Source organism: Microcaecilia unicolor, chromosome 1 (genome assembly GCF_901765095.1).
Source record: "Microcaecilia unicolor chromosome 1, aMicUni1.1, whole genome shotgun sequence".
NCBI classification, from domain to species: domain Eukaryota; kingdom Metazoa; phylum Chordata; class Amphibia; order Gymnophiona; family Siphonopidae; genus Microcaecilia; species Microcaecilia unicolor.
The window spans coordinates 40,525,958-40,589,536 of record NC_044031.1 but is presented as its reverse complement, the minus strand read 5'-3'; the positions used below and the strand labels follow the sequence as shown (position 1 = coordinate 40,589,536).

Here is a 63,579-nt window from a genome sequence, read left to right as displayed (position 1 = left end):
CTTTGTGTGTGATGAAGTCTCCAGGCATAAAATGCATCTTGAAAGCCCTCCTCTCATCTGCATGAATAGATACATGTACAATATTGCCCAAAGAAATATTAGTTGGTGTGATAAGCAGTGTATCTGGTGTTCAGTCTTTGGTGATATGAATGGCAGTCTTGGTAGGATACTGGATTGGTTTGTTCTTACTTTCTGCAGTCCACAGTAACCAGTCTTCCCAGTTAGTACCTCATCCAGGTCTAATCCTGCTTAGCTTCTGAAATCCGACAAGTTCAGGCCCCCTCAGAGTAGGATTGGTAGGGAGAAACATCAGCACCAAGGACTATTCTATGCTACGGCGAGAGAGACAGAAGCTTACTAAGTACTGAGAGATGCAATCTGCGACCAATAAAATGTGGCATAAAGGCACAGAAATTGCCTTGGTTGTCTGGGGGGCACTGGCCTCCACGTACACCTTGATTCTGTTGCCTGTACATGTATTATACTTTATGATTTCCTGGGGGCTCTCTTTGGCATGTTGCAAGCTCTAAGAGGAGTGGCAGTACATTTTGAGAGCTAAAAATGATATCCAACTTGATATCATTCTTGTCACATTATGTGCAGCTCTAACCCATTTGGATATTCTGCCTCTTGAGAGAACCTATTGAATATGTATTGAGTGTGATAGGAATTTTTGTGGCCAAAATGCAACCAGGTGCATGGATGAATTGTCATTTTCATGTTATAAAAGCATCAAATAGGAATATAGCAGAAGATACTTCTAAGGACGAAAGGTTGATAATACCAGCACAAGACAGGCTATGCACAAGTAGACACGTGGACTTTGCAAAATTTCAATTTCCATTAGTAAACTTTTGGACGAAGGTCCATATAAGTGTGTCATTAATAGAACTGCTGTGATGCAGATTCAAACAAACTAGCAAATTACTACCAAAAACTGGGGGAAAAAAAAAAGGCTTTTGGGGCTTGTTTTTGCAAGAAAAATAACTACACCGAGCTGGCAAGCCACCGGGGCAGTGATGCTGAATATTGGCTCTTACCGCCCAAGCACAGTCTGGGGGGTGGAATCAAGGCAGAGCTGGGAATTATGCAGGCTTTGGTGATTTTCGGTGCTGGTGCTCGCATACCTAACTAGGCTAGTTGGACCGCAGAAGAGATGACCCTAATTTCCCAGTTCTGTATGTGGGTATGGCACTGAACATTGGCTGTACCCACATAGCTTCTGGGTGCTTTTGCCTATTCAGTGTTGGCGCCTGGATTGTTCTAAATTCTGATGAGCCAGAAGACTTCTTGGAAGAGAAGTCCACATCTCTCCCTTCAGCTCCCTCCCTCCCCACCACGAGAGATGCAAATTCCTACCAGAAGAGCTCTCTTTCATTGGTTTGTATGGGAGATGGCTCAGGACAGAAGCATTGGATGTCTTCCAATTCCTAGCGCGCCCACCCCCCCCCCCCTTCTCCCAAGGAGCTGTGACAGTACCTGTTAACAAAATAATTAAATAACCCTACCATGCATCTCACTATGGTACACATAGTAAAATAATCGAGGCCTGGTATTTTTTCTCCTGGCAACTTCTTAATAACCATTTGAACCTCTAGGGCCATAATTGGTTCATTCAGTAACTTGTCGTCGTATCAGTTCCCAAATAATTATTCACCCACATCTTCAAATCACTCCTCCCTCATGTATGGAGCTTAGAGTGTTAATATATCAAGGTACCTTCCTCTCCTCGAAGTTTGTGGATTCTAGATTATTAGCATACTCATAATGCTTCATTCTGATCATTTTACAATTAATATCGTCAATCAGCAACTTACTGTATTTGGCCTTCTTTCTTTCCAGTGCCTGCTTAAGGTTTCCTTGGCCCTTCCCCATTTGTTCCCACTCCCAATTTACTAATCCTATCTCAACTGTCCTGATTCCCGACTTCCTTTTACACTGTTAACGTGCCCTGTATTACCTTATTCAGTGCATCCCATAAAATCAGGTTTCAGGTTTATTAAAACTTGATACACCGGCCTAGAAAGAAATAGATGTTTTCATCAGGAAAAACAGACCTTTATCTGTCCTGTGTTTTCCACTTTTCCTTGGGCTATGTTCTTGAAGGAGTGAAAGGTGGTGGTTCATAAAACCTAAGCTCCTAATCTTGTTTCTAGCACTTTCTGTATCTGTTCAGAGCATGTTTGAATTCTGTCACAGTACTGGTTTCCACCATATCTGCTGATTGTTCCAGGCCTCTACTGGCTTCTCACCAAAGTAGTGTTTTCCCATGTTTCTTTTCAACCTTCCTCCCCCCATGTTCATGGGATGACCTGATTTGCCATTGAAATTCCTTTTCTATAGAAATTTAGCCTGCCTGTAATTTACAGTTTTGAAGCATAGTAACATAGTAGATGATGGCAGAAAAAGACCTGCATGGTCCATCCAGTCTGCCCAACAAGATAAACTCATATGTGTATACCTTACCTTGATTTGTACCTGCCTTTTTTAGGGCACAGACCGTACAAGTCTGCCCAGCAGTATTTCCCGCCTCCCAACCACCAGTCCCGCCTCCCATCACCAGCTGTGGCACGGACCGTATAAGTCTGCCCTCCACTATCCTCGCCTCCCAACCACCAAACCTCTCTTCCCCCACCTGCTCCGCCACCCAATTTTGGCTAAACTTCTGAGGATCCATTCCTACTGCACAGGATTCCTTTATGCATATCCCACGTATGTTTGAATTCCGTTACCGTTAAATAGTTCACTGCTTCAATCATATCTTCCTTTCATCCGGTGGGTACATTGTGAGTGTGTTGATCCTCTCTGAGTTTGTGTTGCAGGCCCTTTAACCTTTTCGTAGCCCTTTTCTGAACTACTTCCATCGTGTTTCAAAGGCCTCGTCCCCAAGATTGACCACAGTGCAACTCTTAAAGCTCCTTTTAGGTCTTCTGAGAAAATTAGGCTTAGATTTTTCTCTTTTTTTAACATAGATAGTGGAATTTTGTGCCCCAAGAATGCATGATGGTTATACCCTTTATTACTGAAACTCCTGCAAACTTTTGATCATGCTTCCAGTAGGTGTACTTTCATAGAATTTTACATGTTGAATGTATTCTATCTCATATATATTAAACTCAATATATATTGAGTATATTGTATATACTAGTTGTATTTGTATATAACTATTCTGTGCTTATCAGGAGAAGGGACATCCAGAATAAATAAACATAGGACGTGATGGCAGAGGGACTGGAGGACCCATCTGAATCTGATCTACCTGAATCTTTTTTTTTTTTTTTTTTTTCAAGGCTGTAGATTCCAGTTGATTTCACTTTTTTTTTTTTTTATTAAACTTTGTTTTGATACTAATGGTTTTCTGTATTTTCTTAAACTCCACTGTTGTTTTTACTTCCCCTGAAAGGCTGTTGTGGGGTTTTACCGCCCTTTCAGATTAGACATTTTCTGTGGTGTTACTCCTGAATTGACACTCTTGAAGCCACCCTATCAAGGGTTTTCATTCTAGAAGTTCCTTTGCGGAGAAAAGGGTTTATTACTTCTACAATGTTCATTCTGTTGACATGGTCTTCTTTCTCCTCCCCCTCCTCCCCTGTCCTAGGATATATGTTTCATCTTCACGGTGTCGTGAGGATTTTTTACCTCCTTTTTTGCCTTCGCTAGGATATATGTGACCATCTCTGGGCAAAGGTGACTAGTCACCAGAAACACAAAATTAGGTTTTAATGAATTCTGTTAGAGCAAATAATTTGTAATACAACAGTCCAAACTACATCCTATCATGTGGGGGAAAAAAATTAAAAAAAAAAGTTAGAGAAGTTCAAACATGTAACTTTTTCAGACTGCTTATGGACCCATGACATAAAAAAATCAGCCATTCCATCTCCAAAGGATCAGGCCAAACAAATGGGTTATGCCCTCTACCAGCAGGTGGAGATAGAGAGCACCACTGATTTGTGCTATATCTGGTTCTGTGCAGTCAACTTTAGCCAATGTTTTCTATCTCCAGCAGGCAGATAGCAGTTCTTGTGCACTCTGTGACTGATTCGGTAGTGAGCTGTTATCCTTCCAGCAAGGTTTCAGGAGTTTTGGCATTGGGTGGCTTCTCTAGCCAGAGTGCAAACTTGGTGGTCCAGGTCTCTCCCTGTTCACCCTTCTGCTGCCTTCCTCTTCCTGTTTTCTCCTGCCTTAGTTATCTTTTCATATTGCTACTCTGAGCTTGCAGGCAACTATTTGTGTCTCCTATGCTGATAGGGCCTCCTTATCCTGGGCACAGCAGCTTGATACACCTCCCAAATGTATGCCCTCTCTGGAGGTGGGCTTGTTGTATGTGGCGGATACCCTCTATGACTTGTTGCGTGCCTCAGCTATGCAGAAGGCGGTCACAGTTTCTGCTAGGAGGTGGCTCTGGTTGTGTCATTGGTCTACAGATGTATCCTCTAAATCTCGCTTGGCTAAGCTTCCATTTAGAGGGAAGCCACTTTTTGGGGAGGATCTGGAGAAGCTAGTTAAAGATCTTGGGGATTCTAAATCCCAACGTTTACCCGAAGATAGGTCTAGTTGATCTTTAGGTCTTCCAAGGCCCAAGTTCAGGAGGCAAATTGCTATAGGGCCCAGTAGGTTTGCCCTGAAGCCTTGTTTTTCTCCAAGTCAGACTTCCTTTTGGGGGCCTAAGAAAGCTGCCTCCTCCTGTGGTTCTCGCTCCTCTCCTTCCTCGGCACCTTCCCGGTGAAGGGGTGTGGGTTCACTCTTTGCCCGTCAATGTGGCTGGGCGTCTTTTCCCTCTGAGGAGTGGACCAAGATTACCACAGATAAGTGGGTTCTGGATATAATAATACATAATTACAGGCTAGAATTATACTGCCCTTTCACATATCTCTTCTTAGAATCCCCATGCAGCACTACGTTCAAGCGACAGGCGGTTCTGTCCACTCTGCAGTCACTCTTGGTGCTCGGGGCAGTGCAATCTGTCCCCCCCCCCCCCCTTAGGGGAGCCAGAACGTAGTCCATCTACTTTCCATTTACATTTTGGATCAGGTACTTTAGTCAACTTTTCCCAGCGATGGTCACATATATATTTGGGTAATTGCCATATTTGCTATTGTAAGCTTGCTGTACAAAAAAACATGTTCCTGCATGTCCTGAGTAGAGTGTAAGCTCCACGGAGCAGGGACTATCTGTATAAAAATAGTAGAAGAAGTTCTGAAGTCTAGTTTCATGGAGTTTTTGCTGCAGACCCTTCACTGTTTTGCTAGCCCTTCTCTGGGCTGTCTCCACTGTGACTTATAGAAGGTACCGCCTCACTCTGTTCAGGTCAACATACTAGTGGCTTTGGCCACTGCCTCGTTATCTTGAGATGATCAGATATGATCACCCGGAGGAGGTTTCTTGCCTGATTGGTTGAAAAGCCTAATTTGCTAAGGCATTTGGTGATGCTCGGACCCCAGTGGGTTGATGGTTCATTTCCCCCCCTCTCCTTCTAATTTTATGGTAAAGGTAAGGGTAATGCATTTAATATACTGCCTTTCTGTGGCACAACCAAAGGGTTTACATGTTGCCTACGTGTATCTTCTCTGTCCCTAGTGGGTTCACAATGTAAGTTTTTGTACCCGGGACAATGGAGGGTTAAGTGACTTGCCCAGGGTTCCCTGGAGCTGCAGTGGAAATCAAACCCAGTTCCCCAGGTTTCTAAATGTAATGAAGGTTCTGAATGTGTTTCTGCCTTACCCTTGTTGTGATTGTTCTGTCTGTGATTCTTTGTAGTAATATAAAATGTGTATTTAGATATTGCCAAATGTAGAAAATGTTCCCACTATCAAACTCGAGTGAGATGAGAACCATCCAAGAATCTAAAGAATAAATTTGTATACATAAACTAGAGCTTTCAGTACTTGCCATTCGCCCACATCCAATCATCACACAGTCTCCACAATTTATATTAAAATGCCTCAGAATCAAACTACCAGCACTCTGGGTAAGTAGGACTACATTCATATCAATGCATGCAAATTTATCTCATGCATATTCATTGTGGGTATCTTGAAAACCTGTCTGGCTGGGTGTGAGAACTCCTGATCAAAGCTGAGGGGGATCCTTCAACAGCACTGCTGCTAGTGGGTCGGGCTTCAGTATTGTGTTTTTTAGTCTTTAGGGACAGGCAAGTTCTCTGGAGTCCTTCAGAACTTGCCTGTCCCTCACGACTGAAAATATGATTGTGAAACATCACCACACACGGGCAGCAATGCTTTTGGAAAATACAGATGGCTCCTCAAGCCAGGGGTAGGGTTTTATTTTAGTTTGTGGTTATGTGAACCATGTGCTGTGGTTAAGCCAGCTGAAGATGAGAACATGTTCAAGATTTTAAGCTACTCATTAGCATAAGCCAATCAGTGACAACCATGACATAAGTTAGATCCAATCAGATGGCTTACTGTCATATTACTGATATCCTGTATGAACATATAAAAGCGTGTTCCCTACTTCAGGAGAGAGAGGCTCAATCTTTCTCCAGGGAAAACCAATACATTCCAATAGAATTGGCAAATTACCCAATTGCTTTTCCCTGAATAACTTTGAGTGATAAAATATATCACATGACAAAAACCCAGAAAGTACCTGCTTACAACTGGGATATTAAAGTCCTACAACCAATAAATTGTACATGACACTTGTATATTCTTTGGTGTTTTTATTAAGTAAATAAATTTATAAACTTTAGAACTATATTATATCTCCTTCTCTTTATTAATATCTGTTAATAATATCTTGGTTTACTTAAAAAGTAAATTATTTTATACAGAGATGGAGCCAGATTTGAGGTCTATCCAGCCTTCTTGGGTTTTTTTTTGGTAGTAGACAGTTAAACTGCGGTACCGGACAGAACCAAGGCGATAATTAACCCCTAATTTATTTCATAGGCTGGCAGTAGTGCTGGATTGGCATGTGCCAACGTAGCTGTGGTGTTGTAAAAAGGCCCCTTAGATTGTAAACCCTTCAGGGACAGGAAAATACCTAGCATACCTGAACTTGAGCTACTCATGAGAAAGCAGGAGCTAAGTTCAAATATATATATATTTTATTTCCATTTTGCTCACACCTTTTTAAGTAGTAGCTCAAGGTGAGTTACATTTAGGTACTCTGGATATTTCTCTGTCCCAGGAGGGCTCACAATCTAAGTTTGTACCTGAGGTAATGGAGGGTTAAGTGACTTGCCCAAGATCACAAGGAGCAGCAGTGGGATTTGAACTGGCCACCTCAGGATTGCAAGACCAGTGCTCTAACCACTAGGCCACTCTTCCACAAGTACCAAACCTGTGATTAATTCTCTTGTCATCCAAAGATATCGATCAGATTTGTTTGATAAGCTTTCCCTCTGGTAACAGCGTTCTGCCACAGAGCATGCTGCAACCTGCTGGATTCAAGATACTGTACAATCATTTCCTCTGGTATATTCTACCAAAAAAAAAATGAAAAGGTTTCACTACTGTTTCTTCCAAATGGACTTGACAAATATCTTGGCATGCCAGAGAGATGGTATGTGTGCACGAGCCATAGAGTACTTTCCTCAAACTTGTCTTTATAAGCTGAAAGCTTGGATGTATGTTCATAGTGAGATTGTCCTGCCTGTTAAGAACCAGTAGTGAGTTAGCGGACCTTTTCGGAGACACCTGCTGTCTGCTGGGTGTTATTGAGCACATGAAAGAGACATTTTCCAGCCACACAGACTTACCAGGCCTGACAAGGAAATGCATGCTTGCTTGCTACATTTATTAATTACACGTTTGACAGGGAAGGCTGTCAAAATGTGGTACAGCATACAAATATGTACAAATATATCACTAGCATGAATAACTTTGGAATGCAGAACATGTGGCCAAACTGAAAGTCTGAAAGTGATATTCACATTGTGTGATATGCGTTAAATCCTCTGTCTTTTTGGCATGGCTTTGTGACCTGATACAGTCCATATGGTTTCACATTACGTGCTTCACACGTAGGATTGTGTGGATTTTGAGATACAGCTCCTCCAATTAAATATTTCATCCTTTAAATAATAATAACAAATTCCTACCTACATTCAGTTTTTCTTCCTTTATCTATTTACAATTCTCATTTCTTTCTTTTCAACATTTCTTATGGTTAGTGATCTTCATCATAAAGCATATAGGGGTCCTTTTACCAAGATGTGCTAGCGACGGGGACTGTTTTTCCCCATGCGTCAGGGCCCTTTTTATTGCAGCAGGTAAAAAGCCCCCAGACAAATATGGCCACCCGATAAGAGAACTCATCACATGGCCATGTGGCGTGGAGTCCCTACCGCCACCCACTGAGGTAGCAATAAGGGCTCCTGTAATAAATGGGCAGCGAGCGGCAATGCCCAGTTACCACCGGGTTACCGCAGTGCAAGCTTCCGTGCATATACACTTTGTAAAAGACCCCCATAGAGATAGACTCATAGACCTCAAAAAATTAAGTTTGGAAGAAAGACGAGACTCAGAGACCTCAATAAATGTAGTTTGGAAGAAAGATGAGAGAGAAGAGATATGATTGAGACATAAATATCTTTGTAGTATAAATCCACAAAAAGAAGGTCCCTTTAAACTGAAAGGAAGCTCTGGAATGAGAGGGCATAATATGAAGTTAAAAGGGGAATTAGAAAAGGTTCAAAGAAGAGCAACCAAAATGATCAAGAGGATGGAACCTCTCGTATGAGGAAAGGCTAAAGAGGTTACAGCTCTTCAGTTTGGAAAACAGACGGCTGAGGGGATATGATTGAGGTCTACAAAATCCTGAGTGGTGTAGAACACGTAGACATTAATTGATTTTTTACTCTTTTCAAAAAGTACAAAGACTAGGGGACACTCAAGGAAGTTACATGGAAATACTTGTAAAACAAATAGGAAATATTTTTTCACTCACTCAATGACTAGTTAAGCTCTGGAACACTTTGCTGGAGGATGTAGTAACAGCATTTAGCATATCTGGGTTTAAAAGAGGTTTGGATAAGTTCCTGGAGGAAAAATCCATAATCTGCTGTTTGACATGGGGGAAACCACTGTGTCCCTGGGATTGGTAGAATGGAATGTTACTACTATTTGGGTTTCTGCCAGGTAATTGTGACCTTGATTGGCCACTGGTGGAAACAGGATACTGGACTAGATGGACCATTGGTCTGACCCAGTATTTCTATTCTTAAGTCCTTAAATACTTCTTTATGGAAAGGGTATTGGATGTGTGGAATGACCTGCCAGTGGAGACAAGGACTGAATCTGAATTCAAGAAAGCGTGGGACAGGCATGTGGGATCTCTTAGGTGGAGGAAGAGATAGTGGATGATATGGACTGGATGGTCCATGTGGCTTTTTATCTGCCATCATTTCTCTGTCTATTTTCTGGATCTTTTTTTGTCACTTCATTGTGTGCTCCACCACCATCAATTTTGCTTTCTTTCATTTCCCTTATGCCTCTTCTATTCATCACTGCTGCTTTCCTTCCTCTTTGTTTGTGCCCATGTCTTTTTCTTAGCGATTCTCCAGTTTTTTTTCTCTCCTTACTCTTTCATCGCTTCATTTCTCCTGTACCCCCATTGCCTTTTCCTACCTGGGTCTAATAGGGCCCATTGTTTCATGCTCTGATGCACAAAACCGGTGCTGGATCCCTTCGGTTTGAAAAGTTTGCACTAGACTAGACTCAAACCCATGATGCTACTACTACTACTACTATTTAGCATTTCTATAGCGCTACAAAGCGTACGCAGCGCTGCACAAACATAGAAGAAAGACAATCCCTGCTCATGATGCTGTAGCAGGTCCTCCTGGGGGGGGGGGGGTGGGGACTGTTAAAAGTGGACACTTCTCCTTACCTTTTAGTGGGTCTCAAGATGCAGAGGAGGAAGATTTCCCTTCAAGGCCCTATTTTGATGCGTATTCTTCAGCACAAATCTTACTCTATTATGGTTTATATAGGTTGCTCAATCGCCTTAAGATTTTATCATTTTCAGGACTCGGGATATGTCAACTAAGGTCCTCTTCACCAGTCAATAGAATCACACCCTTTCCCTTCAAAACTGAGGAGTGTGGTAGCCGTGTTAGTCCACTCTTAAGGTTGACACACCCATCCTGTTAGAATATCAATGATATGCTTTGATGTCCCCATGCATACCTCCTACCCACCCCCATCCTCCCACCCTGTCAGACTGTCATAGTAATGCTTGAATGTTTTCACTTATATACACTGTCAGCTAGCACATTTGCTTATTTCCGATCTGAGGAAGAAGGGCGACCTTCGAAAGCTAATCAAGAAATGTATTAAGTTGTGTCCAATAAAAAAGGTATCATCTTATTTTCTTTTCCATGTTTTATTTTGTTTGATTTCTATTGATAACCTTCAAAACTGGAAATTGTGTGAAAAATGCCTTCTCCATTGTCTTTATAATCTGTGGCAGCCCGCTGTTCTTCTGTAAAACTTCCAACAGTGCTGTGTTTTGCCTGCTGGCGTCTTCAGGAGCTAAGACTAAAATAAAATAAATTTAAAATTTTCTTTACATTGTGTCATAGTCATACTACACCTCCCCCCGCCATGGGGGCTTCTGTACCTCTCTCAATCCCTGGGGGTATAGTCGTCGGAAAAAAAAGCAGTTGTAGATTGGACATCATTGGGTTGTGGGTGATACATAAATAGGGTGTAATTTCTGGGGCAATCCAGATGCCCCACGAGGATTATAAGTACATAAGTATTGCCACACTGGGAAAGACCAAAGGTCCATCAAGCCCAGCGTCCTGTTTCCAATAGTGGCCAATCCAGGTCAGAAATACCTGGCAAGATCCCCAAAAAAGTTCAATACATTTAATGCTGCTTATCCCAGAAAGAAGTAGTGGATTTTCCCCATGTCATTTTAATAATGGTCTATGGACTTTTGCTTTAGGAAGCCGTCCAAAACATTTTTTTTTAAACCAGAGGGGCATTTTCAAAATAACATCCAAGTTGGAATCGGGATGTCCTGCTCATAACATTAAAAAAACACAAAACAACCAAAAAAAAACAAAACAAAATACAAAAAAAACCCCCAGTCTGTCACAGCAATATTTGAACTGGAAAGATGTCCAGATTTCCATTTTGGAAATAAATGAGAAGAAAACCCTTATGCTGGAGACATCCGTCCTGAACAACCATTTTACAAACTGAAAAGTTTAAATTATAAATGAGGGAAGACAAGGCACAGGGATGGCTGTCTGGCACCATTCTTATTAAAATTGACACCCACATATGTATTTGGAGAACAGTGGACTAGCCTAATGGTTAGGCCAGTGGGCTGTTAACCAAGAGAGACAGGTTTAAATCCCACTGTAACTGTTTTTTTTTTTTTTTTTTTTTAATTGTGATCCCTCCAGGAACAGAAAAATGCCTGCTCTGCCTGAATGTAGGGAAAGTGACTCGATATACTGCCTTTGAGGCAATGGAGGATTAACTGACACCCAAGATCACAAGGAGGAGCAGCCAGATTTGAACCAGCCACCTCTGAATTACAAGACCAGGAGCTCTAACCACTTGGCCCCTCCTAGTTAATAGTTAATGCTTTTCTATGAAGAGACCTAAGATGGGCATTTTTTTTTTCTTTTTGGACCTCTATTTTAATTCTTTCGAAAAGGCGGTAAATAAATCCTAATAAATACTTTAATATTAGACTTGCACTATTCAGGTTCTGCAACCCTCCCATAGGTTTTGTTTTGGGATTACAAAGGCTTTAAGAAAGCAGCTGCAATCACTCAGGCTAATCAGCCCCGGATAGGTGGAGCCACGAGCTTTAAAAACAAAACGGCTGTCTGAGAAACCACCTAAATTACAGGTGGTTGGGAGGGGGTGGGGTGGAGTGGAGTCCGGGTAAAACGGCCGGCCCCCGAGGGGCGCGAGACACAGGTGCAAGTGGTTCCTTCCCAGACACAGCTAAGGAACTTTTGCATCGGCGCCCCCAGACTTCTCTGTTAGAAGACGCCTTTAAAAAACAAAAACGTAAGTGTGTGAACTTGTTTTACGCCTATCTGTAGCCTGTGCTGTCTCTCAGGTTTTCTGTTGATTGGGTTATGTATTTTTCGGGGCTTTATTTCTCTAGTGCTGTCCACCTTGTTCCTATCGACCCACAGCCTTGGTAAGCTGTTCTTTGGGGCCGTCTCATAGAGCTACCGTAAAATAAAAACAAAAGCAACCTGGCACAGGTGGAAGCAGAAGGTAACTGGGACAGTTTTCTCCTGGCCATTTCTAGTTCTCTGTTGTTGTTACATTACTAGAATACCGTAAAGGCGTTCGCCAGTCGGTAGATTAAATACAGGTTGCATAGTATGTTATAAGATCAGCACTCTAGTTTTAAAAAATTCTGGGTTTTGTAAGATTTTATTTTGTTGTTTCTTCAGTGACTTGAACTTTCTGAAGGGGCAGGTAAGGAGTCCCTTTACTAGAGACATGGGTATTCGCTTACACTTGTTTTCTTGTGAAAGAATAGAAAGGAAGCTGGGCAGTCTTGGGTTTAGAAATATTTTTGCCTGAATTTTCTGTGCTTAAAAACCTATTTTTTAAATCTGTGGCTAAAATGGCTTAAAACTATAGTAACTCCCAGGTGAAAAGCCTTAAATGAGTGATGTGCTATCGCTAAATAGAAAGAGGAAGGCGTTTAAGTTCCGTCTCTCCTCTTTCTTACCTACCTTTAAATATTTTATTTTACCTCTAGTCGTGTGGCAGCACTGAAAGCAACAATCTCGCCTCCAGCCTTCCCTTTCAGTGTCCTTGCGGAAATCGGAAGAAGGTGGGACACTGAGGGAAAGCTGGAGCCGAGCCTGTTGCTTTGTGCTATCGGGGAGCTGAGGGTGGGCAGGTGAGCCGGTGCTGGGAGTCTGACCCTGCAGCTTGTGGGCTGGGGGAGGAGAGGCAAGCCAGCTGTCATTCCCAGAACAACCGGCTCGCAAGATACCAAAAAAATTAACCGGCTTTTGCGAGTCAGCCATTGGTATTGGGGGGGGGGGGCTACAGAAGTTCAAACATGTAACTTAAATTGTGTATTAACCTATGACACAAAAAATGGCCATTACCAATATTTTCCCTGTTTCCCAGAGATGCACACAGGTTCTAACCAAACGATATCTGCTTAGATATAATTCTCGTGTTGGCCCCTGTTAACATGGGAACTGTATCTGAGTTTCCTTCCAAAGTCATCCACAAAGGAAAGATATTCAACATAAAGGGATCTTTCACTTGCTCATCTTCCAATGTGGTATATATCATTCAGTGTAAAAAATGTAACGAAGGATGCTATATTGGAGAAACAGGCCAGATGCTTAAGACAAGATTCAATTTACATAGACATCATATGAACAATACTGGTGCCAGCAGGGTTCCCACGCCTGTTGGTCAACATTTTACAGGACTAGGACACTGTACCAGTGATTTCACAGTGAGAATCCTCAAAGGTAACTTTAAAACCATACAAGAACGTAAGACCTTTGAAGTCAGAATGATTGAATATTTTAACACCCAACAGAAAGGACTTAACAAGGATCTGGGGTTCCTAGCCCATTATAAACCATAAAGCTGTATGTCTCTGTTGATCACCCTCCCCTCACCTATCCACACCCACCCTGTTAGAATATCAATGATATGCTTTGATGTCCCCATGCATACTTCCTACCCACCCTGTCAGACTGTCATAGTAATGCTTGAATGTTTTCACTTATATACACTGTCAGCACATTTGCTTATTTCCGATCTGAGGAAGAAGGGCAACCTTCGAAAGCTAATCAAGAAATGTATTAAGTTATGTCCAATAAAAAGGTATCTTATTTTCTTTTCCATGTTTTATTTTGTTTGATTTCTATTGATAACCTTCTAACAACAAATGTCCATTCCCAGCACAACTTGGTTGGTTTGACATGGTGCTAATGCTAAAACTGGATGGTAACGTGTATGAGATTTCATTAGACTTAATAGGTCATGCATCAGGCTTGTAACCTCTATTATGAAACTAATGTAAGTTGAATAGAACCGTTTTGAAATGTAGTTTTCTCTTGTTTTCTGGTATGTGATTGTGCTCCAAGTGGTATTCACATGGCTCCAATGAGTGCCGCTATACCATTTATACTGCATTTTAAATGTTATATTCGTGTGTTTTCAGCAGTCAGCAGTGTACATATCTTCCAATCTTTTTATAGCCAATCCAAATTCCAATGTGTTAACTGCATTTGGGTAATCTCATGGCACTTGTTTTGGGAATACTTTTGTACTGATCAGTGTTTCTGTGCAGTGGTTTTTAATGCACCAGTGTGGATCCCCTGTACCTTTCTGTGAATGTTAGAAATGATACCTGACACGACAGCATGCATTCCATATTTGTACATGTCAGAATTTTAAGCATTACTTTACCACGCTTGTGGTAAGTGCTTCAGCTCCTAAATATTAGGGTTAATCCTTTATGCCTGGAGACTGTAAAGGGATACACTGCATTAAGTTGGACGACTCCCAGAACTGGTGATTTGAACTTTTAAGGCAAGTAACTAGTTCAATATTAAAGGCAATGAGATGGTATTAAAGGTCTCTATCTTCAAACCTTTTTCCTGTTTGAGAATGTGAATATCCTTTGTCCCTCAACAGTGTCAAACTGTCACTTAGATGCTAAAGCTATTAAATAGCCTGGTCCCAGTTGAATAATGGTCCCCACATTACTTGGTGTGGTAAAGTGGTTTGTAGTTTAGCCTCTGAAGTTCCAGGCATTGGTGTAGATACTCCTGGTTATTCTACTGCAAATATACAACACCCAACTTCTCTACTTTAACAGTAGATAAGGTAGATTCCCCTGTTCCTACTGGCTCATGACAGTTAAGTGGTTGCTGTCACTGTAAATGCGCCTAAGACTCCTTTTCATAATTGTTCCAACTAGGGTAGCCAAGTATCTCTTCTATACTTGTATTGGCTGGATTGTGCTCTCGTCACATGCAGATCATTCAGCCAAGGAGGCAAGGAGCCAAAGGCTTGAGCTAAGCACAGTGTAAGGTCACCACTTGAAGTGGTAGTGGGCAGGGAAGAGTGGGGATCTTTCCTGCCCTGAAGAGGCCACTAGACCACCAGGATGTATTGAGCCTCATTCAGGGAGGGCACCCAGAAGTGGATGGATGAACTCATGGGAGGAAGCGGGTGCAGAGGAGGAAAAGCACATGCTCATGGATGTTTGTAAATGTGTATCTTAATTTCATATGTAGAGTATGGAAGAAACTATTTACTTTTACTAGTATTTTTACTGCTTAGTCTGGCTCTCTTTGGAGGGGGCAGGGTGATTTTGGTCACCATGCAATTCTCTAGTTTGCAGGGTACCCTTAAAGTAGGAACCAATGGTATGTAAAAGCTGAATAAATAGGTTATTTGCATGTTAATCCTAATGTTCTTTAGTACTCAAGCACCATATATATCTATAGACCTATTTTACATGCATACATAGGCTTGACTACTGCTGAGGATTAAAGGTACTACAGTGATGTCCTTAAGGGAAGCATTTCTACACATCTGTCGTATCTTCACTCAACCTTAAGAGGAGCAGTTGCATCATGTTGCACCTTTAGCCTGAATGGTTATCTTTTCCAAACCCCAGGTAAGTCACTTCATCTGCCAACATGTTTTGAACCAATGGTGAATACTGGTTGTAAGTTGACATTTGGTATGTTATGTTTAAATCTTTTTTATTAGTAAACAACACATGGAGAATATACATTGTATAATTTCTGCCAGTTCTACTATTGTTCATATTAAACCATACTTGGTAAACAATGTTTTTAATTTTTGCCCCCCCCCTTCCCTTAACTTCCTCCCCCCCACCCATCCCTATCCTCCTTCTCCCTTCCCTACTCCTTCATCCTCTTGTTTTCAAAACCTTATCAGGGATTTAATATATGACTTCTCGCTGCTGCTGTCATGGTAGTCCAAAACGGGTTCCAACGTTGCTGAAATTGTGTTCCTTCTGTAGAGTCAAGGTCCCTTATAGCCATACGTTCCATGCGCATTATATGTATCATATGTGTCCTCCACTGCTGCACCTTGGGAGGTTGATGGGATATCCATTCTGACAGTATGGTCTGTTTACCTGCAAGTGTGGCTCGCATCACAAATGCTGTGTATCCTCGTTTAGGTCTTTTCCCCAGTTTTGGTTGTCCAAATAATAATTGGGCATCATAATGCCACATTTGTCCCCACATAGTGGTTACCTGGGTCACAATCTGCCGCCAAAAACTTTGCGTATGTTTACAATGCCAGAGCATGTGTCCCGTTGTAGCTCCTGGTGCTCTACATTTTGGGCACTCGCCCCAGGGGGATAGTCCCATGTGGAATGCCCTTCTCGGTGGAACGTGCAGTCTCGGAGCCACCTTATATTGTAATTCCCAGTGTGCAGCTGCATTTGTAGTCTTCCGAATCTGCAATATATGAGTTTGTAACACCTGTGCAGTTATTGTAATTTGTAAATCCAGGGTCCAGATGTGTGCTAGTTTGGTATAGTCCAGTTCCAAAGCCGTATCTCGTATATGTCTATGATGATATGCCATGGGTACTTTTTGTTGAGAGTCCAAAGAATAAGCTGAGGAAATTTCTTCCTGTACATCTTCTGTTAATGATGTCCATGGTAAAGATGACACATAGTGTCGTAGCTGTCTATAGTAAAATTCATCACTGGCAGGCAAGCCATATTTGTTTTGCAGCTCATTAAATGATTTGAGTCTGCCCTCGGTAGTCACCACCTGGAGAAGATATACCATGCCTTTCTTTTCCCACCTCTTGAATACAGTGTACATTTGTCCAGGTATAAAGGCATAGTTGTTACAGATAGGCAAATATGGTGTCACTCTGGGTGAAAAATGGTGAAGGCGACACACCCATTCCCAGACAGCCCTGGCAGCTGTCATTATCCCAGAATGCTTCAGGGGATATGGAACCTCCACTCCAGTGCCATGCAGATAGTTACCAAAATGCATCCCCGGGGACACACCTAGTTCCAGGGCTGTATTAGTGTAATCACTGGTTTGCCTGAACCAGTCATTTATGTGTCTCATGCCATTAGCTATACTCAAAAAGCGAATGTTCAGTAGTCCCAGCCCCCCATATTCCACCGGGATAGTCAATATAGAGATCGACAGTCTTGCTTTCTTTCCCCGCCAGAGAAATCGTTGTGTGTGGCGGTGTAATGTGCGCTCATCTTTTTTTTTTTTCAGGTACAAAGGTAAAGTTTGAAATATATATGTCCATCTTGGGGCAATGACCATGTTAAAGAGTGCAATCCTACCCAATAGGGACACTGGAAGGGCGCCCCAGGCCCGCAGTGTCTGTATAGTCTCTGTGAGTAAGTTATTTACATTAAGATCGTATAACTGAGAGAGATCTGCCGGTACATGCACTCCCAAATATTTAATAGAATTTAGTTCCCAGGTAAGGGGAAATTCAGCAGTCCATCCCTTGGGTGGATATTTTACTATTTCAAGGGCTACTGTCTTGGTCAAGTTTAATTTGAATCCTGAGATTTGTCCAAAACGTTCTATCTCCTGTATCAACAGGGCCATGGATCTAGGAGGGTCTGTTATGGTCATCATTAGATCGTCTGCAAAAGCTAGTACCTTTATATTTTGGCCTGCTATTTGCACTCCCGTGATAGTTGCCTGGTTTCTCAATATATGTAACAGTGGTTCCAATGATATCACAAAAAGGGCAGGGGATAATGGGCACCCCTGTCTAGTTCCCCTCATTATTTTGAATTCAGTCTCTTTTATACCATTGACAATAATGCTCGCCCCCGGTTTACAATATAGTGTTTCGATTGCTTGCATGAACCAGCCCTCAATCCCCATCGTCCTCATGGTCTGGAAGAGATACTCCCATCCCACCCTATCGAACGCCTTTTCTGCGTCTGCACTCATTATTACCGACGGTGTTTCCTGCCCCTGACATGACGCTATAGCTAATAGTAACCGGCGGACATTGTGTGTGGCTTGTCTATTTCTAACAAACCCAACTTGCTCTGGGCTTATTAAGTTAGGGAGGCATTTTGCCATGCGTTCTGCCAACATTCCTGCCAATAATTTGGTATCAACGTTTATTAGGGATATAGGGCGGTAATCTTCTGCTTTAGTCAGCGACTTCCTCGGTTTAGGAATTAAGGTAATTAAGGCTGTATTAGCATATTTGGGAAATGTTCCTGCGGTAATCACCTCTTCATAATACTCCAGCAGTGTCTTTTGGCCTTCTAGGGGTAGGATCTTATAAAATTCCCCAGTGTATCCGTCTGGCCCTGGCGCCGTTCGGTTCTTTAATTTTTTTATAGCCTGTTGGAGTTCCATTAGTGTTAATGGAGCATTGAGTATAGCTAGGTCTTCAGGTGTTATTGTTGGCAGACCCGCCTGTATTAAGTAGTCTTGTATCAACTGCTTATTTACTTGGCTCTCTGTTGAGTACAGTTGTGTAAAATGTTTAGTAAAGATTCTCCCAATTTCATTTTGTGTTACTCTGAGTCTGCCATGCTCATCCTTCAGGGCCGCCACCGTCCGGGATCCCCCCCAGTGTTTTATTACTTTACTTAGTAAACGTCCCGTTTTGTTCCCAAATCGGTGTAATTTATATTTATAATACACTGCTGACCTTTGTTCTTTTTCATGGAGCAGAGTATTGAGTGTGACCTGTATGGTCTTTAAATGTTCCAATGTGACCTGGGAGGGTCTTGAAATGTGTATACGTTTAGCTTTAGAAAGTTGTTTTTCCAATTGTAGTATTGTCGCCGCTCGGCGTTTCTTTTGGGCACTACAATAGGCAATAATATTCCCTCTAAGAACCGCCTTTAGTGCGGACCAAAATAAGATTGGGTCTGTCTCTGCATGTTCTTTATTGTGAAATGTGTAGTCTTCCCATTTGTCCAGTAGATATTTTTGGAATTGAGGGTCCCCGTCCAGATATGCCGGGTATCTCCACCCTATTCCTCTTACCCTGTCGCCTGGTAACTCTAAGTCCATCCATACCGGAGTATGGTCAGAGATCTCCTCCGGTCCTATGGTTGCCCCCCTCACCTGGTGGAACATAGTACGGCCTAGGAGAATATAGTCCAATCTCGATTGTGTTCCATGAGCCCTTGATCTATGTGTATAGTCATGTTCCCCAGGATGTAGTGTTCTCCACACATCCACCAGGTCTAATGTCTTCAGAAGCATTTGTAGTTCTCCTGCTCGCTGTCCTGAGTAGTGTGCTGACTGCGGATTAGTGGTGTCCTCTCTGGGGTTTAGAATTAAGTTAAGGTCCCCGAGTATTAAAATCTTACCCTGTTGGTATTGGAGACATTTACTTCCCAACGTCCGGTAGAATTCTTTGTCATATTCGTTAGGCCCATATACCCCGATCAGGTAGAATTCAAACCCTTGTAGCCATATTCGCAGTATTATGTATCGACCTTGTTTCCCTTTTTCTACCACTGTTACTTTACAGGCCAACCCTTTACGAATTAGGACCGCAATTCCTCCCCTCCGCCCCTGGGCATTTACCGCATAGCATTCACCAACCCACAATCTTTGCAATTTAGAATGTTCTATATCATTTAATCGTGTTTCCTGTATGCAGGCTATATCTGCCCGGTGTCGCCTGAGGGCTGTAAGTATTTTGTTCCGTTTTATAGGGGATGTTATGCCCCCTACATTCCATGTTATAACTCTAAGTGGCATAGTTGCATAGGTATACATATATCCTTACGCTTATAACCCATAAAATTTGTGCCCGCAGGGGACCTTGCATATATCTTGGTCAACAAATTTCCATTTTTTACCATTACATCAATGTCTCTGAGAGGATCTATCTTTTGTCCCTTATTTACCATATTTAGAGTAGGTTCTTTTTCCCTTATCCCCCCCTTCCCCCTATCTTACCAACCACACATGTAACCTTTGTACAGCCACCTGGATATTCCAGGTGGATGTCCTGTGACCTCGGTGATCACCTGAAGCTCCCAATTCCCCAAAATTTAAAACAGTAAACAATAATCTTGCTATCCACATATTCAGTAATACTTGCTGTGGTTTGCATATTATCTCTATTATGCAAGAAGGCTAATTCAAGCTGCTTCCAAGATTTTATTGTCCGTTAGATGTTTTCTGGCTTCAGTTGCCGTGGGAAATGACTGCCATTTCTCCTGTATATATATTTTTAGTTGAGCTGGGTATTGTAGGCGAAATCGGATTTTTTTTCTGTGCCAGCTCTGAGCAGAGCGGATGGTATTGTTTTCTTTTTTCTTGGACGGCAGTAGAGTAATCTTGGAATATCAAAATGTTCCTCTTATTATATTGTAGCGAATCCCGTTTAATTTTGAAGCCTTGCATTATCTTTCTTTTATGGCGGTAGTTCATTAGCTTCACTATGACTGCACGTGGTCTATTTCTATCCTCCATTTTTCTGCCCATGCGGTGTGCTCTTTCTATAACCATTGGGCCCATCGTGTCCGTGAGCGCCAGCTCTTTAGATAGCCAAGTTTCCAACCATGTTTCAAGGTTGCACTCCGGGACAGATTCATCCAGTCCAATAATACGTATGTTGTTCCTTCTTGCTCTATTTTCATATTCATCTAGGAGGTTGCGCTGCTCCACCACTTGTTGCCTTAATTCTGCAATATCGGGGCCATATCCTCGCGAGTCATCTTCCGTTGCCGAGACCCTCGTCTCTAGATCTCCAAGCCGGATACTAAACCCGTCCAGAGTCGTCTGATATGCCTCTAGTTTGCTATTCAGACTTATCCATTTGGGTTCCCAGGCCCTCTCGGTCGCTTGTGTCAGTTGGTGGAGTTGAGCCTCCGTAAATATAGGCCCTGTTGGCGCGGTTTCCTCCAGCGTCTTAGTGTCGCCGCTACTCGCTTTACTTCTATCTTTTTTTAATGTTTTTTGTGCCATATTTGTGGGCGAACTTGTTAGGAATTTTTCCATATAAAGTAAGTACCTTGCTTTGCTTCTTATTGTGGATAGCGGTGATTTAAGGGGATTAGGCTCAGAGCTTCAGTATCGAGCTGCACTCGAGCTCATGACGTCACCGGAAGTCCCGACATTTGGTATGTTAATAATCATTCAGGCTATTCCACATTTGAACCTGCAGTTGTGTGGGACAGTCAAAAGGAATAGCAGAAAACTGTGCTAGAATGATTATGGCAGAAAACATGTTCCACGTTAAATGTTAGGTAGCTTTTTTGCTTTTTAACAAAGCACATAAATGGGCAGTAATTTAGGTAGACTTGGAAGGAGTCTTGCTCAAACGGCTGATGGCATGTAAATTGTGACCACTAACCAGTTTTGATGAAAGTTTGTTAGCAAGATAAATGATAGCTACTGCAGGGGCGTATCTGCGTGGGCCCCTGCAGATTTCACCCTGGACCCCCCTACCGCTGCCAACCCTCCCCCGCCGTTGCTGTCGCCTACCTTCGCTGGCGGGGGACCCCAACCCCCGCCAGCCGAGGTCCGCATCCTCCTGCCGCTGCCTGTAAAAGAATTCCGTCAGCTGGCGGGGGACCCCCAACCCCCGCCAGCCAAGCCGAGGTCCTTTCATTTCTAAAGCTGGCGCCGAAAGTTTCTTCTGAGTCTGACGTCGCTGCACGTTGTACGTGCAGGACATCAGACTCAGAAGAAACTTTCGGCGCCAGCTTTAGAAATGAGGACCTCGGCTTGGCTGGCGGGGGTTGGGGGTCCCCCGCCAGCTGACGGAATTCTTTTACCGGCAGCGGCAGGAGGATGCGGACCTCGGCTGGCGGGGGTTGGGGTCCCCCGCCAGCGAAGGTAGGCGACAGCAATGGCGGGTGGGATCGGCAATGGCAGCGGCTGGGGGGAGGGGGATCGGCAATGGCGGCGTCGGGGGGGGGGCTATAATGTGCCCCCTCACTCTGGCCCCCCTACCGCCGCAATTCAGATACACCCCTGAGCTACTGACTTGCATTGTTGTATAGCCAGTGGCGTACCAAGGTGGGGGCGGTCTGCCCCGGGTGCACGCCGCTAGGGGGGTGCCGCGCACCTGTCGGCTCTTTGTTTTCATGCTCCCCTTGCCCCGGAACAGGTTGCTTCCTGTTCCGGGGCAGAGGGAGCATGAAAACGAAGAGCCGGCAGGTGCACAGCACTCGGGGGAGGGGGGTGTCGCGCTGGTCCAGGGGGGGCACATCTGCGATCCGCCCCAGGTGTCAGCCCCCCCTAGGAACGCCACTGTGTATAGCTAGCATCAGTTACATATGGCTTTTTGTTTTCTGGCCATGGTTTAAGGGGGAATAGAAACTTATTTTAGTGCTGTTTACTCACATTTTACACTTTCAATGTTAAGTTCTGATGTATCACCACTTAGGCTTTGTGCATCCAAGTGACTTCTTTCCACCTTTACTGAAATGTTTGCCTTAACTATACAACTATTTATTTTAGTAAAAGGTGGAAAGATGTCACTTGATGCACAAAGTGTTCTACTTGGAACTGTCAAGTCACAGGCAACATGGGACAAGCAGCATCTATCCGAATACGGGGCTTGAAACTATGTAATTGAATTATTACTCTATGTAATCTTGGAATGACTAGTGCACATTCTGTGCTTGATAACACGATTGGGTGTGAGAAATAGGTTGTTTGGCTTTTATTGATCATACAGCAGTGTGGAAACTGATTATCAAATGACAAAATGCTGTTTGACCTATGCAAAACATGAAGGTACAAGTCCAGTTCAGCTGTGACAACATTGTGTTGGCCATCACTCAACAGTGCTAATCAACTAATGATAGCCAAGTTCAGAGGAGCTTCCCACTTCCCCATAAACCAATGAAGGCCACTTCTGAGTAGGTAAGTACACACTGGTCACTTTAAAATTTATAGGTAAATAATCAGAACTTGTATATGGCTATTTTAATCTGAATGCTGCAGTTTTATGTAACTTAAACTTGGGGAAATAGCCATGTGAGCACCTAATGGTGCTTCCTGGTATGTTCCATAATGGAACACGGGACTTTATGAGTAACTTAATGCTTTAACATTTTCAATTTCACAGGTAATGGCTTAATCTTGGAACTTGGGGAAAACAGCAACGCTTCTCACTGTCCAGAACAGATGGCAAACTTAAAAGGATGGTGTCTTAACTCCAAGAAGTACAGAAAAATCCCACAAGATGACCATTTACACACAAACCCCCATATCACACTTTGTACTTCTGCTTGGAGACTGAAAGGAGGCCTGTTTAAAAAAAAAAAAAAAAAAAAAAAAAAAACTCTAGAAATGCTTATTGTGGGAGCTGCTTTCCATGTGTGCTGAGAAAGTTTGCAGAAGCTAAGCTAGGAACACAAGAACAGCTGCTTTGTGGAGATGGATATGGCAACTAGAAGGAAGGCTATCAAGGACAACATGCATTAACAATGTACAGATAAAGGCAAGACCAGAAAAGAGGAAAATTCTGAGTTCAGAGGTCTGGACAATTAAGGGTCAAGATCATTTAAAGATGAGTCAAGACATAAGGGTAATATCTGCTCACGAGCACTCAACAGGAACTCGGCTGGCACAACGTGCCAAAATACCAGTTCCCTTGGGTGTTAATCACATACTAGTCTTCTAGCTCCCTGTTGCTACCTCCTAAGCTGAAAAGGTTTATGTGGAAACTTGGACCTTGTAAATTTGCCTTTATATTTTTCCTATATACTAAACTTGCACTAGGAAATAGTGTGAAGTACCCAACTGGAAAATGACTTCGGTGTGTCAACATTTCAGCTTAGTTAGCGCTGGCTGATCAGTTGGAGTTTGCTACAAAGCTGACCTTCATAACTTGCTCAAACTTGTATACGTACAACTTATAAGCTATTCATTGCAGTAGAAGTTGCTAAAATTTTACATTCTTATGTGAAGGCAACAGAAGGGCGATAGTATAGAACAGTTTAATAAATCTGCCATGTGAATTAACGTTAATAGTATTACACATCTCATCGTTTCATGAGGTTTGAGGATGTACAAATTGTCTTCTGTTCAGAATTTTGTTGTAGTTGTTGGTGAAATAAGTTCTCAACAACAAACTCTCAGGATTCAAGGCTAAATCACAGTGCAATGAGTTAATGCCCACAAGATTCAGGTTTACAAATAGGTGCTGATCACCGGGTGTGACATTGCTTATTAGATGCTTTTATTTTCCAGGCGAAAACAAGTTGTCTAGACTGAAGCCTTGTATGGTTCCTTTTATTGGTGCAACACAGCTTGTTTTCAAGAGATGAAAACCTGGTATTAAAAAGATGCAGTCCAAGGCTTAATTCCTGTACTCAGTCAGAACTGGAGTGGCTCTAATATGCCTGTGAGAATCTTGAGATTGGTGTATGCAGCCTGTATGTCAAGACCCAATTAGAGTATAATGTGTGTGTAATATGGGCTTCAGACATTCCGAACTGCCTTGGATTTTAAAACACCCAAAACCACCCCAGTACCTTGTGCTTGGACAAGCATTCATTAGTGACCACCTACATATGAGCGCCAAATTATAAAATGTAGCAGGAAGTCATTACTTCAGCAATGGCACCAGCAAAAGCTGACATGGCAAAGGAGAGGACTTTTAAACAGCTGCAGCACACAAGTGGATTGAAGGACAAAATGGCTCTACATCAGATGGTGGAATACTCTCTAAAGCTAAAATGGGATGTACAGAGATGCACATGTGACATGGCTCTTTGAAACTGGAACACTATTTTTTCAAGTACAGCTTGGAGCATGAATCCATGATAACTTCACGCTTTGCCAATGTTCTCCCCTCCCCCCCCCCCCCCATTTAAACTTAATGGAAGTACACAACACTGATTTCTCTCCTTATAGTAGGAACAGATTAAGTTTGAATCACTTTTTGAAACTTTTTTTTTATAATTTGAATCATTTCCATAGTAGTTACCATCTTGAGGGGAAGAAACTTGAAGCTCACATGCCAGGTACCAGTGGCGTAGCCACAGGTGGGCTTGGGTGGGCCAAGGCCCACCCATTTATGGCTCAGGCCCACCCAACAGCACGTTTAGTGGTAACTGGTGGGAATCCCAAGCTCCGCCAGCTGAAGATTTTCCCCTGATAGTAACGAAAACGCTACTCTCCACCACACTGGCACCTGCGCATGCTCAGTTTTCAGTGCATGCCTGCTGCCAAGGTGAAAATAAGCATTTTCCCACCAGCTGAGAGTTTTTTTTTGGGGGGGGAGAACACTTGGTGCCCACCACATTCTTGCCTAGGCCCACCCAAAATCTGTTGTCTAGCTACGCCCCTGCCAGGTACACTTGAAAGCTTGACCATAGATGCCCTGGTGCATACAAAATCTACTCCCATATGCATAATTGACCAACTTCAGTGTCCTGTGATCATATAGAAACAAAGCATAAGACCCATAGTAATTCCTGTGAGTGAAATCCTTAGCTGATGGCTTCATTGCATACACACTCCTATGCTACTTGCACGACTTTCTTGAATTCCATTACTCCTTTTCTTCCAGTTGCCTTGAACAGCAGTTGATGGCATCTACAAGCCAGATCCCAAGTGCTTAGATACTAATAGTGGAACTAAAACTCACAAGCTCACCAAATATGGCCAAGCATTCTAAAGACTTGAAACTGAATCCACTAATGGCAAAACCATAACTTTTTTTTGAATTGACAAAGGCAAAAATGTAGGAGAATTTTAATTAGAAATTGGTTGAACCAAATGTGGATCTGAGCTTCATATAGGAATGGGTGAAGAGAGCTGAATCTAAGTGAGTAAACTTCACTGCAGGATTGTAAATGAGTCACTTATGCACTTATGTAATACATGGAGATTTCCTTGTCACACATGTGGACTCTTCACCTTGGCACAGGGTAATGACTTACAATAGATGGGAATGTTGTTGTACCCAATGCTGAAACACTATCACTTCTGAACTAGACAAGGCAGTCCTGCTCCAGAGCTAACACTTGTGACATCAGGAGTCGGAAAGGCTGTTTGTAGAAAGCTTCAAAAGTGAGTTTGGAATTGCTCTGATGGCAACCACACAGAATGAAGTAAAATGGACTGTTTTTCCATACTGACAAGTAAAGTTCAGTATCTGAAAGATAATACAGGAGTAGAGCAATGCAAACCACAACTGCTGCTGTGCCACATGGAGAACAAGGACCAGGAAAATGTGGCAGTAAATACTGTTTAGATGACGCCACTTTTGGAGCATACGTGGACAAACTGCCTGCCTGTGTGCCTGTCAGATTCTTCGGCACAAGACAAAGTACTAATATATATTTTTTTTCTCTTCCCCCCCCCCCCCCCCCAAAAAAAAAAAGTCAGCTATGAGGAATGAACCTAGTTGCTGTCAACATGTCACCCATTTTTTTTTTTTATTTGCAAAAAACTTTTATTAGCAACTCAAGATAACAAATTCAGAGAGTCTTAGCCTCTTGTAATATACAAGAGATGTAACATCAACATATATACTCCCCCTTGATCTGATTTTTCCTTTTATTTCCCCCCCTGTCATTCCCAACCTCCCCCTCCTCCCTCCCACAGTGTTCCTCATGTAGCTGCATCCTTAGTCCCTTGTCCATCCCCTCCCAAAACCCTTTCTAGGTGTAGCCATTCTTCTGCCTTTGGATTATATTGTCCCCGGCATCTATCAGTTAGTTTTTCTAAACCCATCAACATATGCAGTTTTGATTTCCAGTCATGACCTGTGGGCCCCTGCTTCTGCTTCCATTTCACTGCTATGATTGATTTTGCTGCTGCTAGGCATAATCGTTTGAGTCTACATTGCCATTTCTTCCCTTTCCTAGTCTCGTAACCCAGTAAACATTTGGGATCGTGTAAGAACTGAACACCTGTTGCTAAGGTTATATGTTCTGAGACCAGTTTCCAAAACTCCTGTATTTTCGGGCACTCCCACCATATGTGATAGTATGTCCCCCTCCCCCGCTCACAGCGCCAACAGGTATCTAGCGTTCCTGGGTACATAGCTCTTATTCTGTCTGGGGTATAGTACCATCTGCTCATGACCTTATAAGCATTTTCTTTGACTAGTACACATACTGATACTTTAACCTCCAGACACATTTTCTTCCACTCCCCCTCACTGAACTCTGTATTAAGATCCTGCTCCCAGGCTTTCATATAAGACACCTTTACAAATTCAGTTCCTCTGATGTGTTCATACAGTTTGGAGATTCCTTTACTTCCCCAGATTATGCTCTCCCATAAATTCTCAAATTTTTCATTCTCTAGCCAATTACCTTTATGCCAACTGGCCTTTACCATATAACTTTTGACTTGGAGGTAAGCATACCGGTCAGTTTCAGGTAAATTGTATTCCTGACTAAGTACTTCAAATGTTTTAAGTTGTCCCTCTGTTAGTTCCCTAAATCTGATCAGACCCTTATCAAACCATGATTTAAATATCTTATTCTCTCGCCCCCCTGAGAACCCGGGCTCTTGTGTTAACCATGCGTAAGTAGACTTATGTTGTGACACCCTTAATTTCTGCTTGAGTCTCCCCCATAGTAAGAGCAAGTGAGAGAGGAATGGGTTTAGTGTCAAGTTCTTATAGTCGTTTTCTAGGTAGGCGCCCCATAGTAATGCATCTAATCTCCCTTTTTGAACAAAAATCTGCTCAAGTCTAGCCGTGGGAGAGGTCAACCTTACTCCAGACTCCAATTTGCCTAAGTTGAGCCGCCCAGTAATACCATAAATGTTAGGCATTCCTCTCCCTCCCTGCTCCACTTTCCCCCACATTATTCTCCGGGACAATCGAGCCTGCTTTCCTCCCCAAATAAATTCCCCCAATTCTGTCTGTATTTTCTGCAGCTCCCCCTTAGGGACGTTAATTGGCAATGTCTGAAAGAGAAACAACAATCGAGGTAGTATGTTCATTTTGACTGCCGCTATGCGGCCCTACCACGATAGCCACCCTGTTTTCCACTTGCTAAGATCCTTTCGGATTGCTGCTATAAGTGGGACATAATTTAGCTGATATAATGTGTCAAGGTCTCTCGGGATCTGTATGCCCAGATAGCGAAAACTGGTGTCTGTCCATCTGAAAACAGTTCTCCCCCTCAAGTGTTCTGCCTCCTGATCCGTTACTGTTATGCCCATGAGCTCAGATTTATCAAAATTCACTCTAAATCCAGACATTTTCCCAAAGAAATTTAGTTCCTGAATAAGCACCGGTAAGGTTGTCAGGGGTGATCCTATATAAAACAATAAGTCATCGGCAAACAAGGCAATTTTATGCTCTCTCCCTCCCATTTTAACTCCTTTCACCTCTCCTAAGTCTCTAATTTTCTGTGCTAGGGGTTCGATGGATATGGCAAACAGTAACGGGGATAGGGGACACCCCTGTCTCGTTCCCCGCTGAATATTAAGTGTATTAGACCATCCCCCATTAACCTTTATCTTTGCCACTGGCTTTTCATATAACCCTTTCACCCAAGTTATAAAAGGCCGCCCCAATCCCATTTCCATCATGACTTCCCATAAATACTCCCATTCTACTCTATCGAACGCCTTTTCAGTGTCTATCGTCAAGAGCGTCAGAGTCCCCTCGTCTCTGGGCCCCCCACATCAGGTTTAAAGTCCGCCTAATATCTGCCACTTGCCTATTTTGGATAAAGCCCGATTGGTCTTCATGTATGAGTGATGGCAAAATCCCACTTAACCTATCCGCCATAACTTTGGCTAATATTTTCACATCTACATTCAGCAAGGATATCGGGCGATAAGAGCCACATAAGGTAGGATCTCTCCCTGGTTTTAATAGTACTGTAATCCCTGCTTCTTGCATACTAGATGGGAGTCCCCTATCAGCAAAACAAGCATTGCCCAACCTGACTAATAACGGGCCCAATTCTTGTTGGAAGATTTTATAATAGCTGTATAACCATCTACTCCAGGTGATTTCCCCCCTTTCAAGCCTTTGATAACTGCTACTACTTCCTTCAGCATTATAGGGGCTTCCAACGTCTCTGTGAAACAGACACGTTTTAGGCCTAAGTTCTGTAGATGTGCTCTAATCTCCTCTACAGGAGCTGTTGATTCCTTTGTGTACAGGGTCCTGTAGAAACTCATACAGTGGTGGAAATAAGTATTTGATCCCTTGCTGATTTTGTAAGTTTGCCCACTGACAAAGACATGAGCAGCCCATAATTGAAGGGTAGGTTATTGGTAACAGTGAGAGATAGCACATCACAAATTAAATCCGGAAAATCACATTGTGGAAAGTATATGAATTTATTTGCATTCTGCAGAGGGAAATAAGTATTTAATCCCTCTGGCAAACAAGACCTAATACTTGGTGGCAAAACCCTTGTTGGCAAGCACAGCGGTCAGACGTCTTCTGTAGTTGATGATGAGGTTTGCACACATGTCAGGAGGAATTTTGGTCCACTCCTCTTTGCAGATCATCTCTAAATCATTAAGAGTTCTGGGCTGTCGCTTGGCAACTCGCAGCTTCAGCTCCCTCCATAAGTTTTCAATGGGATTAAGGTCTGGTGACTGGCTAGGCCACTCCATGACCCTAATGTGCTTCTTCCTGAGCCACTCCTTTGTTGCCTTGGCTGTATGTTTTGGGTCATTGTCGTGCTGGAAGACCCAGCCACGACCCATTTTTAAGGCCCTGGCGGAGGGAAGGAGGTTGTCACTCAGAATTGTACGGTACATGGCCCCATCCATTCTCCCATTGATGCGGTGAAGTAGTCCTGTGCCCTTAGCAGAGAAACACCCCCAAAACATAACATTTCCACCTCCATGCTTGACAGTGGGGACGGTGTTCTTTGGGTCATAGGCAGCATTTCTCTTCCTCCAAACACGGCGAGTTGAGTTCATGCCAAAGAGCTCAATTTTTGTCTCATCTGACCACAGCACCTTCTCCCAATCACTCTCGGCATCATCCAGGTGTTCACTGGCAAACTTCAGACGGGCCGTCACATGTGCCTTCCGGAGCAGGGGGACCTTGCGGGCACTGCAGGATTGCAATCCGTTATGTCGTAATGTGTTACCAATGGTTTTCGTGGTGACAGTGGTCCCAGCTGCCTTGAGATCATTGACAAGTTCCCCCCTTGTAGTTGTAGGCTGATTTCTAACCTTCCTCATGATCAAGGATAACCCACGAGGTGAGATTTTGCGTGGAGCCCCAGATCTTTGTCGATTGACAGTCATTTTGTACTTCTTCCATTTTCTTACTATGGCACCAACAGTTGTCTCCTTCTCGCCCAGCGTCTTACTGATGGTTTTGTAGCCCATTCCAGCCTTGTGCAGGTGTATGATCTTGTCCCTGACATCCTTAGACAGCTCCTTGCTCTTGGCCATTTTGTAGAGGTTAGAGTCTGACTGATTCACTGAGTCTGTGGACAGGTGTCTTTCATACAGGTGACCATTGCCGACAGCTGTCTGTCATGCAGGTAACGAGTTGATTTGGAGCATCTACCAGGTCTGTAGGGGCCAGATCTCTTACTGGTTGGTGGGGGATCAAATACTTATTTCCCTCTGCAGAATGCAAATAAATTCATATACTTTCCACAATGTGATTTTCCGGATTTAATTTGTGATGTGCTATCTCTCACTGTTACCAATAACCTACCCTTCAATTATGGGCTGCTCATGTCTTTGTCAGTGGGCAAACTTACAAAATCAGCAAGGGATCAAATACTTATTTCCACCACTGTAAATTGTTCCCTAATTTCCCTGTCTTGATGGAATAACAAATCTTTTGGTCCTTTTATTTTGGTAATTGTGCTTGCTATCCTTCTTTCTCGGAGCCCCCTAGCTAATAGGTTACCTGCCTTATTGCTGAACTCAAAAAATTTCTGTTGCATTAATTGTCTATGATACTCCATTGTTTTCATTTGGATCTCTTGTAATTTTGCTCTCCACTGTTTGAGCTCTATTAGATGTTGCGACTTCCCTTCTCTTTGATGTAGTGCTTCTAATCTAGCCAACTGTCTCCGCACTTCGAGTTCATGGGCTGCTCTTTTCTTTTTCTTATAGGCTCCTTTCCTAATAAGCACCCCCTAACTACCGCCTTCAAAGCATCCCACAATATCCCCTCGGTTACATCACCTGTGTCATTCAATAGAAGATATTCTTTAATAGTGTCCCGCACCTCCTCGCAATCTGCCTTCACATCTAAAAGCGATTCATTGTCTCCATAGGTGTCCCTTCCTTTGTTTACCTAGCCCAACTAATTGGACCCATACCGCTGTGTGATCGGAAGCATGTATATTCTCAATCGCTGCCTCCCTTATTTCCTCCCACATCCCCCGACTGCACCAGATTGCATCTATTCTTGCATATGTTCCCTGTACGTGTGCATAGTGTGTGTATTGCCTCTGGCCCGGATGCTTCAGTCTCCATATGTCTATCAGGTCAAGCTCTCGCATCATTCTGAGATATTGTCGCCCACCGTATCTATCCCCTCTCCCCTGACCTGCTGAATGATCGAGTGATCCCATCGGTTGGTTGAAGTCACCCCCCATTATCACCACTCCCTCTACAAAAGATATTAATCTCTTTCGAATCGTGTCAAAATATTTTTCCTGACCAGTGTTTGGGGCATACACATTTATAAGAGTAATGTTGTGATTATTCATTTGTCCCTTAATTGCAAGACATCTCCCCTCCTTATCCTGGTATACAGCCATTTTTTGAAACTGCAAGTGTTTTCACATATATCACCAACCCTCCAGTTTTATTCCCCCTGGAGTCGGCCAATGCGGTCCCTTCGCCCAATCCTTTTTTTCAGGATTAGAGACTCATCCTGTTTTCTAATATGGGTCTCTTGCAGTATAACAATCACATTTCATTTTACGAATCTCCCGAAAAATTATACTTTTACCCGGGTTGTTTAATCCATTGACATTCCATGACCCAATTCTTAAACCTCTACTCCCCCCACCAACTGGCTGACTAATGTGCTTGCCAGTTTAATCTAGAAGGAAGCTGGTCACCCCCAGAGCAATGACATCCCATCTCACAACCATTAGACCAAAACTCTCCCCCAATATCAACTTTAACAACATGTACTCCCTTAAGTTTGATTTCCCTTTGAACCCAACTCTTTTTGCACTTCAACAATCTACTCGCTTAGTGCAAAGAATACTCAATTTAAGTCCATACTCAGTTCTTCGCTGCTTCAAGTACCATCGTCCTCTCCCATTTCATCTCTCTGCACAGGGTGATGGGCGGCTTTTCCTCCCTTCTACCGTCTGCCAGCCGCTCGTCTCCTTCCTCCGTGGACTGCGCTGAGATTGATGTTTTGCCTCTTCAGTTCTTGGGATGTCTGCGCAGCCCATCTCTTATTTTCCACGCACCCTGGTGTGTTTGAAGGCGACGAGTATTGTTTCCCACTGTAATTTGTAATCCAAACGGGTAAAGCCATCGATCTCAGTCCGGCTTTCTGAAGATATGCAGTGACTTCCTTGAAGTCTCTCCGTCTTTGCAGCGTTTTCCGTGCTAAATCCTGGAAGATCTTAATTTTTATCGTTTTCCAATTGATCTCTCCCATCTCTCGCGCTCTCTTCCAGACTTTCTCTTTGGTGGTAAATTTGTGAAAGCAGGCCACTATGTCCCGTGGAAGCCCTCCTTTTGGCGATCCTAAGCTTCTATGTGCCCGCTCCAGTTCAACCGGGGCCTGCTCCTGGCCCTCTGTTATATTGGGATCTTGCTGTAGTAAAAAGGCACATCTCTTTTACTACTTGCCCAGAGTTCTGATATTGCTCTTCTGGAATGCCTCGGAAGCGCAGATTACACCTTCTTGTGCGGTTCTCCAGGTCTTCCAGCATTAATTCTAAATTTGCCTTGGATTGCTGCTCTGCTTTAAAGGAGCCTTGGAGTTCCCGCACTTCTGACGAGAGCGTCTCAGTCCTCTCTTCGTTCTCCACCAGTCGGGTGCCTATTTCTTTAATTTCGTCATGCAGTTCTGCTACAGCAGTTTGAATGCTCCGGCGAGTGGACACCATTTCCGCCTTCAAATCCTTAAACCATCTTGTAAAGTCCCTTTTGCTGAGCTCATTTTCATTTTCCAGCTGCTCCTCAGGGTCTGTCTGACTCGCTCTCTTCGGCCGCCATCTTTGCTCCGCGTGTCCTTAGACCCGCTCCGGCGTTAGCGGTCGTCTTTTCAGCTGCGAATTTAAATTTTGCCAGTTTTTTTTCGCTGCCATTGTAAGCGCTAGCGTTATGTTGCGTTAGAGAGTAATTTACGCTCAATTAGATGAGGGAAAGCTCGTTTTTGCTCTCGAGATAGCGGAGCTCACCGATTAGGCTGCCATCTCCACGGCTGACGTCACTTCCTCCTGTATGTCACCCATTTTTGATAAACGAGCAAAAAGGAATTGATCCTGTCAACCGATGCTGCCTAAACTTTCTGCTTCCAGAAAGCAAATGTCCCCCCACATAAATTTGCCAGTCTAATTTGAATAGAACAAATACTTCCACATGCCAAAGCAGATGAGGATCAAACACCATATGAAGTATAAAAGCCAATTCATCCTGCCAAGAACAAGGAATTTTCAGGGAGATAACCTACCATCACCTTGTCACTAAATCCACTAATAACTCAAGACATTGAATTAGCCTTAACCTAAGCACATATTAACAGTCCACAAGTAATACTTTTATATGTATTATTTGTAACACTTACACCCCGCGCTTTCCCACTTATAAGCAGGTTCAATGCGGCTTACATAGTATAGGTTTCTGTAATATAGTGAGAGGTCAATTAGATGTGGGTATATAATTTGGGTGAGGGAGAAGGATAGTCAAGGTAGGGGAGTGAGAGCAGGGTACTTGTTGGGGTAGCATGTAAGTATGGTAGGGAGCATATTCCAGGTTCTGTCTTTGATCTGGGTAGAACTCTTTAAGTTGGGTCATTTTTGTAGGCTTGCTTGATGAAGTAGATTTTTACCAGCTGTCGGAAGGGTAAATAGTTACTGACTATTCGAATAGATCTTGGTAAGGCGTTCCAAAGTTGGCTACCTATAATGGAGAAGCTTATTTACCATTTTGGAAAAGTTTTTAAATCCTGCAGGGTCTCTACTTCTCATAGAATTAAGAAAATGAGTACATGATACATTTCCCTTTATCACCATATCAACAAGACATCTGACTTTTCCAGCATCTGTAGGACTGGAATATGTTATATGATCTTTCTCTTCAGGACCAAGGATCTCTTCCATATAGGTGGCCAACAGCATCGATAGTTGCTGTGTTCATGCAGCAGACAATATTTTCTGTTTTCTCATCAGTTTTACTCACTAAGCTTCTGAAGCCATGTCTGGATTTAATTCTAGCTCACTGGATTCAGCAGATTGCTTCCGTTTGTTTGGGGCAGGTTCACCGTTGTCATAACTGGCTTCTTCCACTCCATGTCCATTTGGAAAAAGGTTTTTAAATCCTGCAGGGTCTTTACTTTTCATAGCATTAAGAAAATTAGTACACAATACATTTTCCCTTTATCACCATATCAAGACATCTGGCTTTTCTAGCATCTGTAGCAGTGGAATATGCTGAACCAGTCCATAGGCAAAATGTCATCAATGTATCTAACCCACAATTTATCTTCCCTGAAAAAGGGGGTTACATATACATATCTCTCTTCAAAATTAGCCACAAATAGATTTGCTACTGAAGGGGTGATGGTGACCCCCATAGCAACTCCTGTCCTTTGTTTGAACAGTCTTCTTTCAAATTGAAAAGTTGTTCTTCAGCGCTAATGAAGCTAGTTCTATAATAAAAGATGTTGGTTTCTGGCAATCTACTCTTTTACCTAAGGTTCCCTTCACAATGTCTATTGCCTCTTCTTGCAGGATTATGTAGATAGGCTAACCACATCCATAGTGACCATAAATCTTCTAACGTCTCCACTTTCTGTAACTGAATTAGAAAATCCGTGGTATCCTTGATGTATGATTGTCTGCTGTACAAATGGATGTAGAAATGTCTACATAAATGGATAATGGTTCTAGCAGAGAACCTCTGCTAGAAACTGTTGGGCATCCTGGTGTAGTCTTTTGTGTATCTTTGGCAGTGTGTAAAACACTGGGATACGTGGAGCCTTTTTATTGAGAAAAGCAAATTTTTTTTAATGTAGCTTCTCGCACATCCTTTCCCAGTCAAGGAGAATATTCTTTCTTGATATCCTTTCCCAGTCAAGGAGAATATTCTTTCTTGAATTGTATCTGTGGGGTCTATCATTTCTTCATAAATTATTCGGGTTCAGTAATTGCCTTAAGACCTTCGTCACATAACTTGATCTATCTTGTATGACTACAGATCCACCCTTTTCCGTTCTTATTACAATGTCTGTGTTTAAGAGATTCTATAGCTAACTTCTCCTCCCTTGTGCAGTTTCTGTATACATGTTCTAATTCTTTCAACACTTGTCTGAAAATTGTTACTGCTGGTTCAGGGGGAGTGGGGGGCATCCATTTTTTTGATCTGTATAGTTCATAGGAATCTCTTTAGGTCTACCAGACTCTGGAATGAATTATGAAATATAGTAGGTACAAATGTTAATCCCTCTATTTTATGTTCCACTGCCGATAATCAGTATTGAGAGAAATTGATGACTACTGAATCTTTTATTGTTGTGACCGTGTAAATGATCTGTTGAACTTCTCCTGTGCTTAGTTGCGATATCTCTCATGGCACAGCCTCTGCCTCTCCGTCGACCTCTCTTGCATCTGCCTTGGTCTTAAAAAATGGTGGTCGCCTTCTGAGCTCGCGGAATCTGTATCACCTGAATCACTCCCTTCCTCAAATACGGGTCTGTATTCATCTGTTGAGCCACGTATAAACAGTTTTTATTGGTGTAACCTTTTTCATCGTGGTGGAATTTTTTGATCTTCATTTGTTGAATGTCAAATTTTAATTGATCCATCTTGCTGCCAAAGTTTCATTTTAAGTAAACTTTCATTTCATCACAATTAAGATTTAGCTGGATATATTGAGTTAGGAGGACCACAGCGCCCATTGACTCAGACCAGTCATTGACAAAAAAAAAAAAACTCCCGGAAAACTTTTTGAAATTTCAATACTTGTAACAATATTTTTAAAATGTCCTGTAATTCAATTCAATCAAAATGTTCCTTCATGACAAAATTCTTGATAGTGCTGTTTAGACCTGCTGGTTCTAAACTTTTTAGTCTAACAATCCATTTAACTTCACGACATTGTAGAAGCAACTTGCGATTGCCCCCTCGACTGTGGGTTCAATCTTGTCTGACACAACACTTGAGATCTTCAAAAGCATGTTGAAACTTAAATAACAATGCTCTACTAAAAGTTATTTATAAATTGCTCTCCTGATATTTGAATGGTAGTCAAGTAACCCAACTTTCAATTGTCAAGTTGTCATGCCCACGTATATTTTTGAACATGGACAGGTTATTGCATATATGACATGATTGGATAAACACTTGCTGAAATGCTTTAAAGTGAAGGTATTGATTACCCTTATCTTTAAAAACCTTTGGTTAGTAATGCAACAGATCTGACGTCCCACATTTAAAGTGTCCGAAACTTTGGCTTTCTTTTTGGGTTAAATTGATATATCAACGGGGCTTAATTTCTCTCTTAGATTCATTCCTCTTGCATAAGCAATTCTTAAATTTTTTTTTCTTTGAAAAAGGGAATAGATTGCCAACATTTAAAAAATGGGATATTATACAATCTTGGGACTTGTCTCTGTATACGTCAACACGGTGAAAACATCACATTTTTCGTCTCTGTATACGTCAACACGGTGAAAACATCACATTTTTCGTCTCTGTATACGTCAACACGGTGAAAACATCACATTTTTCGTCTCTGTATACGTCAACACGGTGAAAACATCACATTTTTCGTCTCTGTATACGTCAACACGGTGAAAACATCACATTTTTCGTCTCTGTGTGTTGGATAACAGAAGCTCCCTATTATACTTGGCTCTTCTGTATGCAGTTTTCAGTCTTGAGTAACCTCTATCTTTTTAACTTGTCCCATCATGTTACGAGATTTATTTAAAGCAAAAAAAGAAAGCACAAAGGGCCTTTAAAAACAGAAGGGATAGTTTTTTCATTTAAAAAATCCTTTAATAGTGAACTTGATTGAAGACCCGACACGGGCCATGTTTCGGTGCTATCGCACCTGCGTCGGGGGGTCAATGACGCGGAGGCTGCTACATAAATGTCTACAAAATGTCTCATTGAAACTCAGTGAAGGTGTGCGTGAGTTCTATATTTGATATCGGGAGGTATATATTATAGACAACTTTGTAAATCACCAGTTTGAAATTTGTCTGTAGCAGCCTCTGCGTCATTGACCCCTGATGCTAGGGCCGGTCTTACCAAGTGCAGGGCCCTGTGCAGACCAATTTGGTGGGGCACCCACCCCAGCTCCACCCCATTGATAAGATTAGTCAATTTTTTATGAAATTTTGAAAAGACAAATGAAGCTAAACTTGAAAAACTGATTGAAATAAGCACAATGTAGTTCAAGTCCACTACAATTAGTAGTTCCAATTCTCATAACCCCGGGGGGGGGAGGGTCAGAGGTGTGGACACACAAAATCTCTCCACTGCAGAACACTATACACAAACTTGTGCAAAAAAACACTCATAACCTTACCAAACCATAACAGCACTAATTCCAAGGACAGGACGAGCTACAACCTTGTGTGGAAAGGCAGAACTGTAATTACACCAGGCTCTAAAACACCAATACACTACCTCATGAAAAACAAAACAAAAAGGCCTGCAAATACTACATGCTAGCAGGATACTGCACCTTGATCATACAATGAAAAAACACATGACACAACAGATATAAAGGCAAAATACTGCACTGGAAAGTTACCTCAAGAAGTCAGACTCAGCATGCAGCAATACTAGAAAAATTGAAACTTGCATACAAAATATCGGATGCACATTTCCAAAAGCTGACATTCCAATTAAATTCTGAATAAAATACTTTTTTCTACCTTTTTGATCATTTAGTTTTTCTATTCGCTTTGGTCCCAGTGTCCTCTGTTTTATGCAGTGTCTTCTTCCCATTTGATATTTTTTCTCTCACCGTCTACCGTCTGTAACGCTGTCCCCATCCTTTCTCCAGTTTCAGCATCTGCCTTCAAAGTTACGATCCAGCCCTTAAATTCAGCAATTTCCTCTCCATCCATATCCAGCATTTCTCACTCTCCTCCATCCATGTGCATCTACTTTCCTCCCCTCTCCTACATCATGTCCAGCAATTTCACGCCTCTCCCTGGGCTCTGCCCTCCCATCCTTGTCATCGATGTTCCTCTCCCCTTTCCTCCTCCATCCATCCATATCTAGCAATTCTTCTCTCCCCATCCCTCCTGCTCCCATGTCCACCTGCCCACCCTCTTCTCTGGTTAAAATCTTCTAAATTTACCTCCGTTGCAACGTCGGTGAAAGCAATGTCTTGACGTATCTCTCCACCACCTCAGTGCCCTGCCTTCTGACATTTCCTTGCGAGGGCTGGACACAGAGGGAACGAGCAAAGGGAAGGTTAGAGACATCGGGCAGCACTTTCACGGATGCTGCGATGTGAGGTAAATTTTAAATACTGGAGCGGAGGAGGCTGAGCCCCGCCACGCGGGGCCCCCTTAAGTGTGAGGCCCTATGCGGTTGCCTCTGCCTAAGACCGGCCCTTCCTGATGCAGGTGCGGTAGTGCCGAAACACGGCCAGTGTCGGGTCTTTCTTTAATCAAGTTCACTATTAAGGGATTTTTTTTAATGAAAAAACTGTCCCTTCTGTTTTTTAAAGGCACTTTTGTGCTTTTTTTTTTTTGCTTGGACTTTTTTCGTACTTTCCTCTGTTACATTATGAGACTTGTTATTTAAACATGTCCAAATCAGAGCAAAGTCTGTGTGCCCTGAGTACTTGGGAAAATGGCAGACTTTTTTTTTTTTTTTTTAATGTTTGAATAATGTAGACTATTTCTATCTGTGTTTTCAAATATCCTGGTTTTGAAACCCATGACTATTGAGTTTGACATCTAAATGTCAAAAGAATGTTCTGCAAACTGAATGAGTTGCAGGAATTCAACCAACTCATGAAACGTGACACAGACGATGTGTGTGTTTATGGGTAGGCACATCTGAACAATTATCTGAACCACTGAAAAATGCATTCTTTAAATGGTGAATGGTCAATCCACGCTTCCTCCAACTTGGTCATATAAATTAGCAATGGAAGGAGCAAAACAGGCACCCATTGCAACACCGCTTGTTTGTAGATAAAAGGTTCCGTTAAATAGGAAATTTTCCATCAATGCTATTTTAGTTAATGATAAACTCAGTAGGAATGAAATGAGGTCTTATTCTTGAGTCCAAGGTTTCTTTGACATCCTGGAGAGCTTCATCCTGTGGAATTGATGTATATAGGGAACATATATGCAAGGTAACCATGAATTGTTTTGCTGAATATTGATCTCGTTTAACTTGCATAGGAACTGGGTGGTGTCCCTTAAATATGAAACTCCTCTGGAAACTTCTGACCTCAGAAATGTCGTCAAAATTCCAAAACAGAACCCTTCCCTGACGAGATGGGTCTACCTGCAGGTTGTGTTAAATTCTTATGTATTTTGGGCAAAAAAATACAGCACTGCTACTGTAGGATTAGGACAATTCAGGTACTTTTCATCTTAAGTAATTAATTCTGCTTTAAAAAAAAGGTTTTGTTATCCTGAGTATACGAGCTTGCAATTTCTTGGTAGGATTTAATGTTAATCTTCTATATGCTCGTGTATCTTTTTTTTTTTTTTTTTTAAATCATAACTTTTACTGTTTGCAAGTGACCCTTGTAAAATGAATAGAGATGATTGCACATTAATACAATATAAGAAAACAATCCCAACTAGATATATGGATTATATACAATCTTTCTCTTAGACCACAAAGTGAAGAAAAATAGAGTGAAATAAGACAAGGAGATCAATTAAACAGTAAACAGAAAAAAGAAAACATGGTATTAACCTGATGATCCCCAGATATTACTCATCTAATTATTCCACATTGATCATCTGGTTGGCTTCCTCAAGACCAAATACGGCGTATAGTCAATTCTATTTCATTGATAACATACTTATTGTCCAGGTTTTAGTTAGAAATAATACATCTGATTACATTCTCTTTTAAAAACCAGAAATTATTTAACGATACATATACTCAAGTCTCTAATTCAAGCTCCACTGATTAAAGCCATCCCAGTTTTCACAGGCTTCACTCCTTTCGAAGTAATTAAGGAAATATTTCTGACAAACTTAGGAGTCATACCTGGAACTTTTTTTTTTTTTTTTCCCCCCCCAGAGTTCCATTTCCCCAATCTTGACATTAATCATCCACAATAACATCCACCTTATTATTCAAAGTTTCTGGTCCATTATTTTCAAGATCATAACCACTTCTTGCTTGTGTAAAACTTCATCTGTCATATCAATTTTTCACTCTCCAAAGGGTTCAGTCAAATTGTCCATGCAACTCCAATAAGATCATATCTGAAACAGTTATAGGTCCCGAAGCACCTTCCAGATGGTATTCAATGTAACCTCCACGGAAGCCAAAAACTCCAAGGTGATTTTCTCTTCAGGTGTTTAGGAGTGGTTCTGCTGTAAACGTCCTCCGTTTCAGCATATGCCTCTAACTTACTCCTTTGGACATGGTGGTTGAATAATTCGGGAGCGATGGAGTTTTTCCAGGTCCAACAGCGTCGACGCTCCTTCGCCAGCGCTAATTAAAGGACTCGCCAAGCCTTTCATCTGTGGGCAGTTCGATGCGCAGCGGTCCCGCACTTGCTGCTCAGGGGACAAAATGCTGGCCATCAGTGGCTGACCGCTGGTTGTTCCCTTCCTCTCAAGGAAAGTGCAATTGTAGAGAGGAAATTTACATAAAGACAGAACCTCAGAGGGCAGCTGGGCCGTTGGGCATACGAACTCCAGGTCACCATCTCACCACTCCCAGTTTGGGACACTCTGGTTTCTCGATAGAGGCCTATGCTGAAGGGTTACCCATGAGTCATTGAAACACAGAAGCCCCTCCACTACAAGGTGGTATCCCTTCAGAGGGGGCTTGTGTATCTTGTAATTCTCAACTCCTCCTTTTAAGTAATCCCCTCTGTTTAAACAATGGCACCTCCTTTGTCAGCCTTTCTGATCATGCTATTGTCTCTCCTAAGGGACCATATTGCATCTTTCATCTTTTGTCAAATTCCATCTGTGGCGTGCTTTGGTACGATCATGTTTGAACATACTGTTGACATCACTTAAGCATCTGTTTAAAGATAACTATTGCAGGATCTAATGGACCCTGAGGTCTCCATGTTGATTTAGGTCTTAAGATGGTTTTGTCGTCGCTGGATGATCCAAAAAAAAACCATTTTGATCTGTAATTTTCTGATGGATTTCTTCAATTAAACTCAAACTGCGTAGATAAGACCCTTAGATAAAATTTTTGGATGTTTCACCACTGGTGTTCCTTTGTGACCCTCTTGCCCTCCGGTTTCCTCTTCCCTTGCCTCTTGTTTTTCCTAAAAAAAAAAAAAAAAAAGCCACGTTCACCACTTGAAGAGGAACCACTGCTGTTACTGGGTGAGAAACGATCACCGAAATGTGGCTGTGTACTTGGCTCACTGTCCTTGGACTTATCTCCTTCGTTAACATAAGCCCAGGAATAGACAGAATTATTGGAATAATCTCATCTTGAGGATTTTTTTTTTTTACTGCATCCTTGAACCTGTCTTATTTTATTTATGCATTTTCAATATACATTCATATTCATACAAATGCAAGACATATTTGAATATACAATAAATGAAATTTCTAATTACTTAGGAAAATATTAACCTTTTACATTGACCACACTTTTGGAGGCAAGATATAGAAAATTGACATCCCCCCAAAAAAGTTACAATATCAGGGAGCTGCAGTTAACTCGCTAGCGGTCTAACAGCATAGTTTCCTTTGTGAAGATCAGGTAGAACCATCGTCCTTTTCTTTAGATTATATATTCCTGCATCTTCTTTGGATCAAGAAATATATAATTTACATTATTCATAGATACAAGACATCTACAAGGATATTTTAACAAATATGTACCACCTAAGGTGGTGAGTATTCTAGGTTTTAAAGCCATGAATTCTCGTTTTTTTTTTTTCTTTTTTCTTTTCTGAATCCTTATTTAAATCAGGAAATATTTGAATCCTTTCATCAAAGAACTTAGCATTCATATGACTAAAAAATTGTTCCTGTCTGGTTCAAATGCAAATGATAGAGTTGTCCTCTGCGTTACCACTTCTAATGAGCTTTCCAAGAAATCAGTAATAAATTGAGGTTCCAAGGCCAGAGTCTTAACCCCAGTTATATACTGAGCTCTTACAATAGGTGAGAATCCTTCCTTCGGCACTAGTAAAACTTGTCCAAAGTACTTTTTTAACACATCAATTGCAGGAATTAAGGGTGCTTTTGGGAAGTTTAAAAACCTTAGATTATTTCTCTTCCCTTAAGTACGTAAGTAATGCCACACTGGGAAAAGACCAAGGGTCCATCGAGCCCAGCATCCTGTCTACAACAACGGCCAATCCAGGCCAAGGGTACCTGGCAAGCTTGAAATAAATGCAAAGAAAAACAGTATGAGCTGTTCCCCTTCCGTAATCTAATACCAAAAAGAACTGGTGAACAGCCAAAAAAAACCCAAAGGGTAAAATGAATTAGTTTTCAATTAATGGGTATAACCCTCAGAGACCAAGGATAAACCGAGGTCTGACCTGCAAGACTCCAATATCTACATGAGATTGTAGTGTCTGTGGTCCTATCTCTTTCATAGTGCTATTATATACCCATAATGGTTTACTTGCATACAAAAAATCATTAATTATATAGTCATTCTTTTTGTTGAATATTGCAATCTGAATAAACAGCAAAAACTTCAAAAACACTTAGCTTTCACTGAAGTTGCACAGTAACCCCTCTGGTAAGATAAACAACGGGGCCCATATCGTTTCGCCTTCTTACAGGCTTCTTCAGGTTTTGCCCAATATGAATATTAAATGGGGTTTCACCTAATATAAAATATAAAACATATATTCAGCAAATAAGATCTTGACATAGTATTCATTTCTATAAACTTTAATGAAGCTGATAAGCCAAATTATTAAAACCCACCTAACTCAGGAGTACTCAACGCATAATTTGAGCTTCATGGAGCTAAAAGCGTTCAATAATATACAAAATGAGCGCTTAATAGAGTTGGAAGACATTAAATGCTACACAGTTAAAAGACATTAAATGCTGTGCAGAACGGGTAACAAATGCCTCATATATAATGGCATTATCATAGAATATCCTTGTGGTATGAAAACATCCTAAAGCAATATCTGCAAAAAGCGAATATACAAATAAAGCTATGCTGGAGAGACTGTTGAGAAGAGGTTAACTCCCTATAGTTAGTTCAAGTACCAACAATACGAAGATCATAAAAATATCATAACGCTGTCATTTCCCTTTTGACAATGCTGCCAACAGCATCTGCTCTAACTTGGTAGGAAGTTAAGCTGGAGTAGAAAACCATACAGGAACGTGGAGACCAGTTCTTAACAGGCCCGGAATCTTTCGTCAAGGACGCGCTGGCTAAGCATATATATAGCACAGCTAACGTCCATCGCGTGATGTCACAGGACAACAGCGTAATGCTATCACTAATGACACTATACGTTGCTCAGGACATGTAAACATCAATGGTCCTTTAATACAAAATACTGCGTGATCACGCCTATTGCGTTATCACGTCGCTGCAGCATGGCAATATAAATTTAATTAGATGTACTATAAAAAAGTATTTGCCCACTGTAAATCATCCTTATTGATGGACTAACAAAAATTAAAACTTAGTAATAGATCATACATGTGTTTCACACAGTTCGTATTTAGCAACCACAAGTAAACCCCATGCAATGCTGCACTTGCAAAGGATAAGATTCAAGATAAGTATCACATATTAGTGAACTCTTTGCAAGCGCAAGCATTATAGAATATATAAAGAGATATAGAAACAACACATTAAATTCACAAATCTCAGGATCTTGAAAAAGACATATATCATTGTGTTCAATAAAATGCATGCCATTCAATGGATTTAAGACCATGCGGTTCAACAGAATTAAGATTAAAGATCCATCTGGTCTCTTTCCTCTGGAGCATGAGTTTACGATTGCCTCCCCTTTGAGAAGCTTGTACAGTGTCTATTACACAACATCTTAGATCTTCAAAATTGTGTTTTAACGCTAGACAGTGTTCAACCATTGGCTCTTTCATCACTGCTCTTCTTATATTGGATTTGTGTTCAGAAAGTCTAGTTTTGAGTTTTCTGGTGGTCATGCCTACGTAAATCTTGTTGCATGGACATGTTAGAGTATATACTACATGATCTGTGCAGCAGTTGGAAAAATGTTTGAAAGACACAAGTGTTGGTATAAGCATTATAAAATGATTTTGTCTGTATCATAATCTTACAGAATGAACAATTACCACACTTAGTGTCCCACAATTCTAGATGGTTTAATAAATCGCAAATCTGCTGGACTTATCTTTAAGATTGTTAGCTCTAGAAAAAGCCAATCTCAATCTCTTCTCTTGAAAGATGGGTAAAGATTGTAAAATATCCCATCTATTTCTGAGGATGCTAGCAATGTGCCTCCCAGCTTCTGTATATTCCAAAACCATAGTAATGGTATCCTGATCATTACTTTTAGAAGTGGTGGATAGCAAAAGTTCTCTATTATATTTAGCTCTGCGATAGGCTCTTTTGAGAACTTTATTTGAATATCCACGTTCACTAAGCTTCCTCTTGAGATCCTTCGCCTGTTTAAATGTAACGTCATTGCTGCAAATCCGCCTAATTCTCAAAAATTGGGAAAATGGTAAGATGACAGCTGCTCTGGTGGAGAAAAGTTTCTCTGTACTTTTGTCTAGTACATTTTGGATCGTAAACAAAGCCTCTCCTTGACGGATAGATGTGTATAATGATGTCACATCCAAGGTGACCATCATTAATGATGACATATCATCAATCTCTGAGGCCAGTTTTTGTAGAAAATGAGTACTGTCCCTAATATAAGAAGCAATTTTGGGGATTTCTGTCTTCAAAAATTCATCCAAGAATTGGGAAAGAGGTTCCAAAACAGATTGTCTAGCCGAGAGGATTGGCCTCCCTGGTGGATTAGTGGGGTGTTTGTGGACCTTAAGCAAGAAATATATAACCGGTGTTCTAGGGTGAGAACAGCAGAGATCTTTTATCTTTTAATGTTATAAATCCTTGTTCTAAAGCCTCATCGGTTATACGATTGATCACTGATTGGAGTCTTTTAGTAGGATTCAAAGATAATTTCACATAGTTTGACGTATTTGTGAGTTGTCTCAATCCTTCCTCTATGTATTGTTTGTCCATAATCACTATGGCCCCACCCTTGTCAGCATTCTTTATAACTATTGACTCATCACTTTGTAGTTTAAGGATGGCAGCTGACTCTGCACTGCTGTAATTATACTTCTTGGGGAATTTAAACCCCTTCATGGTTTTATATTTCTTAATGTCAGTGAGCACCATCTGCTTAAACATAAGTGCTGGGTCTGGTGGACTTACTCAGATTAGAGATGATCGCACTGTTCTCAATCCTATCTCCAAAAAAGTCTTCAAGTGTAATATTCTCATGAATTTTTCAAGATCCACGTTAAACTGAAATTCATTAAATTGCACTGATGGCACAAATGAAAAACCTTTTGATAAAACCATCTCAATAGTGAGTGGTCTGCTAGACAAATTAATCACCACCGATTTTCTTGTTGCGAGCGTGACCACAAGTAGCGATTTACATAAGTAATGCCACACTGGGAAAAGACCAAGGGTCCATCGAGCGTCCACGACAGCAGCCAATCTAGGCCAAGGGCACCTGGCAAGCTTCCCAAACGTACAAACATTCTATACATGTTCCCGGAATTGTGGATTTTTCCCAAGTCCATTTAGTAGCGGTTTATGGACTTGTCCTTTAACCGTCTAACCCCTTTTTAAACTCTGCCAAGCTAACCACCTTCATGTTCTCCGGCAACTAATTCCAGAGTTTAATTACGCATTGGGTGGTGAGAATTTCTCAGACTTGTTTTAAACTTACTACACTGTAGTTTCATCGCATGCCCCCTAGTCCTAGTATTTTTGGAAAGCGTGAACAGATGCTTCACATCCACCTGTTCCACTCCACTCATAATTTTATATACCTCTATCATGTCTCCCCTCAGCTGTCTCTTCTCCTGTTACAAGAAATGATTTATCTTGGGGGAAGAGCTCTAGAGCACTCACTGTTTATAATTTTTAATATATTTAATTCTCCACCAGTTGCCGATTAAAGCAACAATCACAATTGCAATGAATTAAATATTCTCTGAAATGCAGTGTCCTGCGTTTCCAGATTTAGTCATGCACCCAGGACACACAGACCATCTATTTAGCTTCAGAAAAGGTTTATTTAAGGTACAAATCATGTAAATAATATTGCAAACCAAACGAGAGGTAGGTCTTACAGATCTTTACAGAGAATCTGTACTTAAGTAAAGTAAGGTAGCAGGTCTAGATAAAAAATTACTTAAGTCCTTGTTACATAGTATGAACAGCATGAAATAAGCACATGGTTGCAGAAGAGGTCCTCATAGCAGGCAGGTGAGCTGCAGGTCCCAGGAAGATGCAGGATAGAAGAGAAAAAAACTGGCTAGCTGGGCTGCTCCCAGGCTTTTATAATGTTCCCTGAGTCCTGGATATTATAGTTTGCAGGGAAGCATGGTCACATGTTTCCTGGATATCTTCTGGCAAATGGCTTTTCTATAGCTTGAGGGCTTTTGCACAGGTTTGTCTGCTGTGATAGGTGGAGTTTCTTTTCATATAGATGGGCTTTTTCAGTTTGAGTCATAGGAGTCTCTGCTTCAGTTTTTTGTTCTCTAGAGATGTCTTGGTGACCCTCCCAGCCAGCTTTTGTCTCTGTTAAGTGTTTGTAATTGACTAGCCCTGCTATCAAAGCCAGTTTCTGCTGCAGTTTCAAATATATTTTTAAAGCTGTATTTTTGTATCTGATTCAGCATAATCAATATAATGCTACACATTTTATTCTGACAATTGAACTGACATCATGTTACACTCCAAGCTGGAAAGCCCTAGTCTCCTTAGTCTTTCTTCATAGGGAAGTCATCCCATCCCCGCTATCATTTTAGTCGCCCTTCGCTGCACCTTTTCCAAATCCACTATATCTTGAGATGCAGCGACCAGAATTGAACACAATACTCAAGGTGCGGTCGCATCGTGGAGCGAACGGCATTACATCCTCGCACCTGTTTTCCATACCTTTCCTAATACCCAACATTCTATTTGCTTTCCGAGCCGCAGCAGCACACTGAGCAGAAGGTTTCAATGTATTATCGACACCCAGATCCCTTTCTTGGTCTGTAACTCCTAACGTGGAACTTTGCATGACGTAGCTATAATTTGGGTTCTTTTTTCCCCACATACATCACCTTGCACTTGCTCACATTAAACGTCATCTGCCATTTAGCCGCCCAGTCTCTCTCGTAAGGTCCTTCTGTAATTTTTCACAATCCTGTCGCAAGTTAACGACTTTGAATAACTGTCATCAGCAAATTAATTACCTTGCTAGTTACTCCCATCTCTAAATCATTTATAAATATATTAAAAAGCAGCGGTCCTAGCACAGACCCCTGAGGAACCCCACTAACTACCCTTCTCCATTGTGAATACTGCCCATTTAACCCCACTCTGTTTCCTATTCTTCAACCAGTTTTTAATCCACAATAGGACTTTTCCTCCTATCCCATGACCCTCCAATTTCCTCTGTAGCCTTTCATGAGGTACCTTTGTAGCCTTTCATGAGGTACCTTGTCAAACACCTTTTGAAAATCCAGATACACAATATCAACCGGCTCCCTTTTGTCCTTGGCTGTCCAGATATTCCAATTTTCTAACCAGAATATCCCTGTCCTTAATCACTTATCCTGTTAAGCATTGCATAGTCTTAATATCTCCACTCAGTTGTTCTAATTTATTTTCATTTGTTTGAACTCTGCCAGCCAAGAGCTCCTGAGATTGTCAAATCTTTTTATAGATTTTGTAACTTGGAATAAGGGTTGAATTCATACCTTGAATGGCATCCCACAGGCTTTCCATCATTATGGCTAGTTTAAAAAAAAAAAAAAAAAACCTGTTTCCATCTTAATAGGAGGTGTTTACCTTCCTATCTCCCTTTTGATGGCATTTCTGGGGTCGATGTAGCAGCGGGACCTCCTCTTGCTGCTTGGAGGCTCAACTCTTCGGTCGGCGTCTCTTGCTGCAACGCTGCTGCCAATAAACTGCATCTGGGTCTTAGAGGAGCTGAGAGCATGGGCGGACTCAGACGCCGTTTCTGTGCTGCGGGCCTGCTGACAAACATCAGACTCAACCAGCATGGGTAACTGCAGCTCCTGCTTCTGTACTCCAAATTCTTCCAGCGTCGATTGTTAAGGAGTTGGATTTTTGGTCTTATTGGGCTTGGAGGTCTGTATTCTGATCTTTCCTCTTCCCCATGTTGTATCTAGGGTTAGAGGCTTACCTCTAAAATGTTCGCTGGAGGTCTGGAGCTCAAAACGCTCAACCTCTCTGGACACCATCTTGCCTCCTGAACCTGTCTCTTTTTTTTTTTTATATATATTGCTTGTCAAATTCTTCTACAGAACGGTTTTTGATTTTCAATAAATCATTGTCTAATTCTTCCTTTAATTTATTAGTCTGAGTGATTTTATATCAATGATTAGAAGCATCAAATCTAAAGAACATTTATTTAGAATCTTGTTCCACTTGTCGACAAGTCTTTGTCGTCATAGAACTTTTGCGGGGCTTTGTTCATTCTTAAGCCTCTGGGGGTATTCTCTCCTTTTTTACAATACTCTGAGAATACCGCTATTTAATTCCATCTTGATGTTTCTATTTTTAAACGTGATGTCATTCCAATAATTTTTTTACAAGTGTGCTTTGTTGTTCAAAGTTAAATTCTGAAGGTACATTTAATAAATCACTAGCTTGTGTTGAGAAGCTGAAAGTAGTGTTCTAGGGATTAGTAGACATGCTTGCTGCTTGAAATAACGCTTCACGGTACCTTTTTGCTGTATTTTTAATGCCAAATAAAGGTAATCTAATACTAATGGAATAAGTAGCAATAGCTATAACATCCAAAATTACAGAAAAGATGTTTCTCTAAAGGAGAAAAAAGCCCTCAGACTAAAGGAGCATGCCTTTAGGGTAGTTTGCAAGGTTGCCAGGTCGCAAAAAAGCTTTCCAGCCCAATCTCTGGCCAAAAGGAGCCCACAGTTAATATTCATGAGGAATCGTGAATAATCATGAAAAATCGTGAATATTCATGAGGAAGTCATGAATATTGAGGAACTCGAGAATATATGTATATACTTTTCAATTTACATTTGTTAGTAGATTAATTTAAGCAAGAACTTAGCTTAAGTATCAAGAAGATCCCGACAGGAAATGCTGAGGCAAGAGGAACAGGATACCGACTGAGGCAGGAACAGAGCACCTGGAAAACACAAGCTGCAATGCTAACTGAGGTAGGCCCAGGCCAGGAACAGAACACTGAGGCAGGCCCAGGAACAGGGTACACACTGAGGCCTGCCACAATCTTACTGTTCCTGGAACTGCCCTGGTGTTCCTGCTGATGGCCAGGAATAGGAACAGAAACAGTAGCAGGAACACTAAGGCATGCGCAGAGGTCCAGGAACAGGACCATCACCGTCCATCTCCAAGGCAGGCACAGGAACACTGAAACAGATTAGGATGGAACAGTTATAACTACAGTGAGACAGATGAAAATGGAACTGTCTCACCCAATGGTCAGTCAGGCTACCCACACCCACCCCCTCCGAGCACAGTACTCCTCCTCGGCCTGGCTTGTAGTCGCATAGATATGACGTGAATAAACTCAGCATCCGATCTGTAGGAACAAACTAATAGCATATGCCTTTGCGCCCCATGTAGCTACGAATACGCAACAAGGCTTCCAGAGTGCCTTGTCGCATCCTGTTTCTCAGTTTGGTCTTGATAAGATTCATCTGAGAAAAGGTTCTTTACACAGCTGCATGGCTGAAAGGCAAAGCCAACATAGGGCAAAATTCCCCAGCAGGAGGATGTCATGATCTCCTGTAGCATCTGTGTGATTTGCTACAGTCACCCAAAACTGCTCGATCTCATTGTCACTGTGGATTGGCCATAACACACTGCTGATCCGCAGCCACTGTTGCTCCAGATCTCCAATACGACCTTTATACAGAGGTAGAAATGACAACTTCGACAGCTGTGGTTTCAGGGCTCCAAGGACAATAGATGGAGAAAGATCTGACAGACTCTAGCAGGTGGACGTTTGACGGTAGCCTCTGACTCATTTCCCTCAGAAGTTCAAATAGGTAATTTCTACAGCGTTCTTTAAGGTGTTCTACTGATGCAGGTTCAATTCCAGGGTCATGCAGCACCAACTGGAATTCGATACCAAAGTTCATTGCTGCCAGCGGTAGATGCTTAGACCTGTCTTCCAAATCATACATGAGTTGAGCCCACGATATAAATGTGGTCGGTCTCACAAGCCGCCGTAGCAGCATGGTGCGATACAATGTCATTAGCTCATCGAGCAAACGGACAGGGCTCGCTTTATCAGACTGAAACAGCTTGTTCACTCGGTTGACTTCCTGCAGTATGGGCCTCAAAAATATCAAGTACAGCTTGTTTTGTGGTGTGTTGTACATCTGGTAGAGCTGGTCGGCGGTGTAGCAGTGTGCCTCGTCCTTCGCTATCTGGAAGTGAAGTGTCAGTTCATCATATTGATCAAGCACACGCTGAACACAAGCAGCTATGGACAGCCATGGATGCTAATATCAAAGGCAATTTCTGAGCCAAATCTTCGCCTGTTGAATTTACAACTTTTCTGAGGGCCTCTTTTATGGTCCTGTTCTCTCTACCTGCCCAGAACTCTGTGGGTGATATGGAACATGAAGCTTGTGTTTTATATTTAGAGCTTGTAATAGGACTGTGAAAATCTCACCCACAAATGCTGGTCCGCGATCTGAGTCGATGATTTGAGGAGTGCCAAACCTGCAAATTACCTCAAAGAACAGTTTATTAGCAGCGGTCTGTGCAGTATGATCTTTACAAGGAAATGCTTCCACCCAGCCACTAAAAGCATCAACAATAACTAGAAGGTATTTGTATCCCTCTCTGGTCACTGGTAAATTGTCTATGAAATCAATTTGTAACCGGTGCCAGGGTCCTTCTCTGGTGTAAAAGTGGGGTTGGTTTGGTCTGACCTGCTTTAACTTGTGCACATTGTAGGCAGCCGCCTACCCAATCCTCCTTCCTTTCTCATTCCTGGCCATGATGCTGTCCGTGGCTTTAAGGCGACTGAGGGTTCCTTATACTCCCTCATGCAGATGAGTGGGCTAAACAAATCAGTTCTTGTCTAAATATTTGATCTGGGATATGCTCAGAAGTATCTTTACCAGATCTGGTGACGGCAGAAACCTGAGAAGCTAACAAGTCTTACCTGATGGTTAAAAGAAGCTTCAAGGGAATGGTGGGGGTCCTGGTGTGATAAGTACATAAGTAGTGCCATACTGGGAAAGACCAAAGGTCCATCTAGCCCAGCATCCTGTCACCGACAGTGGCCAATCCAGGTCAAGGGCACCTGGCACGCTCCCCAAACGTAAAAACATTCCAGACAAGTTTTATACCTAAAAATGCGGAATTTTTCCAAGTCCATTTAATAGCGGTCTATGGACTTGTCCTTTAGGAATCTATCTAACCCCTTTTTAAACTCCGTCAAGCTAACCGCCCGTACCACGTTCTCCGGCAACGAATTCCAGAGTCTAATTACACGTTGGGTGAAGAAAAATTTTCTCCGATTCGTTTTAAATTTACCACACTGTAGCTTCAACTCATGCCCTCTAGTCCTAGTATTTTTGGATAGCGTGAACAGTCGCTTCACATCCACCCGATCCATTCCACTCATTATTTTATACACTTCTATCATATCTCCCCTCAGCCGTCTCTTCTCCAAGCTGAAAAGCCCTAGCCTTCTCAGCCTCTCTTCATAGGAAAGTCGTCCCATCCCCACTATCATTTTCGTCGCCCTTCGCTGTACCTTTTCCAATTCTACTATATCTTTTTTGAGATACGGAGACCAGTACTGAACACAATACTCCAGATGTAGTCGCACCATGGAGCGATACAACGGCATTATAACATCCGCACACCTGGACTCCATACCCTTCCTAATAACACCCAACATTCTATTTGCTTTCCTAGCCGCAGCAGCACACTGAGCAGAAGGTTTCAGCGTATCATCGACGACGACACCCAGATCCCTTTCTTGATCCGTAACTCCTAACGCGGAACCTTGCAAGACGTAGCTATAATTCGGGTTCCTCTTACCCACATGCATCACTTTGCACTTGTCAACATTGAACTTCATCTGCCACTTGCACGCCCATTCTCCCAGTCTCGCAAGGTCCTCCTGTAATCGTTCACATTCCTCCTGCGACTTGACGACCCTGAATAATTTTGTGTCATCGGCGAATTTAATTACCTCACTAGTTATTCCCATCTCTAGGTCATTTATAAATACATTAAAAAGCAACGGACCCAGCACAGACCCCTGCGGGACCCCACTAACTACCCTCCTCCACTGAGAATACTGGCCACGCAATCCTACTCTCTGCTTCCTATCTTTCAACCAGTTCTTAATCCATAATAATACCCTACCTCCGATTCCATGACTCTGCAATTTCTTCAGGAGTCTTTCGTGCGGCACTTTGTCAAACGCCTTCTGAAAATCCAGATATACAATATCAACCGGCTCCCCATTGTCCACATGTTTGCTTACCCCCTCAAAAAAAATGCATTAGATTGGTGAGGCAAGACTTCCCTTCACTAAATCCGTGCTGACTTTGTCTCATCAGTCCATGTTTTTGTATATGCTCTGCAATTTTATTCTTAATAGCCTCCACCATCTTGCCCGGCACCGACGTCAGACTCACCGGTCTATAATTTCCCAGATCTCCTCTGGAACCCTTCTTAAAAATCGGAGTAACATTGGCTACCCTCCAGTCTTCCGGTACTACACTCGATTTTAGGGACAGATTGCATATTTCTAACAGTAGCTCCGCAAGTTCATTTTTTAGTTCTATTAATACTCTGGGATGAATACCATCAGGTCCCGGTGATTTACTACTCTTCAGCTTGCTGAACTGACCCATTACATCCTCCAAGGTTACAGAGAATTTGTTTAGTTTCTCCGACTCCCCCGCTTCAAATATTCTTTCTGGCACCGGTGTCCCCCCCCCCAAATCCTCCTCGGTGAAGACCGAAGCAAAGAATTCATTTAATTTCTCCGCTACGGCTTTGTCCTCCTTGATCGCCCCTTTAACACCATTTTCGTCCAGCGGCCCAACCGACTCTTTGGCCGGTTTCCTGCTTTTAATGTATCTAAAAAAATTTTTACTATATTTTTGCTTCCAACGCTAATTTCTTCTCAAAGTCCTTTTTTGCCCTCCTTATCTCCGCTTTGCATTTGGCTTGGCATTCCTTATGATCTATCCTGTTACTTTCAGTTGGTTCTCTTCTCCACTTTCTGAAGGATTGTTTTTTGGCTCTAATGATTTCCTTTATCTTACTGTTTAGCCACGCCGGCTGACGTTTAGTGTTTTTTCCCTTTTTTCTAATACGTGGAATATATTTGTCCTGAACCTCCAGGATGGTGTTTTTAAACAGCATCCACGCCTGATGCAAGTTTTTTACTCTGCGAGCTGCTCCTTTCAGTCTTTTTTTTTTTTTTTTCACCATTTTTCTCATTTTGTCGTAATCACCTTTTCTATAGCTAAACGCTAGCGTACTTGATTTCCTAGTTTCACTTCCTTCAATGCCAATATCAAAACCGATCATATTATGATCACTGTTATCAAGCGGCCCTCGTATCGTTACCCCCTGCACTAGATCATGAGCACCACTAAGGACTAAGTCTAGTATTTTTCCTTCTCTTGTCGGCTCCTGAACTAGCTGTTCCATGAAGCTGTCCTTGATTTCATCAAGAAATCTTATGTCCCTTGCGTGTACAGATGTTACATTAACCCAGTCTATATGCGGGTAATTGAAATCCCCCATTATTATTGTGTTGCCCAGTTTGTTTGCGTCCCTGATTTCCTTTAACATTTCCGCATCAGTCTGTTCGTCCTGGCCAGGCGGACGGTAGTACACTCCTATCACTATCCTTTTCCCCTTTGCACATGGAATTTCAATCCACAGTGATTCCAAGGAGTGTTTTGTTTCCTGCAGAATTTTCAATCTATTTGATTCAAGGCTCTCGTTAATATACAATGCTACCCCTCCACCAATCCGATTCACCCTATCACTACGATATAATTTGTACCCCGGTAGGAGTGTCCCACTGGTTATCCTCCTTCCACCAGGTCTCAGAGATGCCTATTATATCTAATTTTTCATTTAGTGCAATATATTCCAACTCCCCCATCTTATTTCTTAGGCTCCTGGCATTCGCATATAGACATTTCAAACTGTTTGTTCCTAAGTACATCATGCTTAGTACTTGACAGTATTAATTGGCAATCTTTTGTCTGATTTTTATTGTTGTTTAAAGATACCCGATCTACTATCTCTTTTGCAACCTCACTATCAGGATACTCTATCTTCCCTGTTATGGTGATATCTTTGAAAGATACCTTATCCCGAACCATGCTCTTTTGAGCGACTGTCGGCCTTCCCCCCATTTCTAGTTTAAAAGCTGCTCTATCTCCTTCTTAAACGCCGATGCCAGCAGCCTGGTCCCACTCTGGTTAAGATGGAGCCCATCCTTCCGGAATAGGCTCCCCCTTCCCCAGAATGTTGCCCAGTTCCTAACAAATCTAAAGCCCTCCTCCCTGCACCATCGTCTCATCCACGCATTGAGACTCTGGAGATCTGCCTGTCTCTTGGGCCCTGCGCGTGGCACAGGTAGCATTTCAGAAAATGCTACCCTGGAGGATCTGGATTTCAGCTTTCTACCTAAGAGCCTAAATTTTGCTTCCAGAACCTCTCTCCCACATTTTCCTATGTCATTAGTACCCACATGTACCAAGACAGCCGTCTCCTCCCCAGCACTATATAAAATCCTATCTAGGTGACGCGTGAGGTCCGCCACCTTCGCACCAGGCAGGCAAGTCACCAGGCGATCCTCACGTCCACCAGCCACCCAGCTATCTATATGCCTAATGATCGAATCACCAAGTACAACAGCTGTCCTAACCTTTCCCTCCCGGGCAACATTTGGAGGTATATCCTCGGTGCGAAAGGATAATACATCCCCTGGTGGGCAGGTCCTGGCTACAGGAGTACTTCCTACTTCACCAGGGTGATGCTCTCCTTCTAGGAGACCTCCCTTCTCCAAGGTAGCACAGGGGCTACCTGACTGGAGGTGGGACTTCTCTACAACATCCCTGTAGGTCTCCTCTATGTACCTCTCTGTCTCCCTCAGCTCCATCAAGTCTGCTACTCTAGCCTCAAGAGAACGGACACGTTCTCTGAGAGCTAGGAGCTCTTTGCATCGGGCACACACATATGACACCTCACCAATTGGGAGATAATCATACATGTGACACTCAATGCAAAAGACTGGATAGCACCCCTCTCGCTGCTGGACTGCTGACTCCATCTTAGTGTTTTTTGTTTTTCCGTAATTTAAAACTTGCTAAAGTATTAAGGATATCAGCCTATCACTAACTTACAGTTCCTCCTTTAAACCCCAATCTTCAAGTTCCGAAAGCACAAGCAAAATTTGTTCACTTACCAGAGAAATATCCTCTTCTCCCAGAACTTATTAGAAGGAAAGCTTTCGCGCGCCTAATGGCGCGCGGCACCTTGAGCAGAGGCCCCAAGTGGATCGGAACGGACCTGGGAGTCACTCCGGCGAAGGCTCCGAGGATATGCAGATGAGCTGCAAGTCCTCCACGGCACCTGAGAAGGCAACCGGTGGGAGAGCTGGGCACCTCTCAACCAAGAAAAGGCTTACCAGGGGTTAGGCCGAAGCCAGCATTCCTCCCCCTGAGGGTCACCTGATCCTGGCTAAGAAGTACCTGGTAGCTCTGGGTAGGTGGAGCGAAAGCCCTGGGTAACTGTGGCAAAGGCCCTGGGAAGGTCGGGGTGGATTTGGGAGTCACCCCGGATGCAGCTGTGAGGATATGCAGAACGCTGCAAGTCCTCCACAGCACCTGGTAGGAGCACTGTGCACCTTGAGCAGAGGCCCCGAGTGGATCGGAATGGACCTGGGAGTCACTCCGGCGAAGGCTCCGAGGATATGCAGATGAGCTGCAAGTCCTCCACGGCACCTGAGAAGGCAACCGGTGGGAGAGCTGGGCACCTCTCAACCAAGAAAAGGCTTACCAGGGGTTAGGCCGAAGCCAGCATTCCTCCCCCTGAGGGTCACCTGATCCTGGCTAAGAAGTACCCGATTGACACTATGACACTATGACCAATTCCCAATCCATTTCCACAGTTGTCCTTGCTGCAAGGGCTTGCCATCAGCAGTGCAGAAACCATTACAAGACCACTGACTCAGCCATCTTGAGCAGGCTTGTACTACATAATCACTGTCGCTGTATATCATTAAAGGATGCGTAAGACACTTATGAGATATGTTAGTATCTACATGTGTGAATTAATACAGCCTGGACAGCCAATACTTCTGCGTTCTGAGCTGAGGAATAGCTATCAGGTTTACCTTTTAGAACTTCCTGGTCTATGCTGAGGGCTGCGTACTGAGTATATCGTACACCTTTATCCCAAAATGAGGACCCATTGGTAAACCAAATGTTTCTGGGTGGAGCTAAAGTCTTAGCCTCCTCCACCGGGGGCGCTGAGGACATTGCAGAGGAGATATGACTCTCTTGATAAGGACAAGAGTGGTTAGACCCAGTTTCAATCATTGCATGGGCTAAAAGGCTTGGACTTTTCTGGATTTCAAATTGAACCCTTTTGTTCATTAAAACTAGGGTCCATTGTGCTAGTCTTGTGTTTGAAATGTGTGAGCCAGTAAGGGCACCTGAAATGATGTACTTGAGAGGAGTGTGACCTGAGCAAATAGAGATCTGGGCCTCTCCACAGAGATGCTGGAATGCCTGAACTGCCCAAACAGCAGCTAGACATTTCTCTTTAACGTTCAGTATACCTGCTTTCTACATCAGTCAGCTTACGTGATTCATAGGCCACAGGGCAAAGTTTTCCCTGTTGATTACGCTGGAGAAGGACCGCAGCTAAAGCAATCTCAGTTGTGGCTAACTTGATGGTAAAGCTTTTAGCAGGGTCTGGATATATTAGTGCTGGAGCCTGTGCTGCAGCAGTTTTCAATCTAGACAGTGCTCTCTCATGCTCTTCAGTCCATTCCCAGTGACTTTTCCTTTTCAGGAGCCTATACAGGGAGCTTGCAATATCAGAGTACTGATAAATATAGGAGCGGAGGAAGTTGAACCCCCCTAACAGGACTTGCAAGGAATAGACATTGTGGGGAGCTGGTGCTTCCAGCAAGGCACATACCTTACGGGTATCAGCTTGTCTCCCATCGTTTCCCACTATAGTCCCTAGATACTGAACTGACTGTTGGACCAATTGAGCTTTACCCAGATTCAACTTGAAACCTGTTTCCTGAATTAAAGCAAGGACCCTTTCTGTATGACTTTGAACTTCCTCTCTGCCAGAACCCACAATCAAAATGTCATCTACATATTTCCTATCCTGGGCCCCCAATGTTTCTAGCATCTGTGTAACATGGAGGTGGCACAAGGTTGGGGAATTATGAAACCCTTGAAGGCGGGTGAATGTGTATTGCTTGTCCTGAAATGTAAATGCGAATCTGTCTTGGATTTCTGGATGAAGCTGAATAGCAAAGAAGCAGTTTGCTAAGTCTATTACAGAAAACCACTTACTCTCTGGAGTGATGGAGCTTAAGATATCTAGTACAGAGGCAACAATAGGGGCTATAGTTTGTGTACCTTTGTTAAACCTTCGGTAGTCCACTGTGAGGCGCCAGTTTTTGCCATCAGCCTTCTTTACAGGCCAGAGAGCTGCGTTAAAAGGAGATTGGGTTTCTTTAATTACTCCCTGCTTCATGAGGTCTGAACACCTTGACGTGTAGGGATGGCTTCCCTAAGGTAGGGATATTGTTTCTGGGGTGGCACAGACTCTCCCTTAACTTTTACCAATGACTCTCTTTTCCCACAGTCAGTGGCACTCGTGGTCCAGAGGTCTGGGAAGAGTTCTTTCCACCTGCTCTGCTCTGTTTCTGGCATTATTCCTGCTATTTTCTGCCACTTTGGTTTGTAATATGGATCAATTTTTCTGCCACTCATAGTGAGGGCACTTCCATAGTATCTGATTACATAGATCCACTACCATGTTGTTTTTGTGTAGAAAATCAGAGCCTATTATCACTTCAGTGGATGTGTCAGGGCATTGCACTACTGTAGTATGAAATGTATCATCTCCTATTTTAAACTGTACATCTCCATACTGGTACCCCCTTTTGGTATCTCCTGCAAAGGTGGTCAGATTTATTGGCCCTATGGGATATGACCCTGCAGGTACAAAGCTAGTAAGTGTTACAGCGGCACCAGTGTCCACTAATGCCAAAACATTCCTGTGTCCTTGTCCAACCCACATCAGAGGTCTGCCCCCTGGGTCCCACTGTAATTTGCAGAGTGGGGTCCACTGGGCATCCCTCCGATTAAGGCCGGACCCCTTATCCTAGGCTTCTAGTGGAGGGGCTGATGGGCTACCGTGTGTTAGTGATAGGCGGCTATGGCTTATTCCTTTTCAGAGGGGGGCTCTTCCCTGTTTGCTGAGAGGACCTGCAGCGCCCGCACGGTAAGAACATCAGTGGGTTTTTGGTCCCAGTATGTCATGTTCTCACCATGAGTTTTTAAAATGTTAACCGCTTGCCTGTGAGTTTCAGTATCTACATACTGAGGAGCAGATTTTTTTCTTAAAGGTTCACCTTTATGGGAGCTTCGGTCAGAATGCAGCCCAGGTGGTGCATCCTTGAGTCGAGGAGCTGGATGCTTACTTGAGGGCTTACTTTTTACTTAAATCAGAATACAGAACAGGCTGTGTTCCTATGCACTGGAATTTTGGATGCTGTGAGGGGGCCTGGGGGGCCTTTTGGTATGGAGCTAGATCAGGGTATAAAGTGGGTACAGCTGCCGCCACTGGATGTACTGCATAAGGCTGATATCTTTGTACATTTCTGGCCTTCAGGCACAAATTCCTAGCAGAGGCAGGCTCACCTGGGGCCCAAGAGCAGACAGCTCTTGCAATAGTAGGATGCATGCCCTGACAAATTTCTCTCAACCTCTTATCTACGTTTACATCTAGAAGATCTCCTGGAATTGCTCTCCTTACATAATCTTCAATACTCTCATTTTTGCCCTGCTGGACATATGTACTTAAGATCTTGAACGTTCTCATGCCAAAGGATACACTCGCAGTGATTGCCAAATTTAGCAAAGAGAAACCCCTTTGTCTTGCCAATTCAATAGCTCCCTCCATCTGTTCTGCAAATTCAGGTTTAATACAGAGACGGATCACTTTAATTCATCTGTATCAATCCTGCCTGCCTGTTCTAATTTCCATAATACCACACAAGCATGGGGGAACTTAACAGGGTCTATCTTGCCTATTTGTCTGGTTATCACTTCTATATCTGTCTGTGAGAGGGGCTGGGAACTGATCGTCTGGATGAGTTCTCCCGCTAGCTGTCTAGCCTCAGATACTTTTACCACGGCTGAAACAGGCGTGGCTGTATTTGGAGGGGCACATGGAAGGCCCGAGAGAGCTGATATCTGCACATGAGAATCCTGTATTTTTTGTCTTACATGGTCCGTGTTATTCTCACCTATAGGGGACGTCTGCATTATTAGCTCTCTGGTTTTAGGCCTGGGACCTGATTTGCCTGCACTTCTAAAGCTAAAATTTGGGCCTTCATTTTATTTTCCTGAGTTTCTTGGTGCTCTCTCTGCTGCTTCAAATAGCCTAATTGATAATTTAAGCAATTAGCCATTGTGATAAAAAAAATCCTTTTCTGTGCCTATCTGCTTGCATTCTCTCTTTAGCTAGTAATTTATCGTTCAATTCTGCATGCTCTTTTAAGGCTTTCTTACACATGGCCCACATTAACCAAGTGCATGCAGAGATTCTCTTGCTCCCTTCCTTAATTGAATATGAATTACAATATTTCTCGAATTTGCTCTCCATATCAGAAATGCTACTAATGTCCTCCACTATGCTAGGGGTCCCTGGATTGGGGCCAAAGGATACTATGCATTGCTTGAGCAAAGTAGGGTTATCTACCCCTAGAATAGTGTGTTTCTCTGTCATCAACATAAGCTCCAAAATCGGGTTTTACTTTAAACCAAAGCATAGCTACATATTTGGTTATAAAGTACATGAGTGCATAAGTACCTATATATTGCCATACTGGCAGAGCCCAAATATCCATCCAGCATAACATTCTGAATACCCTGAAACCCTTATCAGTTTATCAATTGGAAATTTAATTAATGAAACTCTATAACTTTCCACAAGTTGGAATGGGGAGAAAGCCGGGGTAGGCTTTTTATGTATTAGAAAATGCTTCCTTTTATGAAGGGAGGCTTAGAATGCTAGCTGGAAAAACACAACTTTCAGGGAGTTCAAGAGTTGCTGGCATGAAGACCTTCCCTTGAAAATGTGCCTGAACAACAAGTGGAAATGGAAGTTTAGGAGTGAATATAGAGGAGGGTTAGAAGATTAGATTTGCTAGGCACCAGTTCCAACACATTCAAGTGTTTTCACCAAGGCACATGCTAGCAGGAAATTGAAAATAGAGGCACAGGGATAGTGAATTAGATTATCCAGCAAAGAAAGACACGTGGTGAGTTTTCACTTTTACCAACTGGAAGTTAATGAAACTAGATAATTCTTATCAGGCAGCAAAAATACAATTTCAGTAACAATATAATTTTTAGAAGAACACTTATGTTGTGCACACTGTCCTTGACCACATTTCTCCACCAGTTGTTTTTAATCCACAATAGGACTTTTCCTCCTATCCCATGACCCTCCAATTTCCTCTGTAACCTTTCATGAGGTACCTTGTCAAACGCCTTTTGGAAATCCAGATACACAATATCAACCGGTTCCCCTTTGTCCACATGTTTGTTTACTCCTTCAAAGAATTGAAGTAAATTGGTCAGGCAAGATTTCCCCACACAAAAGCCTTGCTGACTTGGTATTAGTAATCCATGTTCTCGGATGTGCTCTGTAATTTTGTTTTTAATAGCCTCTACCATTTTCCCCGGCACTGATGTCAGACTCACCAGTCTATAATTTCCCGGAACCTTTAAAAAAAAAAAAATGGGCGTTATTCTGCGCCAAAAGATCTCACTTGAATCTTGTGGAATAGGTTATCAGTGGAGCAGGGAATAAGAAGGTAATGCTGAAAATCAGCAATCGCAAAAATTCAAAAAGCTCACAGGATATTTGTTCTAAAAGCTGCTGGGGCTACTTAGGAAAGCTATCATTCTGACAGTATGCTATTAAATTCAATAGCATGTTTTCTTATGGCCTTTATCATACTTACTACCCAAGTTGAATTCAACACACCTTTCCCGCTTTTCTTCCTCCTGGGTCATTCCCCTTGAGTTAGCTTTGATTTCATCCTGCCACTCCTGTTCAATAGTCTGTCCTGAGATCCAGCTGCATGTGGCTCTCTACAGCGAGGAAAACGTTGGTTAGACAGCAATATCAAAATCTGATCTCCGTTCACAAGCCATTGCAGATCAACATGCTATGCTTCAAGCATTCAGTTAACATGTTATCTAAGAAGCTAGGAGGATTTTTCTGATCTCTTGCTTTTCATAACCACTACACTTAAGAGCAGAATACAAGTGCATGGTATTCATCTGAATGGGTTTACTCATGGGCATGTGTAACAAATTTGTAACTATAAGCGAGCGATTTTAGCCTGAACGGTTAGTGTTAGTGCTGTGTGTGACAGGTCATGACCACTGACTGCAGATATCAGTAAGCATTTAATTTGTGTAAAGAATGTCCTTAGTATGCTACTTGGTAAAGTGAGGTCCAATTCTTGCCTTATAGACAAATTAAAAAAAACTCCAAAAGTAGATAATTTGGGGTTCCAATCAAATTTGTTGTGTTTATACTGATGACAAACTGCACGAATCCCAGAAATGTTGTGGCCATGGTTGTCTTGACAGAACAATCAACTGCTGGTTTTAGTAAATCATCCTTTAGGGAAAAGCTGATTTAAGAAGGGTAGATGATTAACAGTGTGTTGTGCTTTGTAATCTTTTGAGCTTCCTGACAGTATGGAAGTAGGCAAACAATACTCAATTCTTGCTTTCTATTGCTAGATATCCCTTTTGGCACCCAATAACTGTTTTATATATTGTTATAGGGCATATAGATAGCCTTTTAAAGAATTTGACCTTTGCAATATTGGCACACAAGCATTTTAATCCTGAAACGTTTTTTCCTTTTAGGTTATCACTTTTGGTGTCAACTTAGATATACAGTTGTTAGTGACTTACAAGTTAAAATAGCTTTTATAGTATATTAATATCTGTAAAATACAGTCACTTAAGGAGCGCAGAATAGGAAACAAGGTTTAGAGAGGATCCAAAGAAGCAGGTTGCAATAAATAGTTATCAGGAAATGACCAGAGAATGATCTCCTATTGAGCTTTGTAACATAGTAACATGGTAAATGATGGCAAAGACCTGAATGGTCCATCTAGTCTGCCCAACAAGATAAAACTCATTTTACATGGTATGTGATAACTTTATATGTATACCCGCGTTTGATTTGTCCTTGCCTTTCTCACTACACAGACCTTAAGTCTACCCAGCACTCTTCTTCTAAAAGTTATGACGCTAACATTGAAGCCTCTTAAAATTTACACCCCAGCCCATCCATATCTATTAAGTTACAATCAGAGCCTAGACTGTAGAAGTCCGCCCAGCACCGGTTTTGCTTTCCAATTACCAGCGTTGCCACCCAATGTCTGCTAAGATTTTGTAGATACATTCCTTCTACACAGACCTCTGCTGGACACCGAATATTGTTGATTGCTATTCCTTTGATAAGAAAACAAAACTTGGATTTGTTGAAAACGTGGATGAATCTGCAATACCGGTAAAAACTTTTTCACTGCCCTTGTTAAATTGTTATATTTAGTCACAAAGGTCAACACATCTTTGCTCTTAGGATTGATTTCCCTTTGGGCACAATAGCAGCTCTTTTGCCTGCTTTCTTCGTTATAGAAGCCAGATATCGACGTTCCATAAATTTGTCCGTTAACGTAGGCAGCTGCTGTTTGAATTCCAATGTGGAAGAGCAAATTCTATGATAACGCAAGAATTGTGAGAACGGTATATTTGACTTACAGTGAAACGG

The 63,579-nt window shown here is 42.3% G+C and overlaps 1 long non-coding RNA gene across 1 annotated transcript; it reads left to right on the top strand.

Moving 5' to 3' along the window:
- Positions 1–11,884: 11,884 nt before the first annotated feature.
- Positions 11,885–24,239, top strand: LOC115465483. Its single transcript, XR_003941418.1, has 3 exons — positions 11,885–12,005; positions 15,472–15,621; positions 23,043–24,239. It is a non-coding gene; the product is annotated as an uncharacterized LOC115465483 (long non-coding RNA).
- The last annotated feature ends 39,340 nt before the right edge of the window (positions 24,240–63,579 follow it).